This window comes from Telopea speciosissima, chromosome 10 (genome assembly GCF_018873765.1).
Source record: "Telopea speciosissima isolate NSW1024214 ecotype Mountain lineage chromosome 10, Tspe_v1, whole genome shotgun sequence".
In the NCBI taxonomy this organism is placed as follows: Eukaryota; Viridiplantae; Streptophyta; class Magnoliopsida; order Proteales; family Proteaceae; genus Telopea; species Telopea speciosissima.
The window spans coordinates 41552654-41610391 of record NC_057925.1 but is presented as its reverse complement, the minus strand read 5'-3'; the positions used below and the strand labels follow the sequence as shown (position 1 = coordinate 41610391).

Genomic DNA, 57738 nt, shown 5'->3' with positions numbered 1-57738 from the left:
ATCTCTTAAACACACCTATTAGGGCTGGTTGGTAGGCCCATATTGTTGCACCACCAACTTATGCTGTATCAATGGTTTGTATTAGCCAGATGTGTTCTAATTACTTGAGAAGGGGGGGGGGGTCAAAGTTTGAAATTGTAATTTTTATTGGCAGTAGGGTTTAGAACTGGCCTATTGCTCGCTACCCCCTTCCATCACTGTGATGGCAATCTAACCTAGATGATTGAATTAAGTAGAAATTTCATGTGTAAAATATTCTGATTAATGAATGATGTGAGCGGAGTTTGAATTCTAAGAAACTGTTAACAGGATCTATGGTGAGAATCAAATTCAGATCCAAATTATTGTTGATTTTTTAAGTAGTTTATCTATCTTATTTGAGAGTGGAAAGAGTAATGGTTGTGCTGTCCCTTGCGTACCATGTGCAATTTCTACAATGACTATGGCTAAGACACTTCAATGCTGCCTATGATTTGGAGGGGCGTGCGAAAGATGTTGTACAGTGTTCTGAAAGTATGGGCTTCCAATTAAAGAGGTGCACAGTCCAAAACCATAGGGTACCAGTATAAGGGACAGGTATGATTGGACTCATAGAGTTTGACTCTCTCTCTCTCTCTCTCTCTCTCTCACACACACCATTCATACCATTTAGAAGTATAGAAGATTCGGTTCCTAACTGGGCCAAACATTATTGGACTTATCGGGTTCAAATGTTGTGAAATTGGACATCATTAAAATATCTAGAAAGAATTGGAGAATTATATTGTTGTATTAGAACAATACATCTCCCAATCCAAAAATGGTTCAAAAAGGAAACAGTGAAGGTTCTATCAGGACCATCAAAGTACAATGCAATGTTCCTGTACTCGTGTCTTTTATAGATTCATTTGTCTCAAGTTCTCAACAGGTTAACAGAAAAATTATGTGCAATAAGGTTCACATAACTTCATTTGGAGAATTACATGGCTTAATTCACTGGCATCTTTATTTCCTTCTTTTATGAGAACAATTCTTTTTCAGGTCAAAGACATATTATACCACATGTACATGGCCACTTGAGGCAATCTATCAGATGCTCATTCCAAAACAGTTTAGTATACTATAGCATATTGTCATAAGGATCTTGAGGAACATTTATGTCTTAAAAGATGCATTAACACCTAGAAATGAACTTAAAGGAAATGTTTCAAAGTATAGTATGTCTAACGTTCCTTTGGTGATCTTAAGGCACTTATCTCTTAGATTGTGTTCACATCATTGATGAATATTGAATGTTTGCACATGCAGGGGACTTGAGGTTCATCTTTTTCTGTTTCAAAATAATGCAAGTCTACCATTTTAGTCGCTCTGTTAATCCCATATTTTGAATATGTAAAAATATTTGCCGCCGCCTTCTTTTAATTTGTAGAGAACTTTTATTCAAACATATAAAATAATCATAAAATTCATACTCAAAAAGTTATTTAGGTATATTTATAAAATGATCTGATAAATTAATCTTCGACAAGATAAATATACACAAAAACATGCTTAAGTGTTATTTACACTGAATCAGACTAATTCTCTCTCTCTCTCTCTCTCTCTCTCTCTCACATACACACAAACACACTCACACTGTTCACGTGCATGTTTACTAGTCAACTAAAAGAGCCCTTACAAACTTTCTAATGGGAAATTGAAACCATTTATACCAAAGTCCTCCACACGACACAATAGGGAAAGATGGAATTACAAAATGCAGTAATCACTCACGAGCAACCACAACAACCTGTTTTCCAACATTGCGGCCACTGAAGAGTCCAATAAGAGCTCCAGGTGCTTTATCAAGGCCTTCGGCAGTATCTTCTACATAAGCTATCTTCCCTTCTTTGATAGATGGTATAATGAATTCAAGAAACTCGGAGTATTTGTGATAGTAACTGAAAACCAAGAACCCTTCCATGCGAACCTGCTTAGGAATAAGGCACAACAAATTTTGCACACCCTCTGGCTTTTCGAAGTTGTACTGGGAAATCATCCCACACACAGCAATGCGGCCATTAACTTTCATGTTGAGAAGGACTGCATCAAGCATCTTCCCACCAACATTTTCAAAGTAAATGTCTATGCCTTCAGGAAAGTACCTGGGTAGAAGATAGAAAATTTTAATTACAAACTTTCAAACATGGTAGAGAAGAAGTTTTAAGAACATGGCCCAAATATAGACAAGCAAATAAAGTCAAAAGATTGATGCATGCCTGCAATCTCAAAGAGAAAACTAACATTCATATTATTCAGTTGACTACAGCTTTGATATGATATTGAGATTTCTTTTATAAAGTTAAACTAATACTGACCTTCTTAAAGCAGCATCCAAGTCATCCTCTTCTTTATAATTGAAAGCCTCATCAAATCCAAACTTGTTCTTCAACAGATCAACCTTAATTTTCAGCCCAAAAGAAATCATTAGCCAACAATAATCCTCACTTATTTTCATTTTTTTTCAAATAAAATAGTGATTGTACTCATCATATCTAGCTACCCAAATTCTTGGGTTTAACATGTTCACAGAAAGAAGTGATTGTGATGAAGACTCGCCTTTTCTTTGCTTCCTGCACTTCCAACCACGTAACAACCCATTAACTTAGCAAACTGTCCAACAAGTTGGCCAACTGCACCAGATGCGGCTGATATGAACACAGTTTCTCCTTTCTTAGGAGAGCACACCTCATGAAAACCAGCATAAGCAGTCATCCCAGGCATCCCTAGGAAGCAACAAATGTACCGTTAAGATGACTTGAGTTTAATAAGTGAAGCAAAAAGATAGGTGGATGTGCATGCCACCAGTGAAAATATAAAAACCCCAGATTCATAGTCCCGTCATCAAAGTACATAAGCACCTACAGGTACAAGTACTATGAAATCGCAATTGATAATGTAATAATGAATGGCTTCTCATATTGTTGGGAGGATAGGCTCCATGATAAGAAGACACTGCAGAAAACACACCAGAATCCATGGTCTGGAGACACAAGTTAAAGAAAAAACTAATAAACGAGGAAAAAGCAGCCTTAACTAGTGGAATTTACTCGTTCTATTCGCAGACTCAACTCAGACTACATCAAATCCGAAAAAAAGATTATCATATATTGGGTCAACTAGTTCAATTCATACCAAAATGTCATCACCTTTGTCCAATCTTGGGTCATGCATTTTAATATATCAAGCTCATCCAATACATAAATAATAACACCTTGCATAGGCTACATAATTAACCTACAAACCCAGAAAGCTGTCTGCTCATCACCAGGGGCCCAACAAGACAACACAAATAAAGCTTTCAAACTGAAGATTTAAATACAGGAAGAAAATATATTCATTTCCTCTGTCTCACAAAAGGCACAATAGCAATTGGTTTGAAAGAGTGGACAGAGGACCCTCATAAAGCACTTTCTAATTATTTTCTCACAGTCCAAAGAATCTATTGGATGGTTGGTACCAATGTCCCAAGCCCCAAGAGCCCAGCAAAATAGAGCTATAGAAATGCAAGGAGGAAGCCCTGCTCCAGGGCTCTCATAAAATTCTAAGCATGAAGAGTATTCTTATAGTTTCATAACATTATAAAGGGGAAAAACAAATCAACAATGATCCTAACAGGTCTATCTTAGTGAACACCCACAAGCATGTATGCTTCATGAATTGAAACAAAACGACTTACCAAGTATTCCAGTATAGTAGGAAAGCGGTACATCGGTATGTTCAATTTTAAACAGGGTGTCCGGCATTGTAATCAGGCTATACTCTTCCCATCCAGTCATCCCCCACACCAAGTCACCTTCCTTGAACTTTGGATTATTAGAATCCACCACTTTAGCCACACCATACCCAATTACTGCCTGCATATTTTCAACAAGAAATTCACAAACGCAAGCTCAAACATTGTTCCCAATAAACAAAAATGGTCTAGTTTCAACAACTAATCCTTAGATTTTACACTGTTATGAGCTTCAACAATAATCGATAATTGTCCAACCCTCTGAAACCTCAGATTTGTCATTTACAGTTTCTATAAAACCCCTTTTCCTCAGATCCTATAAAGAACAAGTTCACCATTTAATTTATTCCACATCTTGAATTCAACTGAGTTCACAATTTGAGGAATCAGAATCGGATCACCAATTCCAACCGAATCGTATCGGAATTGACTGATCTCAATTCCAACTCTGACTGTTTCCTATTCGAACTTTATTTTTAGGGTTCAGGTGAATTCCGGTCGATTCCGGCTGCATAGAAATCCAGATCCATGAAATCCGATTCCATTGATGATTCCATTTACTTGAATCATGGCTAAGTTGATTCCACTCAGTAAAGTGTTCTGTTAATTTTATATTAGCAGAAATCAAAACTAAAAAATTCCACAAACAGTATTCAAAGGCTCAATACATTAAAAAAACAGAAAATTCTGAATCTTACAGAGCCAGGCGTGAAAGGAGGAACATAGCTGGGCCTATCGGGCTTCGTCATACGCATTCTCATATATGGATCGCAAGATAAGTAGAGATTCTTCACTACAATCGCTTCCGATCCCTCGGGAGCCTTCAAGCTTATGGTTCCAGTGTTGAGAACCATATCCGTGTCTTTCGGAAACCCAACAACATAATCTTTCAGCAGAACCTGTTTGTTACTAACCTCTTCTCCCTTCGCCATTTCGGATTTCTCTCTATGCAAAATCAAAGAAGACGTTTCTCTCTGTCTCTCTCTGCCAAAAATTGATTAGAAACCCTAAATTTCATGCAACGTGTTGAGGGTGTGAGAGTATACTTGTAAGTTCAGAAGTAAGAGAGTTATGAACGAGATTACGCCATGTGTCAGACACTTAAGGCTATTGACTCTTTTTTTTTTTTTTTTTTTTGATGAAAGAAAAGAAACCAGCGTAAGTATTATGAGAAAATACAACCTGATAGGATGGGTTTAATGCTTTTTGCTTGATGGTGAGAGTGTTTTAACATCTGCAAGATTTGCTACTTCAATCAATGAAATGAAGGCTGAGCTATTTGGAATCTTGCAGGGGTGGAAACACGCTGAGATTGATAAAATCCAATTGAAAGAAATATGGATCAATAACCGGAATCTAAACAGCCTTTTGATAGCCAAACAGGATAAAAATTGTCACGCCCCTATCTCGAGCTTAGGCCACAAGCATAGTCAAGAGGGTGATTAGGATGACACACGTCACCCCAATTCCTACCAGGATCAACGACACAGTATCCCAAGCCATTGTCACCAACCAAGGGGCCCACCCAAATGATTACATTTGCTTAAAGAAAGGAATATTCCATTAAACATCAGAGATAATAAGAGCGGAAACAATATTTAAATATAGCAGTTACAATATGTTCAGCTGGCTATGTGCTACAATAATAGTTAAAGTGGACTACCAACTGACCATAACATAGCTACTCAAAATAATGGTAAGTTATTACAAAAGTGTTCATAACGGGCACAAAGCCCCAAAAGAATCAAAATGGGGACAATCCCCAAACAATATCAGTGCCCGTAAGCACAATCATCACAGGGGCAACCATCGTCGTGTTCATCAGACACTAACTCAGGCTCCTCTGCGCCAATACTATCGTACTCCGTCGGCTGAACCTCTAGGCTAGTCAAGTAACCATCATCTGCATCAAAATCTAAAAAATTGTGTACACAGGGGGTTAGCTTCACTAAGCCAGTGAGAGAAAATGGGAGTGCACAAACACATAATCACACATAGTCCATGATGCATGTAATGTTAAATATATTTTTCACCTAACAAACAGTTTAAGTCATGGTATATGCTACTGTGATAACTCGGGAGACACTGAGGGTCACTTAACTTATCGCCCCAGTGAAACCTCAATTATCACAAGAGAGCCTACGTCGACAGAAGCCATAGACCACCTAGTGGCAGACCCCGATAGCCCTCATTACCCCTGACCTGGCCTCTCCCACCTCCACAAGCAACAGGTGCTCAGACTATCCAACACATAAACCTCTGTTCGTAAGGGTTGTAGCATAAGGGAGCATAAATCCTAACCACAGATATACTACATGCAAGTCCTATCATCCCGAGAGGTATTCCGGACGCATCAACGTCCCATTCCATCTAGTACCCGGGTACCAGCACCGCATGGCGCATACAGACCAGGATGGCAAGTAATGATGTAAAAAAAATTCCTGGGGTTCCAAGACCGGCATACCCGGCACCGTAACCAAAATATACTGAAGTAAAATAAGCATATCCACATTCATCCATTCGTATCCAACAGGGTTTTATATGCAAAGATGCAACATGATAGGAATGAATGCAAGCATAAAACATCATGTGAACTATATAATTATATTATATATATCAAGCCCAACCATCACCCAAAGCCCACTCACCATTTTCTTGCTTGTCGTTCGGGGTGTTTAGCAAGGTTAATCTTGGTGCACGTACTCCTGTACAAATCCCGAGGTCTGAGGATGGGTGAGAACAGTGTTAGAAGTGTATAGATGGGTCCCACAAAGGGTCCCAACAATTTACTTAAAGTTTGGGTCAAGACAGTAGGGGCGTATGCAGGAACGGAAGCAGCCAGGTGAGTCCGGTCGTGGATCCGTCCAAGCCATACCCAGAAAATATATGGAACGGACTCATGGGCGGATGTGGAACATGGATCCGCTCGTACATCAGTCCAAGCCCTGAGATTTTTCCAAGAGCGACCTGAGCTACGGGCGGATTCACCAAGTGAGTCCGCTCGTGGCTCCACCCCAGGTTAAATGGCTAAGTTATACTGGACAGACTAACGGGTGGACACACGATAGTGGATTTGTCGTTGATCCGTCGCCAAACCTTTGAAATCTATGAAGATCCTCACCTTTAGCCCTTCATCCATGGAACCATAAGGGTCCTAGGGTTGGGGAGGTGAGTCCAAACCTTCGTTAGAGGTCCAATATACATATAGCCCCTTAAGGAATTTAGGGAACAAGAGATTGGATCCATCTCCAAGGTTCTTCCCAAACCTAAACTAGGTCTCAAATGCTTGAACAACATTTAGGTTATCAACTCCATGAAGGCATTAAGGGAAGGGGGTATAGGTCTCAAAGGGAGCATTCAATAGGGCTTATTGGGTTTCCATGAGAACCCCCAAGCTTGGAATCAATCCCAAGGGAATCTCCAAACCCGAAAATGGAAAAGAGAGAGGGGAAGATGAGGACATTTACCTCAAGGATGGATTAATGGATGTTTTCCACCTCCACAGCCCCTCAAAACTCTTCTTCTCCAAGCCTTCAATGCTCCACAGCTCCAACGTTTTGGGTAGGTGAAAGGAGTAAATGAGACTTGAAGGCCAAGTCTTGCATTTAAGACTAATCCCTACTTAGGGCCTGTTTGGTTTGGGGCCTTAAGAGCCAAAACTTATATAAAAGCCCACAAGGCCGATGGGTCCACCCATATGGCAAACCCACAAGCTAAGGAGATCAAGGGTGAGGCCAACCTTGTCTAGGGGCCTAGATAGGATGTATGGGGTACGAGGTGTGGGTCCCATGCGAGGAAAACACCCAAAAGCTTCAAACAGCACAGGCGCACTAACAAACTGTATCAGTCTTGGTGAGTCTGCTCGTGCATCCGTTACTGCTAAAAAGGGTAGAGCCCTATGGAAATTGGTCGGGCTTCAGCCCACACTACAAGGCCAATAAGGGAAAGGTATACTAACATTCATAAGGGCAGTATCTTACCCCCGACCGTCATGACGTGTCCTTCGTGATCCCGAAGAGTTTTCCAATTGCGATGCTAAGCTCATCGCCAAAAGAGACATCTAGGTGTGGGGACTCAGGGAACGCCTTTCGGTACTCTTCACTCTGAGGACTCGTGCTAAGAGGGTGGTCGACGAAGTCACCATCGACAAATCTTCCCCACTGTCGGTTAAGGAACCTCTCCTCCATAGGCAGGCCTGTGAATTGATCAACTATCTTGTGGCTAGGTTTGACCACAAGTGAAAACAGCTCACCAGCGTATACAACAACACAATCTACACGTCACAATAAAGAGAAAATATAATTAATAGTAAATCCGGGCGCGGATGTAACATCCTCCCCACCTTCCAAAAATTTTGTCCCTGAAATTTGGCTTACCTTGTAAGAATCCAAGGGAAGGGTACTTTGCTCGCATTTCCACCTCGGCTTCCCAGGAGGCTTCTTCTTCTGAGTGGTTGCACCACTTCACTTTAACATAGTGAATAGGTCTATTGCGGCGATTTACTACCTTGCTGTCCAGCTCTGGTGGTTCCTGGGATAGAACATGACTGGGGTCATGCACGTACTTCCACAACATAGACACATGGAAGACATCGTGCACGCCATCTAAAGATGGTGGAAGCGCTAACCGATAAGCCACCGGTCTAATCTTCGCAAGAATTCTATAAGGCCCAATATACCTCGGGGTTAGCTTGCCCTTCTTACTGAACCGCATCACGCCCTTGGTAGGCGACACTTTGAGGAATACTTTGTCACCAATAAGGAACTCTAGATCCTTCCGCCTTTGGTCTGCATAGCCCTTCTGCCTAGACTGGGCAGCCTTGATTCGCTCACGAATCAAGTCCACCTTCTCGCAGGTTGCTTGGATCAATTCCAGCCCAAGGATAAGCCTCTCACCTACCTCGTCCCAGTACAATGGAGTACGATGCTTCTTCCCATATTGAGCTTTAAAGGGAGCCATTCCAATAGAAGCTTGATAACTGTTGTTTTAGGCGAATTCGATAAGCGAGATATGCTCATCCCAATTGCCCTGCATATCAATGGCACAGGCTCGAAGCATGTCTTCCAATGTCTGTATTGTCCTCTTCGACTTCCCGTCGGTCTGTGGATGGAAGGCAGTGCTAAAACTCAATAGGGTACCCATAGCTCTTTGGAATCCGCCCCAAAACTTGGAGGTGAACCTGGGATCCTGATCCGAGATAATGCTAACTGGAACTCTATGCAGGCGAACCATGTTATCAATGTACAAGCAGGCCAGCTTATTCATAGAATAGGTGACCTTGATTGGGATAAAATGAGCTGTCTTCGTTAACCTATCCACAATAACCCATAGCATCAACACCTCTGGGGGTACGAGGCAGTCCAGTGACGAAGTCCATGATGACATGTTCCCACTCCCATTCTGGCATGGGCAATGGCTGTAGAAGACCATGGGGTCATTGTCTATCTGCCTTCACTTGTTGGCAGGTGAGACACCTGGTCATAAATTCAGCTACATCCCTCTTCATTCCACTCCACCAGTAGTGTCCTTTCAGGTCCTTATACATTTTTGTACTACCTGGGTGAGTTGAATAGGGAGAATCATGTGCTTTTGACAATACTTCCTTTCTCAGCTGATCGTCCTTAGGGACACATAGGTGACCTCTAAACATGAGGATGTCGCTATCAGTCAATGTGAAATCCAGATCTCACTGTGTGTCACCTTGGATAGCTTTAATGATCTCCTGAAAGCGCTCATCTGAAGCTTGAGCTGACTGAATCCTTTCAACCAGGGTTGATTGCACAGATAAGGCTACTAGAGACAAAGTAGTACTCTCTACCAACAATTCCAAATCCATCCTTCTAGCTTCTTCAACAAGTTCTTTACTGACAGCCAAGGATGTGATGGATAAGGTCTAGGACTTCCGACTAAGACCATCCGCCACCACATTTGCCTTGCCCAGGTGGTAATGGATGGTGCAATTATAGTCCTTCATGAGTTCCAACCAACGCCTCTATCTCATGTTGAGTTCCTTCTGAGTAAAGAAATATTTGAGGCTTTTATGGTCACTGTAGATCTCACTCTTCTCTCCATACAGATAGTGTCTCCAGATCTTCAGGGCAAAGACCACAACCACCAACTCTAAGTCATGAGTTGGGTAATTCCTTTCATAATCCTTCAACTGACGAGAAGCATAGGCTACCATTTTCATTTTGCATCAAAATACAGCCGAGGCCCATCTTGGAAGCATCATAATAAACTACCATCCCTCTAGTACCATTTGGAATGGTAAGTACTGGAGCCGAAATCAGTCTTTGCTTCAATTCTTGAAAGTTCTTTTCACAGTCATCTGACCACTCGAACATCACTCCCTTCCGAGTCAGTCGAGTCATGGGAGCAGAGATCTTTGAAAAAATCTCGATAATCTCCTACAATAGCTAGTTGAACTAAGGAAACTGTGAATATCTGTTATATTCTTAGGTGTCTCCCAGTCGACTACGGATTGTACCTTGCCAGGGTTAACTTCAATACCCTTCGCACAACCAGATGGCCTAAGAAAACCAATTACTATAACCAGAAACCGTACTTGCTGAACTTAGCATACAGTTGCTTTTCTCTCAAGCATTGTAGCACAAAGCGAAGGTGGTCAGCATGTTCTTCTTCGCATGTTCTTCTTCGCTCTTCGAGTAGACCAGGATGTTGTCAATAAATACAATAACGTACTTATCCAGCACGTCGTGAAACACCCTGTTCATTAATTCTATAAAAGCTACCCGGGCATTGGTCAGCTTGAAGGACATAACCAAAAACTTATAGCTTCCATATCGCGATCTGAATGCGGTCTTGCTGATGCCACTACCTCTGATCTTCAATTGATGATACCCCAAACGAAGATCAATCTTGGAGAATACCCTTGTGCCTTACAATTGGTCGAACAGATCATCGATCCTAGGCAGCGGGTATCAATTCTTGATCGTAAGCTTGTTGAGTTCATAGTAGTCAATGCACATATGCCTACTACCGTCCTTCTTCTTTACAAACAAAACAGGTGTGCCCCATGGGGAAACACTTGGCTTGATGAAACCCTTCTTCAACAGATCATTAAGCTACTCTTGAAGTTCTTTTAATTCTGATGGGGCCATCCTGTATGGGCCCTTAGATACTGGAGCAGCACCAGGCACCAAGTCAATCATAAATTCTGTCTTCCGATCTGGTGGTAACCGTGTGAGGTCCTCAGGAAAGACGTCAGGAAAATCTCTTACTACACTTATCTCTTCCATAAGTGTAACCTTGGCTTCAGTGTCCAACACAGAGGCTAAACAACATTGACAACCTTGTGCTAAGAGCTTCTAAACTTGGAGAGCTGAAATAATTGTCTTGCTAGGCTTTCTACTTTTGTTGTCCTTGAAAACAAATTCATTGTCTTCTCCTATCTTGAAGAGTATCTTCCTTTCAACACAGATTAGGCTAGCTCCGTGAGAGGACAACCAATCCATTCCCAGAATGAAATCAAAGTCTCTTATATCTAGGATTATCAAACTGGCTTCAAGTCCATGGTCGCTCACTCGAACAGGGCAAGAGTTGAAGGCTTGGTCAAGCTCAACTTTGCTTCCAGTTGGTGTACAAACTATTAGCCTCTGTTCCATACTGGCTAGTTCAATTGGTAATTTCTAGGCAAAGGAAGGTGTTATAAAGGAGTGCGACGCTCCTGAGTCAAATAATACATAGGCAGGTAAGGAGCACATAGAAATCATGCCTGACAAACACCGAATAGCCAAACATAATAAACTTAACATAAAGAATTTTACTAAGGTAGTTGAGTACAATACCTGTGATGACGCTAGGGTCAGACTGGGCTTCTTCATGAGTAACCGAATAAACTCGCCCCTGAGTCTTACTTGCTGGAGGAGAAATGAGTGGGTGAACAACAGTCTTGGCTTGGGGTGCCTTGGAAGTCACCACTGGCCATGAACCCGGTGGTCGAGGTTGTGGGCAATCCTTAGCCATATGGCCGAACTCTTTACAATTGTAACAAACAAGAGTCTGGGTCCCATAATAAGGAGCAGATGTAAATTTAGGCACCTGGGCCCCATCAGGTCTATGGGATTGAATTGTGGCTGCATTGGTGTAAGCCCCTCTCCTTTGGAACTTGTTAGGTCCCCTAAAGTCATGAGATGGCATTGGCCTCTTGCCCGCTTGTATGGCCCTGTAGTTCTCCCTCTGCTGGTCCTCTATCAACTTGGTGGCTTCAACCACTTCTGCATAGGTAAGGTACTTATGTAGTACCACAGAAGTACTCAAGTTGGCTCTAAGCCCCCTTTTAAACCTTCTAGCTTTCACATCCTCAGTCTTCAAGTGTGTCGGAGCAAAATAGAAATACTCCTCAAAGATCTGTTGGCATTCAAGGACCGACTTGAATCCTTGACTGAGGCTCATAAATTCAATCTCTTTCTTCTCTCGAAAATTCCTTGGGAAGTAATTCTCAAGAAAGATTTCTTTAAATTAAGCCCAAGTTGCATTTGGGTACTTGGCCCAGAAATGTTCCTTGGAGGAACGTCACCATGCATTGGCGTCACATCAAAGTTGGAAAGTGGCACATCGAATCTTCTCGAGATCACTACATGGTAGTACCTTAAAAATCCTTTCGAGATCCCGTATCCAAGTAGCCGGGAACATAGAGTCATGGATCAACTTATAAAAAGTAGGTGGACGGTGCTTTTGGAATTTCTCAGAAAGTTTGGAGGCATCGGCCCATTTCAGCACCACATTTCTGACTGGTAAGGCAGCCAGAGCAGGAGGAGGTGGATTTTGAAGCACTTACACTGCAGGGACTTCAACTGCAGTAGGCCCTGGAGGAGGAATGATAGGAGTAGTATTGGCTACAGGATTAGGGACTTCGTGCACTGGAGGTGGCACTCTTGGTCCTTCCCGACGAACATTCTGAAGCTAGGCAATCACATTCTACATAAAAGTGTGCTACACATTATGGGATTCCCGGTGTTCCCTTTACAAATCACGCAAAATGTTCCTTAAGAGTGCGGCAACATCCGCATTAGTGCTTACGGGAGGCGGTGTAGACAAATCTTCCTTGAAAACATCACCGGTGTCATCCCTGTGAGGGGAACAATTTTGGTTGCGAGTATTGACCATGATTTAGCACCTGATATAGATAAGATGCCTCACATGTTAACACAAGGACAAGGGAATTAAATTCAAGGTAAGGGACCTTAAGGGAAACAAGCATAAAATCTTATACATGGTAGGTGTACCAACGCACAAAAGAAACTAGGGGCCTTAAGAGTGAGGCTGAACCAAAATATAGGCCAATAGCCCTTTAGAACACGGGCGGACCCACGGGCGGATCTAATCCTCTGAGTTCGATCGTGACTCCGTTCATAAAATTCAGACTAGACGGACTAACGGACGGATATGGAACGTGGGTCCATTCGTTCGTCGGTTCTCAAGGTGTTCATTGGCCGAGAGGACTGAGCTGGACGGATCCTTAGATTGTGGTTCTGTTCGTTCGTCCGCTCAGTTCAACAAATGAAAGGTTAGGGTTTTTATACTTAGCGGATTCACAATAGTGAGTCCGGTCGTGCGTCCGCTCAAAAAATTTTCATAAGAATACCAACCGCGCATTTTAGTTTCACTTTGGCTTGTTAGGTGAAGGCAGAGGAATAGAGCAAGAGAAGCCCAAACTTTGTCCGCTCAAAATTTTCAGCCCCAAGATCATGGATTTGGACTCCTTCGACCCCAAATCACATCTCCTCACTTCAAGGTTGTGATTCCTTTCTATATTTGGTTTCTTAGGTTTCTTCTTAACCTTTCTCTAGGGTCTCTAGTTAGGTTTTTCTTTCCCTTTTTCCATAGTATTTTGTTTGATTACTTCAAGAATGTTTGTAGTCTTGTGTTTCTTCTTTTCCCTAAGTCCCAACCTAGTTGTGAACATGTCTATTCATGCATACATCCATCGATTGAGGCTAGGGTTAGTCAAACCCTTGCCAAAACCGAAATCTCCCACTGTTTTTGGTTATTTAATCTTATGACATGGAACACATTTCCTATTCTCCCCACCTTACATGAGTTTGTTGTAGATTTTGACGTACTATTACTTATTTAGCATCCTTGCCAATGCCCTAGAGGGAGGTTTGAAGAAATTCCCAAATTCTTGGTATTTTGAGGGGATTTATTCCATGCCTTGGTATATATACTTCTCTTCTTTTTAATTTCCCTTACAAGTATATTGTTTGCATTGTTTGTTGTTTGATTCCTTGATATCATCTCAAATTTTATAGGGGTCTTTTAGAAGTTCCTTCCTTAACCCGGGTTCAAGACGACCATTATCCTTGAAATTTTCTTTACTAACCTTGTGAATGTAAATCAATTACTTACTGTATTTTAGTCTTAAATTCCCATATTTTGTTGATATTGGAGTGATTAATCACTCACATCGTCTCCTCAGCAGCAGCACCGGCTCTAGCCCCAGTCCCCTTTGATGCTAATTTCTTTGTGCCAGCAGAGGCGGAGGGCCTATATACTAGAAAGCTTCGCCGCAGAAAGATTGAGGTGGGAAGAGATGTCATAGTGGAGGAGTTAGTGGCCTTCAAGGTGGGGCCAAGATTCGAGCACTTGGGGTGGTTCAAAATGTTGACCTTGCCCAGGTACTATTACACCAAATTGGTTCGGCATTTCTACTTCAACATGACAGTTATTCTAGAGGATGCAGGAAGGCTCTGAATAAATTCTTTTGTGAAGGGAGTTAGAATTTCATTTAATGAGATTGAGTTGGGAGTCATTCTAGGGATTAGTTCTGTGGGGAACCAGGTGTACCATCCACCTAGGAGGGATCCTTTAACTTGCATATCCAAGGCAGATTACAAGCAGCTGTACAAATACCATGACCAATGACAGGCATGAATACCGGGTTAATATGACTGCTTCTGGCAATTCTCAGCAGATTTTGACTATGATAGCCAAGTCCAATCTGGTGCCTGTCAAGGGGCACAACACTGAGCCTTCCCTCATGTCTACTACTCTGGGGTACTATTTGCATCAGAATGTCCAAGTGAATCTGCCCTTTGTCATAGTCAAGCATATGGAGCAAGTTCAGTTCAAGTCTAGAATAGAGAAGACCCTGCCCTATGGAAGGCTTCTCACCCATATCTTCCTGCATTTGTAGGTTAACCTGGAGGATGAGCCACCCTGTGAGAGCTATAAGGAACCATTTGGGAGAAATTCCCTAGCCCACATGTAGATCAGAGGCAACACATACAGTGATGGGGAGCCAATGATCCTAGAGGGTGATGGAGATGTGGGTGCAGAGGCGAGTGATGATGATGAAGAGGGAGGGATTCCAGTGCAATCTGCTACTGGGGCTTCCAGTTCTGGGACTTCGGATATGGGTGCTGTGTTAGATGCCCTAGGCCAAATGAACATCAACATGGCCAATCTCAATTCAGATATGCTTGAGGGTTTTGCAGGTATCCATGGACAGTTTGCCACCTACAACCATCGCTTCGAAAGGATGGAAAAGGACATTCCCGACATTAATGCATACTTGTATTACTAGGGTAATGATGATGAGGGCAAGGGCAGTGATGAGGAGATGGGGGACTAGACCCCAAGTCTGCTGGAGTTTTATTTGACTTTCTCTGGTTTCAGTTTCTTTTTGTGGTTTGGTTGGATGTGTTGGTGAACAGTACTTTTATTTAGACTCTTTTCTTTTCTCTCTTTTTTTTTTTTAAACATGTAATTATGGTGCTTCTGGCTGGAATTTTGGAGATTTTCTTGCTGGGTTTGTGTGGGGTTTGCTTACCTCCATAGGAGGTTAAGCAGTATAGCAACTGGTTGTCCGTGGAACGCATATTGATATATTTATATGCCTGTTAAAAGCTTTTAGTTTAGACCCTATTATGTAGAGTAAATCAAGAGCCCTTGGTGGACCATGTTTGGTGCAGAGCATCACGCTTTGATACCACACTGTCACGCCCCTATCCCAAGCTTAGGCCACAAGCATAATCAAGAGGGTGATTAAGATGACACACGTCACCTCAATTCCTACCAGGATCAACAACACAGTGTCCTAAGCCATAGTCACCAACTAAGGACCCACCCAAATGATTACATTTGCTTAAAAAAGGGAATATTCCATTAAACATCAGAGATAATAAGAGCGGAATCAATATTTAAATATAGCAGTTACAATATGTTCAGCTGGCTATGTGCTACAGTAATAGTTAAAGTGGACTATCAACTGACCATGATATAATTACTCAAAATAATGGTAAGTTATTACAAAAGTGTTATAAGGGGCATAAAGCCCCAAAAGAATCAAAATGGGGACAATTCCTAAACACCATCAGTGCCCTTAAGCACAATCATCACAGAGGCAACCGTCGCCATATTCATCAGACACTAACTCAGGCTCCTCTGCGCCAATACTATCGTACTCTGCCGGCTGAACCTCTAGGCCAGCCAAGTAACCATCATCTACATTAAAATCTAAAAAGTTGTGTACACAAGGGGTTAGCTCCACTGAGTCAGTGACGGAAAAGGGGAGTGCACAAACACATAATCACACATAGTCCATGATGCAAGTAATAGTAAATATATTTTTCACCTAACAAAGAGTTTAAGTCATGGTATATGCTTCTGTGATAACTCGGGAGACACTAAGGGTCACTTAACTTATTGCCCCAGTGAAACCTCAATTATCACAAGGGGGCTTATGCCGGTAGAAGCCATAGACCACCCAGTGGCAGACCCCAATAGCCCTATCTACCCCTGACCTGGCCTCTCCTAACTCCACAGGCAATAGGTGCTCAGACTATCCAACACATAAACCCCTGTTGGTAAGGGTCGTAGCATAAGGGAGCATAAATCCTAACCACAGATATACTACATGCAAGTCCTATCCTCTCGAAATGTATTCCGGATGTATCAACGTCTCATTCCATCTAGTACTTGGGTACCAGCACGGCACGACGCATACAGACCAGGATGGCAAGTAATGATGTAAAAAAAATTCTTGGGATTCTGGCACCGGCATACCCGGCACCGTAACCCAAATATAATGAAGTAAAGTAAGCATATCCACATTCATCCATTCGTATCCAACAGGGTTTTATATGCAAAGATGCAACATGATAGGAATGAATGCAAGCATAAAACATCATGTGAACTATATAATTATATTATATATATCAAGCCCAACCATCACCCAAAGCCCACTCACCGTTTACTTGCTTGTCTTCGGGGTGTTTGGCAAGGTTTATCTTGGTGCACATACTCCCGTACAAATCCCGAGGTCTGAGGATGCATGAGAACAGTGTTAGAAATGTATAGGTGGGTCCCACGAAGGGTCCCAACAATTTACTTGAAGTTTGGGTCAAGACAACAGGGGCGGATGCAGGAACAGAGGCAGCCAGGTGAATCCGGTTGTGGATCCGTCCAGGCCATACCTAGAAAATATATGGAACGGACTCACGGGCGGATGTGGAACATGGATCCGCTCGTGCATCCGTCCAAACCCTAAGATTTTCCCAAGAGCGACCTAAGCTACGGGTGGATTCACCAAGTGAGTCCGCTCGTGGCTCTGCCCCAGGTTAAATGGCTAAGTTATACTGGGCAGAGTAACGGGTGGACACACGACAGTGGATCCGCTCGTTGATCCGTCGCCAAACCTTTCAAATCTGTGAAGATCCTCACCTCCAGCCCTTCATCCATGGAACTATAAGGGTCCTAGGGTTGGGGAGGTGAGTCCAAACCTTCGTTGGAGGTCTAATATACATATAGTCCCTTAAGGAATTTAGGGAACAAGAGATTGGATCCATCTCCAAGGTTCTTCCCAAACCTAAACTAGGTCTCAAATGCTTGAACAACATTTAGGTTATCAACTCCATGAAGGCATTAAGGGAAGGGGGTATAGGTCTCAAAGGGAGCATTCAATAGGGCTTATTGGGTTTCCATGAGAACCCCCAAGCTTGGAATCGATCCCAAGGGAATCTCCAAACCCAGAAATGGAAAAGAGAGAGGGGAAGATTAGGACATTTACCTCAAGGATGGATTAATGGATGTTTTCCACCTCCACAGCCCCTCCAAACTCTTCTTCTCCAAGCCTTCAATGCTCCACAGCTCCAACGTTTTAGGTAGGTGAAAGGAGTAAATGAGACTTGAAGGCCAAATCTTGCATTGAAGACTAATCCCTACTTAGGGCTTATTTGGTTTGGTGCCTTAAGAGCCAAAACTCATTTAAAAGCCCACAAGGCCGATGGGTCCACCCATATGGCAAACCCACAAGCTAAGAAGATCAAGGGTGAGGCCGACCTTGTCTAGGGGCCTAGATAGGATGTCCGGGGCATGAGGTGTGGGTCCCACGCGAGGAAAACATCCAAAAGCTTCAAACAGCACGGGTAGTCTAACGGACGGTATCAGTCTTGGTGAGTCCACTCGTGCGTCTGTTGCTGCTGAAAAGGGCATAACCCTAAGGAAATTGGTCGGGCTTTGGCCCACACTACAAGGACAACAAGGGAAAGGTATACTAACATTCATAAGAGCAGTATCTTACCCCCGACCGTCATGACTTGTCCTTCGTGATCCCGAAGAGTTTCCCAATTGTGATGCTAAGCTCATCGCCATAAGAGGCATCTAGGTGTGGGGACTCAGGGAACGCCTTCCTGTACTCTTCACTCTGAGGACTCATGCTAGGAGGGTGGTCGACGAAGTCACCATCGACAAATCTTCCCCACTGCCGGTTAAGGAAGCTCTCCTCCACAGGCAGGCCCGTGAACTGGTCAACTATCTTGTGGCTAGGTTTGATCACAAGTGAAAACAACTCACCAGCGTACACGACAACACAATCTACATGTCACAAGAGAGAGAAAATATAAGTAATAGTAAATCTGGACGCAGATGTAACGAAAGTACTATTCCTTGGCATCATCCCTACTTTTTTTGAACTGGCTGAACTAAGTTCCAACTTCTCAACTATACAGTTTAAGTGCAAAAACAATATGTGGTCCCGTACTTTGCGCTCTCTAGCTACTTTCTCTATTATTAATAGAACTGTTATCCCCCCCCCTTTCTCTATGATGTAAACACGTTTTGCTCTCTTTAATGTTATAAATTACTTTTCTCATCAAAAATAAAATAAATACAACCTGATTATCGTGCGCATAGGTCGCAAGGTTGCGAGCCACTTCTAAGCATAAGTTATGTTTGAATATAGAAAAGGTCATGTCTAAAGATCTATTACTTATATACATAAGATCCTTAATATATAACCAAGGCCAAGGAGAGTTAGTAGGGCATGGAAGAGCATTGGCGATCAATTGGTTTGAGCACCAAACCTCCTTGATTGTCAGTCCTAAAAAAGTTGCATGGTCTAGACCAGCCCTAATGCTGTACAATTCTGGATCCCAATCCTTAGAAGACAGAATTTTTCCTGCAGCAAAAAACAAAAACCTTCCATCCATCAAAAAAATATACGCCCAGCCGGCCAGTCTTAGTCTTGGGGTCTGGATTCCTGCACACAATAAAATAGGATATTTAAATTTAGGAATAGGTGTCCAAGAAACCAAATTGTAATTAGTTGGGGATTCCTTAAGTACATTATTGGGCAGAGAGGGAGAGGATTGTAAATGTAAATCTGCTATCCAACGTGAAACCTGTTGTAAAACCCAGATTGCATTTGGTTTTTCAGAGCCAAGTAAAACTTCGTTTCGAGCCGACCAAATAAAATAGAAAGTAATAACAAATACCTCAAAGAACCAAGTAATTGAGACTTTATCTAGCTGTTTGGAATAAAAGAACTTAAAACATAAGTCACTCAGGGAATCATAAAGAAAAGATTCAGTACGTAAACCCAGAGGGCTAGCCACCCAGATGTGTTTGACCCAATCGCATGACAAGAAGAGATGCCAGTAAGATTCGATACAATTTCCACAGAATGCACAAGAGGGTTTGATCTGTATCCATTTGGAAACTAAAGCCTTGATCGGAAGTCTTGCATGTATCACACGGCAGAAGAAAATTTTAAATTTGGGATGAATCTTGAGTTTCCAAAAGAAATTCCACCATGAGGAAAAATATTTATTTGTGGCAGTAGGAGAATAGAGTAGGAAATTAGCAGCAAGCTTAATACTAAAGTTACCATTTTTGTTCAAAATGCACCACCATCTATCATCAGAATTATTTAAATTAAAATTAAAAATCAAAGGGTGCATGTTAGAAGGAAGCAAGGACCGGGGATGATTAGGGGAATCACCCTCCTCCACTTTGATCTGAGAGATGGTGGTCCTTTTATCATGGGTCGAAAGGCTAGATACAGAATAATTGGCTAAGCATGAAGGGAAGGACAGGTTCCACCTATCAGTCCAAAAGAAAGTGTTTCTACCATTCCCTAATTTCCTAATTACCGTATTTTCAAGATTAGGAATCAGATGAGCAATACTATTCCAGATTTGTGAACCTCTTTTGGATCTAGTAGCAGAATCGAAAAAAGAAGTCTTAGGAAAGTATTTGGCCTTGAGAATCCTTGCCCGAAGAGAGTTTGGTTGAGTGATCACCCTTGATCCACGCTTTAATAAAAGCGCCTTGTTGTGGATCTCAGCTTTACGAAACCCAAGACCACCATGGGATTTTGGACGACACATATTATCCAATGCAATAAGAGTTGAATTCTTGTTGTTATTCATGTTTCCCAGCTAGAACTTGAGGCAAATTGAATCAATGGTCCTACAAATTAAGGCTACTCACTTCTTTCATGCAAGAAAAAGTTTAAAAAGTTTTGGTGCTTCTCCAATTATTTCAAACAACAAGGGTCGTGCTTCACATTGGTTTTGGTCCTATAGTACAGCATGGGTCACGAGTCACGACAAGCAAGAAGCACTATCGATGGTTACGGTCTCCTCAGTCCTCATTGCTCACCCCGCCTCTTGATGGGCTGAAAGCTGACGATTTGGACCCTCTGAAGGATGAGTTCGCTACGGATCGAGTCAGATGGGATGGATGGATGGATGCATGCATTTGAGCGTGGTGCATAAGGTTGCAAGTTTGGCCCTGTCGGCATGAACCCATCCTAGCCCGTCCTGAGCCTGAACACGGTTTGGGTTGAGATATTTGGCCCTAAGGGTGGGTCAAGGCTGAAAATTTTTGGCCCTAAGTCTGGGTCGGGTTGGGCCAGGATTGATGTCTCAGGTTAAGCCTGGCCCAGCCCGACCCGACCCCGCTGTTTTAAGTTATACTATAAAATATATATTGATATAAATCCTGACCCAACTCGACCTGAGGGTGGGTCAGAGTTGAATTTTTCAAGCCTTGACTCAGGGTCGGATCGCGCTTGGGCCCAGCTAAGGGGACTTAGGGTTGGACTAGGATTTTATAAAGCCCAACCCAACTCGACCCTGTTGCAGCCCACTGGTGCACATGCATTTGACAGAAGTATTTCCAGTTTAGTGGTGCACATCCATCTCGCCATCTGACCTCGGCCACATGTCGAGTTCTGAGGTGCATCGAACATCTTCCAACGCACCCCATGTCATAGAGGTACAATGAGGCAATTTCCACAAGCCCCAGTTTCCAGCATACCAAATAACTATGAAATGTAAAGCAGATGCATAACATAGGACCAGTGGAGGACAATCATCCTTCCTCATTTCTAAAGTATCCTATATTTTAATTGGTCGTTCTTGGATTATTCCTTTACTTAGCTCCCTTTTTCTTTCAAGATATTGTTTCAACAATATTGGCTTTACCATTCGCTAGGACTAGCCATGAGGATTTTTTTATTGTCTTTTATCTTCAAAGGATTTTTATCCTCTCAAGTATGGTGCACTGCCCAATGCACCACACTTGAGAATCCAACTGTAAAAACATGGGCAATGGCATCTTTTTAACATGGGCAGTGTTCGATGGATGGTTGGATTCTCAAGTGAAGTGCACTGGCCACCACACTTAAGAGGATAAAAATCAGTCTTTAAAAGGTATCTTCTTACCTGGCTCGATTTCGATTGCATCATCTTAGAACGATAGATCCCTTACATCATCTGATTGGAGTCCTTTTAAGAAAGTTTGGCATGCTTTGTGGAAACGTGACGTTCATCCGCAATTTAAAGTTTTCCATTGGAGGGTTCTTCACCTTGGTGTGGCTACTAAAGACAGACTTCATTTTTTAGATCTTGAGGACTCTTGCCCTTTTTGTAAATCAGAAAGATAGATTAGCATCTTTTCCTCTCTTGTTCTTTTTCTAAGAGAATCTGGGTAGTTGGTTGGCTAGGGTTGTGAATTGAGCAACTTCAAGGTTCCTCAATTACACATTTACATCTCCAATTACTCCTGGAGGCTGATTTTATAAAGACTCATTCATCCTTGTTCATGCCTATCTTTGCTATTACTTATTACTTCTTATGATATGCCTGCAACCAATGTATTTATTCAGGAAAAACTTCGAATCTTATTGCTATTATAAGCAACATCACCAATTGGGTACATGATATGTATCTGATTCGGGGCTTTCTCCTATTTTATCTGAGAAACATGAGTTTGTGGGGCTAACCCTTCTTGAATACCAAAGTCTATTCCTGGCCTCTTCCTATGTTATAGTTTGTGATGGTAGTTTTGATTCAAACTCATGTGAAGTGGGTTGGGTCTCTATTATAGTAATTAATGTGAATTTTGTAAGTGCTACATTTAATTATTGTTATGTAGGGAGTGTGCATGAATCAGAGGCAAGAAGACTACTCGATGGAATCCAAAAAACCAAGCAATTGGGTGTCACAATTGTAACCATTTGGACTGATTGCAATGAGGTGGTGCAATTTTTTCAACCAGACATGGACCATTGGCCTTGGGAAATCTTTACTTTTTTGTTGGACATAAAAAATTATGTGTAGTTGTTTTGAATTTGCAAATATTCTTAAGAAGGATAGATGTTTTGTCTCGGCAACCAGAGAGAAGAACTATCAAAGCACATGGACAATGATGTATTATTTGTGCGTTCGCTTTAGTTTTTATTTCTTTCAGTTTGCAAAAAAAATGTTGATGCATTATCAAGCCTGTTTATCTGAGACTTTAAGGGAATGTATGGCAGTGTTTCTATTCCAAATTGGTATTTCTAAATTATAAATACTAATTTGGGTTTCGATTCATTTAGAATAATTTTGTATAAAATACTGCATGATAAAGCTAGAAAAAAAAATTTTATGTCACTAAAAAGCAGAAGCATGTATACAATGCATATTAATATAAATATATCTATAGGCGTGGATCCTACAAATGTATCATCTCCAAAACCTATTTTTATTGTAAGCATATGAATACGTCTGTCATGTTCCAAACCAGCTGTAGCTTGATGGAATCCCCATGGATATGAGTAAAATGATCTGGCCATTCATGATGTGACACTTGGACTCATTCTGCTAGGTCGTAGACTCCCTAAATAGAAACCAACTCCAATTCAAGCGCTTGCTAAAAGTATCCTACTCCAAATAGGAAACAAACTCTGCGATATCTCAACAGCCTAAGAATGCTCAATGCACTAGGGATTCAGTTCTCAATTACGCAAGGGAACCACCCCTATGACCACCAAATATGGAAGCTTAACACAAGAAGGATTCCCCATATCTACCCATCTCCCAAAATGACACTACTAATTTGGGTAAGACGAGGAACCAAAAAGGGACTCTCATGACCATCATACAACACAAGGTACTTCACTATATATCGAGACTCACTCGAGCAGGTATGGATCGAACTCTAAGCTGTGTGAATTCACTCTGAAATTCTTCATTGTTGCCAGAAAACTGACATAGGCACAGAGAGGCTCCGGGAATCCGCTCTGGCTATCTCTAGTGTCATCTCTGTGAATCTTGCAAGTCCGCCGACGTACACAGGTTGTATAATCGGTATTGCAGTTTTTCTGTCACAGCAGTTGACGTTGTCTGTGGAAACAACCGTATACTGATTTCGTAGCTTGTTGTAATCAACATTGTGCAAACTTGTTCAGCCACTGCACGACATCCTAAAGAGGAACAATCCGGTTGGGGGGCTGTGTAGGTATTGCAGCCTCCGGATGCAGATTTTTCCACCTTGCGGGTGGGATCCGTATGCTTCTGTGGCCCCTTGGTGATAGGGAAATGGATTCATCGGATTTTGATTTATTAAAAATAGGGGTTTGGAATCATGCTATACATACAAAATAATGGAGTCACCACCTAGGATTAGGGCCTAGGACCCAATGAGTGTAGACCCGTCCAGGGGTGAGTGGAAAGGGTTACGTGATTCCATATGGTTTGGTCAGAGAGTGGGTAAGTGGTCCGGTTACGAGAATGGGCAGGTATTAACACCTCATCTCGCTTGGTTGAACCGGTATTTCTACTAGATGCTAGATGTCGAATATTCTCCCTTGATGATGTATCTTATACCGACATGTAAGGCTAGAATGATATGCATCAAATATATGAAATAGGACTACCCATACAGCTTAAATATAACAAATATTTACATGCATCCTAAAATGTCTACTTTAATAAATCGAAACTATATTCAAATAAACTATTCTAATTAATATGTACACTAATGCCAAATACCTTAATGATCTATATTGTGTCGAAATAAGAGAAAATACAAAAATATACCTTCACACCAAAAATACGAAAATTTTGAAATATTGATTCTCCCGGCTCAGTTGGAGACAGATGATCAACTCACCTTCCTTTTACTCGTACAGAGTAACAACTGTGCATGGGACTTTTACTATTTGTATTTAGACAAAGTAAAGGTTGCATACGGGGCTTTTACTACTTGTACATGGACAGAGTAACAACTGTATATGGGTCTTTCGCTATTCGTACTAGGACAGAGTAATAGGTATGGGCTAAGTATGGATAAAAAAGTGTGGAAAATGGGACTTCGGTGACTCGGTTCTTGGAATGAGTAATGGAGTCTAATTCATGGATGGGGATGATCAAAGCTAGGAAAAGCAGGCTAAAGGGGGTGGATAAAGGCTCAAAAGAAGCAAAATGGGAGGAGAGGGCGCATAGAGGCTGTGACTGGAAGCCCCGAATGGTAGGGGGTCACCCCTATTTATAGGGGGACCCTAGTCATATGTTGAAGCCTACGGTGTGGTTCCCATTTTCCGCGACACCGTGGCGCCACAATTGGGATGCTGCGGCACCGTGGACAACCCTCCAGTTTGGCCTAGATTTTGACCTTTTGTGGTTCTGGGTTGGTCTGGTTCTTGAATGTGATGTTGATGATCGTCTGTATCCTGTTGTCGTCAATGCCGGGAGGGGTGGTAATTTCCAGCATCTTCAGGATGATAATATATCCCGCCATTATCAGGGATTCAGCCTACAAACCTCGAGGGAAACGAGGAATGCAGCTATATGTCTGGGGGGACGGCTAACCCCAGGAATCATGATCCTCCAAACTCCAGCCATCCTGATCCTCAAATTGTAGCAACTAATGCTCACTTAGACGCAATGCAATTCCAGATTTTGAACATGGAGAACCTCCTTTGTAATGTTGTCAGGTAGATTACTCAAGGACAAGATCTGCCACCAACCCCAGTGTCATCTGTTATTTAAGGCGTATTGTTTGTAACATTGGGGGAAACCACAGTAGGACAAGTTCAACTTGTTCTAGAGGACCCTCTCCTAATCGCGTTAAAGAGCCTACTAGAGACCTCCAGCTAGCCGACCACCCAAGAGATCGAAGACAACATGCTAGATCTCCTTCCAACAGATCCAGGTGGAGCAACTGCAAAAAAACACCTGACTAGCTCCATGGCCGAAGTCCACGACAAACTGAAGCCGCTAAAAAACCTAAGGAAGTATGACCTTGAGAGATAGACAATGGGCTGAGCAAGCAACTCAAGGAACTCAATGAACAGATGCAGAAGGTCTTGAAGAGGTAAATGGGTACTGAGGACCTCAAGTTCTCCAAGGACAATTCCTTATCAGATGATAGCATGAAAGCCCCGCTTCTAGTAGAATTTAAGCTCCCGATGTTCGAGCTATATGATGAGAAGACAGATCCAATTGACCATTTAAACTACTTCAAGTCAAGCATGATCTTGAATAGAGCACCAAACATTATCATCTGCAGGGCATTCCCGACTACTTTGAAAGGACCTGCCAGGAAGTGGTTCTCACAACTCCCGCCAAAGTCCATTAAGAATTTCGCCGAGCTTAGCAGCTAGTTCATGATCAACTTTCAGAACAGTCGTAAAAGCAAGAAGAATTTTGCCACGCTTATGACCCTGAAGCAACAACTTGGCAAATCCTTGCAGGATTATGTAAGTTGGTTCACCTGTGAATCCTTGGAAATTGACGATCTGGACACTGCAGAATGGCATCACTGATCACGACATGCTCAAGTCAATAGCAAAAAAGCCTCTAGAAAACATGGCAAAGTTCTTATAAAGGTATGATAAGTATGGGAACATGGATGAAGTCCCAAAGGCTTGAAAAGACCATGACAGAAGAAGGAATGACAAAAGGAGGGAAGATCGAGACACCAATGGAATTTGTGCTGACCGAAGTAAGAGACAGCGATACAAACAACGTTTAGACCATCCAAGAAGCCCAGGCAATTCTGGTCCATCACTCACCAACTGAAGGACAGAAATCCTATATCAGATCAAGGATAGAGAAATCTTGAGGTGGCATGACAAGATAAGTCTAATCCAAACAATCGGAACCCAAGTAAGTACTATAGGTTTCATTCTAAACATGGCCATGATAATGACGAGTGTAAGCACCTCAAGAGAGAGATAGTAAGGTTGATCCAGCAAGGACACCTCAAACAGTATGTGCAAAGAGAAGACCAGGCCCCTACAGAGCCTAGGAGACAAGAACGAGTTGAAAACAGAGCCCAAGAAGACCGTCGAGATGATAGGAGGCGGTATGATCGGAGAGATAATCGCAGAGGAGAAGGACGAAGGAGAGAAAGGGATCTGGAACCAGCTAACCAAGACTTAAGGCAAGCGCAACCCCCTAAGGATACCCTAGTCAGAGTTATTGCCACCATCAGTGGACCTGTTACGTTGGAGATATCTTCCAACAGAAAGGCCAAAGCCCATGCCAAGAGTGTCAATGTTAGAGACTGGTCGAGCAAAAAGCCAAAGCTAGGGCAGGTCATCTGCTTCTCTGATGAAGACCTAGAAGGAATACATAGTACAGACTCCCCATGGCGATCCAATGGTAATAAAGATGATTATCGCCAATTTTGAAGTCCAAATAATTCTATTAGATAACAGGAGCTCAACAGACCTCTTATTCTACCATGCCTTTGAAAAGATGAACATAGGACTAGAAAGGCTCAAGCAAGTCATTTCACCTCTATACGTTTTTTTTGGAAACTCAATACACATTGAAGGGTCGATAGATGTACTGATCACTGTGGGAGCGAAGCCTAACTACTCAACATTGATGACCACATTCATGGATGTAAAAGTTGCCAACACATACAGTGCTATACTTGGCAGGACATGATTAAATGCGATGAAAGCTATCAATGCCACATTTGATGATGAAGTTCCCAACAACTACTGGGTAAGAGAATATTGAGTTAATTAGAAGGCAGCTTGGGAATGTTATACTTCCTCAGCTCGTGCTACTAAGAGTTCAGAAAAGACTCTTCCCATTCACATAGCTACGCGACGAATTTGATCCTCAGAGAGGAGAACCAGCAGAAGACTTCACTACTATCGAATTGTGTGGAGATTGACATCAAGGTTAAAAAGACCTATTTTGAGTGGTTTTGAGTTGGAACATATTCAAATCATATGGAAAGATGAGTTTGTCAAAATCAAATTTAAAGGGCATCTTATCGCTGCACTGGTTCGTCGATTGTTACCAGATCCCAATATACCCGAGGCTCTAAGGAGCATCCGATCGCTTCACAACCTAACTGGTAGCAACAGACTGCAACCCTCCCGAGAGCAATTCCTCGCTATGGGAGAAGTGTGCCGCCTGAGGGGTTGTGGTATGAGCAGGAGCAAAGGTAATTTAAGGATTTAAAATTAGCAGCTTTTAGGGGGAATACATGTTGGACAAGTGTGTGTCCATCAAACCCGATTCGGTCCGGTTCAACCCGGTTCACCTTTGTATTGAACATTTATACATTTTAGTTTAATATTGTCACATACGATATAAACTTTTTGAGCATTATGTGTCCGTAAGTTATACTTAAAATGGTAGTCACGACTAGGGCTTGGGTTGGGCACCCTTATCATATGGTTGTCGCATTGGGTATGCCTAGACATGTGATGTCAGGGTACGAATGCGAGTGCTCACATGTTTGATGTGTGCCTTGGCGAAGAATCTACTTTGTCGATTCCCTCATGTATTACTGCCAGATGTAGGAAGGGATAGACATGTGTCACCGACACCCTGTACCTGAGGGAACCCTGTCACTACAAAGTGTGATCGCATTCTTTGGTTCATCAATGACTGAGACTCAAGCGAGTCAAAGCCAGTGTTCTGGGAATGCATGAACACTTTGTGAGTGAAGGAGTTATCCAACACGGTCACCACTGCCCGATTGGGGAACACCAAGATAGACACTGTCTGTGCATGGTCGGATCAGAATCTAGATCCAGTACCGTTTTGGAAATGGTTTTGCAAAATTTATTTTACATAAAATGATACATTATTTATAGTTATTTCAAATAAAGTGTTTTATCGAGTTTTGCGGGACCCGATCGGATGCACAGACGCTCTTATATGTACATGCCCTAGATTCCATAATGATGGTGTTGATTAGTGGGGGGGTTGTATATGATAAATTGTTATCATATAGGGAGTTATTTGGAATTTGCTAATTTAATTGGCTCTTTATTTAATTAATGGTTTTGGTGCTAATTGTAATTATTCATTAATAATTAAATAAAGAATCTAATTAATACTTTCCCTATTAGATTCTGCTTCTTCACCTATGTAGCACTTTGAGTTTAAACAGAACTGCCAGACTGAGAGAGAGAGAGTCAGACTCTGACTAGGGCTCTATTAAATCTATCTAGGATTTAATTAAACCCTATTATTATAAATAAGAGACCATAAAACGCAGAAGAGGAAGCTCTCCACATTTTTGGAGCAAACACTCTCTCTCTCCTGCATTTTTGGTTTCTCTCTCTCCCTCTTGTGATCTCTCTTCTTCTTCTTGCTTCTCTCACCTGTGTTTGAGAGTTGGGGTTTATGAAACCCTAGATATGTGCTGAGGAGTTTGAGGGCATCTGGGATTGGCGTGTAGAACCTTGGTAGCACCATTGGAGGTTCAGATCTGTTTGCTTGGAGCGCTCACTAAAGGAAGAATCACTGTATATTGGAGGAACAACACTTGAGGCTCACCAGGTTAGCAGTTCTTTATTAATTCCTTCTGTTCATTGATTATTAATATTTATGGGATGCGAAAGAAACTCGAATCGATTAATTTCCGCTGCGCATTCGAGTATGGGATGGATCCCTCTTACCATGTGATGGACTAGAGACGAATTTCTTCGTCCCTATTGTGATAATTAATTTTATGGGACGCAATAGGGAAGGAGAAACCCTAATAGGGATGCACCAGGGTTCCCATGGGAATGGGACACCCTAAAATTAAAATGGGGCACCCATGGGACACCATGGGATAACCCAGGGTGTGCAATACCCTAATTGGTTTATAATTGGTTTCCCTACGGAACCATGGTTTGATCCCTGGACCGTTGTTTGACCAACAGTGTGGTATCAGAGCCACCTTTCTCACCCATGAATATTAGATAATTAATGGTTAATATGATTATCATGAGTGGGATGCAAGTTGGCACATGGGTGGTTAGGATATGGTTGTTGTAACAACCTTCCCATGTGCACATGGGTAGTTACAAGGTTGTTAGTGTAACAACCTACCCATGTGATGATGGATTTGGTTTGTTTTGTTTATTCCAATTATTGAAGCATGTATCCAATTAGGTTGTGATTACTAATTTTTATTTTAAAATTTTTTAATCATGTTCTATATGTGGGGGGGGGGGGGGAGCGCATGCTGCCAAGCCTCTGTGCACGCCCTTCCCCATGAACCTACCCTTGTGCGCATCCCCTTATGGGCTGCTGCCTGCGGGCAGCAAGCTTACGGGCTGCGGGCCTGCAGCCCAAGGCTGCTGTCTGTGGGCCCTGTACCTATGGGCTGCACAGGGAGTGCCTGCAGCCTGCTCAAGTGGGCTGCATGCACCCCCCTTGTTTTCCCTCCAGTTTAACAAAAAAAAAGATTTTTCAAAACAGAATTTTATTATTTTGTTTTGTTTTTGGAGGATGATGATGGGTGAAGAGATTCCCTCTTTACCCACTTGCAATTAAAATGCGATTTTAATTTTATGGGCTTGGATACATGATATCACATGCGATGTGGTGGTTCAATAATTGAAGGAATCCATGTTTTAATTTTTGGTTCACTTGCTTTAATGCCCATGCATGAAATTATATTATGATGTGATTATGGGAATGGCATTCTAATAAATGGATGGATTGTTTATGTATGTGATACATGGGGTTATGGGTGGATGTGATGCTTCTCTCTCTTTCTCTCTCTCCCCCTTTCTTTTTTATAAACAAATGTACTCCACCCCATGGGCAACCCAAATGGTGGGTTGGTTTCTCCATGCGGGGTTTCTTTATTATTATGGAAAAGAAAGTGTATAGAATTTTTTTAGGTTTCCATTGTAATTTTAAAGGAGTTAGGACTCCCAGGGCATGTAGATGGTGATCCACATGTGGCGCTCAAAGCTTAAGGAGATGCAAGTCACCTACTTTGAAAACGTGATCGGGCGGAGGAGATGATCGAAGCGTGGCATCCATGGCATGAAAAATGCACCCAAAGTTATTAGTTTTATTTTTATTGGGAGGGTTCTTTAATTGCTTCTGATACAAATGCCGCCATCCCATAATCACTTTTAATTAATGTTGATTAATTATGTTGTTTAAATCTATCCATGTATGTGAGAGTTAATTAATCCCTCTTTATTCACAATACAAGTATGATATGGACTAGTCTTAATCGGTAGACATGTCCATGGCCTCCTATTGAAGATAAATGTAGAAAATGTGTGACATGACCCCGCATAAGCCGACAGGACATTGCCAGGACCTTTGTCACGTATTTATCTATATTTACCTCCATGTAGATACGTTAGGGTATGGATAGTAAGAGGGCACTGCGACAGTGGGCCATCTTTCATGATTCCATGATTTTAACTAATGCAATAGGTAAGTACATGACTTGGGTGTATGTCAGCCGACAGGATCTGGACATGACACCCAGGTGGCCGAAAATATTGGAAGCCCATGAGGTGGACAGCTTAGTTCACACTACCATGGTGTGTATAATGACTCCCGACGGGGTAAGTTATGCATGCAAGGGTTGTAGGTATCCAATTCATCTTTTGGGTTATGAGGGAAACCCAAATCATGAAAGACCATTGATGTGTGTGTGCTCAATTTATTATTTTCAATGGTCATTAATTAGCATGTGGTTATTTACTTATGCATGTGTAGATTAATATACGATGGCTGTCATTAATTCCAACCTGTTAACACTCATTAGCGAATACAAACTTAATGGTACAAACTATGTCGATTGTTACCGGAGCATTAAGTTGCTCCTGACTGCTGAAGGACTATACACAGTTCTAGATGAACAAGTTCCTCCTCAACCCGACCCGAACGATTTTGAGGCAAATGAAGAGATGCAAGGGTTCCTCATGAGGGATTCCAAGGCATCACTCTATATCCTAGGATTGTTGGAAAAATCAGTTGTAGACTCAGTCAAGGATATACGCACTGCTGGGGTAAAATGGATAAGCTTGCTGAATTGTTCAACAGACTGACACACGCACATTCGATGCGTGAGTCAAATCCATAACTCCAAGATGTCTCAGGGGACTCCAGTGATGGATCATGTAATGAAAATGATCAATCTGTTTGAAAAACTAGAATCCATGGGGACTGATTTCCGCCTGCGATACAAGACTGATGTGATCTTAGCGTCACTCACTTTTGCCTACTCACCTTTTAGGATGTCCTACAAGATGTCCGAGAAAGAGATGGAGCTCACCGAGCTTGCTAATGCACTGGTAGAGGCTAAAGCATCCTTGAAAAAGGACAAGGCTGAGGTCAATGCAACTGAGGCAAAGCCTTCTTCAAATGGGAAGAAAAAGAAAAAGGGAAGTAAGGGCAAGACCCTGAAAGCCAAGGGTGGGAAGTCTGACAATAAAGGCAAAGGCAAGTGCTTCTATTGCAAGAAGGAGGGTCACTGGAAAAGAAACTGTCGTGCTTACCTGGCAACTTTGAAAGACAAGAAGCCGGATGAAACAGAGGCTGCTAAAAAAGGTACATGTGATGTTCACGTTCATTATGAGTCTAATTTGTCTTTTGAACCGATCAATTCTTGGTTGGTGGATAGTGGATCCACTGTTCACATTTGCAATGATTTGCAGGGGTTCAAGGAGACAAGGAACCTGGAAAGAAATGAAGTGCGTCTTCGGATGGGTACTGGAGCTGAGACCATGGCGTTGGCTGTGGGAACTTTTATTTTAAATTTTTGTTCTACTAGTTTAGTTTTAAAGGATTGCTATTATGTACCCTCTTTCAAGAGGAAGATAATTTCAGTTTCAAAACTTATTTTGGACGGATATAGTTTTTCCTTTAATTCTAAATTGATTATTCGTTTTAATAATTCCTTTGTGGCATCCGGATATATGCAAAGTGATTTGTATTTTCTAGATTGCCCTATTAGAATGAATGTTGTTTCAAATGTTGATTTGAAACGGAAAGCAGCTCCAGTGAACTCAACATATCTGTTGCATCTAAGATTGGGTCACATTAATGTGGACCGAATTAGTAGATTGGTGAGGGATGGGCCCTTAGAGAGTCTGAGGGTGGAACCATTCCCCACCTGTGAGTCATGCCTTCAGGGCAAAATGATCAAGAAATCCTTTAGCAATAAAGGTGCTAGAGCCATAGATCTGTTGGAGTTGATACACACTGACGTGTGTGGACCCATAAACATACAAGCAAGATATGGGTATGAGTACTTTATCACGTTCACCGATGATTACTCTAGATATGGTTACATATACTTGATGCGTAGGAAATCGAAAGCCTTTGATAAATTCAAAGAATTCCAAGCCGAGGTTGAAAGACAGCTCGATAAACGCGTCAAGTCCTTACGATCAGATCGTGGAGGGGAGTATCTATCAGATGAGTTTAAAGAACATCTTATATCCCAAGGGATAGTTAGTCAGCTAACTAATCCATGCACACCACAACAAAATGGTGTATCCGAACGACGCAATCGGACCCTATTGGATATGGTCAGGACGATGCTCACTTATAGTGAGCTGCCTCTTTCTTTCTGGGGGTACGCTTTAGAGACGGCGATATATATCTTGAATAGGGTTCCATCTAAGTCTGTAGCCAAGACACGCTTTGAGTTGTGGAAAGGGCGAAAGCCCAGTATTCAACACCTTAGGGTATGGGGTTGCATAGCACATGTGCGAAAGCAATGCATGACAAGTTAGAATCCAGGACTTCGAGATGCTATTTCTTAGGCTACCCCAAAGGCACGATAGGCTATTATTTCTATGACCCAGTTGACCAAAAGGTCATTGTAAGTAAACATGTCACATTTTTGGAGGAAGAAATGATGACCCAAAGGTCCGAACCAGTAGTCATAAAAGAGCTATCAGATGGCTTAGAAACTTCACTTCCAGAAGTGAGACCAACTGACATACCCGCTGAAATACCAACACCTGAGGAACCTCGACGTAGTGGGAGGACTATTAGACCACCCACCAGGCTAACTCTTCTAACCGAAGAGGAAACAGTGGAAGAGTTCCACATGGTATCGGTTGAATCGGATGATAATCCGATGACATACTCTGAGGCTCTAAAGGATGTTGATGCCACTAGGTGGTTGGAAGCAATGCGCTCTGAAATCGATTCGATGCATTCCAACAAGGTCTGGACTCTAGTCGATCCACCACTTGGCGTCAAGCCGATTGGATGTAAATGGATCTTCAAGAGGAAGAAGGGCGCAGATGGAAAGGTCGAGAGATTCAAAGCGAGACTGGTGGCAAAGGGTTATACCCGAAAGAGGGTATAGACTATGAGGAAACCTTTTCACCAAGAGCGATGATGAAATCCATCAGATTTTATTGGCTATCGCAAGACACTTTGATTATGAGTTCGGCGATGGATGTCGATCGCATTTCTAAATGGGTTCCTTCAAGAGGAAATCTACATGGAACAGCCAGAGGGGTTCTCTTCCTTGGAGGAAGAAAGAAAGGTGTGCAAATTGCAGAGGTCCATTTATGGGCTGAAGCAGGCTTCTAGGAGCTGGAACATCAGGTTTGATCAATCAATCAAATCATTTGGTTTTGATCAAAACATGGATGAACCATGCGTTTACAAGAAGATCAGTGGGAGGGCAGTATGTTTTCTTGTTTTATACGTAGATGACATATTGCTGATTGGTAACGATGTAGGATTCCTTTCATCAATAAAACAGTGGTTATCCACAACGTTTTCGATGAAAGACCTTGGTGAAGCTAGCTATATCCTTGGGATCAAACTCGTAAGAGATCGCCAGAAAAGGATGCTAGGCTTGTCACAGGCTACCTATATAGATAAAGTCCTGGCTAGATTTAGTATGGAGAACTCCAAGAGGGGAAGTGTTCCCTTCGGACATGGAGTCGGTCTTTTCCGATCTCAATGTCCTCCTCTGCATGACATTGAAGAGATGAAGAGGATTCCCTATGCCTCAGCAGTAGGGAGTCTTATGTACGCCATGTTGTGTACGAGGCCTAATATTTGCTATGCAGTAGGCATGGTAAGTCGTTATCAATCTAACCCTGGACGCGAGCATTGGAGTGCTGTCAAGAATATCCTCAAGTACCTAAGAAGGACTAAGGAATATTTCTTGGTTTTTGGATCTGATCAGTTGTTAGTATTGGGATACACAGATTCAGATTTCCAAACTGACAAGGATGACAGAAAATCCACGTCCGAGATGGTATATCTAATGGGTGGAGGTGCCATTGTGTGGCGGAGTGCGAAACAAAAGTCTACAGCCGATTCTACTACCGAAGCAGAATACCTTACAGCTTGTGATGCAGCAAAAGAAGGTGTTTGGCTAAGAAAATTCCTATCAGATTTGGAGGTAGTCCCTAAGCTTGTCAATGGCTCTATTCCCCTGTTATGTGACAACAGAGGGGCCATTGCACAAGCTAAGGAGCCTAGGGCTCATCAGAGGAACAAGCACGTGCAGCGGAAGTATCACCTCATCAGAGAGATTATCCAGCAGGGTGACGTGAGTATCTCCAAAGTAGACACAACTAAAAATGTGTCTGATGCCATGACAAAGGGTTTGTCACCAGGAGTGTTTGAGAAACACATGGAGGGCATGGGTTTAAAATGTATGGGGAATTGGCTTTGATGTACAAGTGGGAGATTGTTGGACAAGTGTGTGTCCATCAAACCCGGTTCAGTCCGGTTCAACCCGGTTCACCTTTGTATTGAACATTTATACATTTTAGTTTAATGTTGTCACATGCGATATAAAATTTTTGAGCATTATGTGTCTGTAAGTTATACTTAAAATGGTAGTCACGACTAGGGTTTGGATTGGGCACCCTTATCATATGGTTGTCGCATTAGGTATGCCTAGACATGTGATGTCAGGGTACGAATGCGAGTGCTCACATGTTTGATGTGTGCATTGGCGAAGAATCTACTTTGTCGATTCCCTCATGTATTACTGCCAGATGTAGGAAGGGATAGACATGTGTCACCGACACCCTGTACCTGAGGGAACCCTGTCACTGCAAAGTGTAATCGCATTCTTTGGTTCATCAATGACTGAGACTCAAGCGAGTCAAAGCCGGTGTTCTGGGAATGCGTGAACACTTTGTGAGTGAAGGAGTTATCCAACACGGTCACCACTGCCCGATTGGGGAACACCAAGATAGAGACTGTCTATGCATGGTCGGATCAGAATCTGGATCCAGTACCGTTTTGGAAATGATTTTGCAAATTTTATTTTACATAAAATGATACATTATTTATAGTTATTTCAAATAAAGTGTTTTATCAAGTTTTGTGGGACCCGATCGGATGCACAGACGCTCTTATATGTACATGCCCTAGATTCCATAATGATGGTGTTGATTAGTGGGGGGGTTGTATATGATAAATTGTTATCATATAGGGAGTTATTTGGAATTTGCTAATTTAATTGGCTCTTTATTTAATTAATGGTTTTGGTGCTAATTGTAATTATCCATTAATAATTAAATAAAGAATCTAATTAATACTTTCCCTATTAGATTCTGCTTCTTCACCTGTGTAGCACTTTGAGTTTAAACAGAACTGCCAGAGTGAGAGAGAGAGAGTCAGACTCTGACTAGGGCTCTATTAAATCTATCTAGAATTTAATTAAACCCTATTATTATAAATAGGGGACCATAAAACGCAGAAGAGGAAACTCTCCACGTTTTTTGAGCAAACACTCTCTCTCCTGCATTTTTGGTTTCTCTCTCTCCCTCTTGTGATCTCTCTTCTTCTTCTTGCTTCTATCACCTGTGTTTAAGAGTTGGGGTTTATGAAACCCTAGATATGTGCTGAAGAGTTTGAGGGCATCTGAGATTGGCGTGTAGAACCTTGGTAGCACCATTGGAGGTTCAGATCTGTTTGCTTGGAGCGCTCACTGGAGGAAGAACCACTGTCTATTGGAGGAACAACACTTGAGACTCACCAGGTTAGCAGTTCTTTATTAATTCCTTTTGTTCATTGATTATTAATATTTATGAGATGCGAAAGAAACTCGAATCGATTAATTTCCGCTGCGCATTCGAATATGGGATGGATCCCTCTTGCCATGTGATGTACTAGAGACGAATTTCTCCGTCCCTATTGTGATAATTAATTTTATGGGACGCAATAGGGAAGGAGAAACCCTAATAGGGATGCACCAGGGTTTCCATGGGAAACCATGGGACACCCTAAAATTAAAATGGGGCACCCATGGGACACCATGGGATAACCCAGGGCGTACAATACCCTAATTGGTTTATAATTGGTTTTCCTACGGAACCATGGTTTGATCCCTGGACCGTTGTTTGACCAACAATACAAAAAAGAAACTTTGAGCAAAATACAAGATACGTACAAAGGATATAAAATTTTCCTTTGAGGGGCGGGTTACTTAAAAAGGATCCATCACAAGATCACCAATTCCAACATCGGATGAAAAATAGTAGAGTAATGTGGCGATGAATGGACATCATAATCAATTAAAAGACCCCTTAAAAATTTTCTAATGGGAAACTGAAACCATGTATACCTAAGTCGTCCACACTACACTATAGGGACTGATGGAATTACAAAATGCAGTAATCATTCACGAGCAACCACAACAACCTGTTTTCCAACATTGCGGCCACTGTAGAGTCCAATCAGAGCTCCAAGTGCTTTATCAAGGCCTTCGGCAATATCTTCTACATAAACTATCTTCCCTTCTTTGATTGAGGGTATAATGAACTCAAGAAACTTAGGGTATTGGTGATAGTAGCTTGAAACCACGAACCCTTCCATGCGAATCTGCTTAGTAATAAGGCACAACAAATTTTGCACACCCTCTGGCTTTTTGAGGTTGTACTGGGAGATCAGCCCACACACAGCAATGTGGCCATTAATTTTCATGTTGAGAAGGACTGCATCAAGCATCTTCCCACCAACATTTTCAAAGTAAATGTCTATGCCTTCAGGAAAGTACCTGGGTAGAACATAGAAAATTTTAATTACAAACAAATTTTCAAACCAAGGTAGAGAAGAAGTTTCAAAAACATGGCCCAAATACAGACAAGTAAATAAAGTAAAAAAGACTTCAGCTTTGATATGATATTAAGATTTCTCTTAGAAAGATACTAATACAGACCTTCTTAAAGCAGCATCCAAGTCATCCTCTTCTTTATAATTGAAAGCCTCATCAAATCCGAACTTGTTCTTCAACAGATCAATCTTAATTTTCAGCCCAAAAGAACTCATTAGCCACTGATAATCCTCTCATCTTTTCATATCTTTCCTTTTTTGTCAAATAAATTAGTGATTGTCCTCATCATATCTATCTACCAAAATTCCTGGATTAACATGTTCACAGAAAGAAGTGACATTGATGACTCACCTTTTCTTTGCTTCCAGCACTTCCAACCACGTAACAACCCATTAACTTAGCAAACTGCCCGACAAATTGGCCAACTGCACCAGATGCAGCTGATATGAACACAGTTTCTCCTTCCTTAGGAGAGCACACCTCGTGAAAACCAGCATAAGCAGTCATCCCAGGCGTCCCTAGGAAACAATAAATGTACGGTTAAGATGAATCGAGTTTAATACGTGAAGCATATAGATAGGTGTATGTGCATGCCACCAGTGAAAAGATAAAATCCCAGATTCATAGTGTCCCATCATCAAAGTACATAAGCTCCTACAGGTACAAGCACTATGAAACTGCAATAATTGATACACTAATAATTTACGGCTTCCCATATCATTGGGAGGATAGGCTCCATGATAAGGAGACACTGCAGAAAACACACCAGAATCAATGGTCTAGAGACACAAGTTAAAGAAAAAACTAATAAACGGGATAAAAAGGCCTTCCTTTTCACCAAAAATTATAACTAGTGGAATTTACTCGTTCTATTCGTAGACTCAATCCAAAACTGCATCAAATTCGGAAAGAAAAAAAATTTATCATATATTGGGTCAACTAGTTCAATTTTCATACCAAAATGTCATCTCCTGTGTCTTGGGTCATGCATTATCTCAAGGTCATCCAATACATTAATATAACACCTTGTATGAGATACATAATTAATCTACAAACCCAGAAAGCTGTCTACCCATCACCAGGGGTCCAACAAGACAACCCAAACAAAGCTTTCAAACTGAAGATTTCAATACAGGAAGAAAATATATTCATTGCCTGTGTCTCACAAATGGCACAATAGCAATTGTTTTGAAAGATTAAACCTAGATAAACAGGTTATCTTAGCATTCTGTTTCATAGAACTCTCATAAAGCATTTTCTAATTATTTTCTCACAGTCCAAAGAAACTATTGGATAGTAGGTACCAATGTCCCAAGCCCCAAGAGCCCAGCAAAATAGAGATATAAAAATGCAAGGAGGAAGCCCTGCTCCAGGGCTCTCATAAAATTCTAAGCATAAGGAGGAATATTCTTATAGTTTCAAAAATTATAAAGGGGAAAAACAAATCAACAATGATCCTAACAGGTCTGTCTTAGTTAACACCCACAAGCATGTGTGCTTCATGAATTGAAACAATACGACTTACCAAGTATTCCTGTATAGTAGGAAAGCGGTACATCAGTGTGTTCAATTTTAAACAGGGTCTCCGGCATTGTAATCAGGCTATACTCCTCCCATCCAGTCATCCCCCACACCAAGTCACCTTCCTTGAACTTTGGATTATTAGAATCCACCACTTTAGCCACACCAAGCCCAGTTATGGCCTACATGTTTTCAGCAAGAAATTCACAAATGCAAGCTCAAACATATAGGTAGTGTTTGGTATGCATTCCAGGTTGATCTCGCATTCTCCAATGACAAAAGTAGTTGTTTTTAATGCCCGAGAATGCAAAATCGACCTAGAATGCATACCAAACACAGCCATAGTTTTCAATAAACAAAAATGGCCTAGTTTCAACAACTAGTCCTTTGATTTTACACTGTTATGAGTTTTAACAATAATCTTAAATTTCTCCAACTCTGAGAAACTTCAGCTACAACATTTAAAGTTTCTAAAAAAACAATGTTTCCTCAGATCCTATAAAGGACAAGTTCACCATGTAAATCATTCCACGTCTTGAATTCAGCTGAGTTCACAGTTCGAAGAATCAGAATTGGATCGAATCGAATCGGAATTGACCAATTTTAATTTCGATTCCGGCTGAATGGAAATCCAGATCCATAAAACCCAATTCCATTGCCGATTCCATTTACTTGAATCATGGCTGAGTTGACTCCACTCAGTAATTACCAGGTAGAGAAGTTTTACCCAAATTCAGAGGAGCTGCTTATACCAAAGAACAAGGTTTAATTTTCTTTGGTTTTTATCCCTGACGGATTGGATCAGGAACACGACACCCTCGTCCCCCCCACCCCCACCCCCACCCCTACCCCTCGCCCCAATACATTAATAAACAAATAACAGAGTCAATTATTTAATTTTGTATTAGCAGAACTCAAAACTTAAAAATTCCACAAACAATATTCAAAGGCTCAATACATTAATTAACAAAAAAAAAAAAAAAAAAGACAATTCTAAGTCTTACAGAGCCAGGCGTGAAAGAAGGAAAATAGCTGTGCCTATCGGGCTTCGTCATACGGGATCTCAGGTACGGAACGCAAGATAAGTAGAGATTCTTCACTACAATCGCTTCCGAACCCTCAGGAGCCTTCAAGCTTATGGTTCCAGTGTTGAGAACCATATCCGTTTCTTTCGGAAACCCAACAACATAATCTTTCAGCAGAACCTGTTTGTTACTAACCTCTCCTCCTCCTTTCGCCATTTCTGATTTCTCCTTCTCTATTCAAAATCAAAGAAGACGTTTCTCTCTCTCTCTCTGTCTGCGAAAATTTGATTAGAAACCCTAATGTCATGAAATGTGTAAAGGGCGTGAGACGGTGAGAGTATAATTGCAGGTTCAGAAAGTAAGAGAGTTATGAACGACGTTACGCCATGTGTCACAGACTTAAGGCTACTGACTTTAGCAGAGTTCCGACTTCTTTCTTTCATGCAGGAAAAAATTTGAAAAGTTTTGGTGCTTCTCCAGCAAACTACAAGCTAATCGTGCTTCACACTGGTTTCGGTCCTTTCGTACAGTGTAACGGTACAGTTTAACGATTAGCGTTACAGAAAGGAGGAATTACAGGTTGGAGAGGAGAAGATAGGGAGAACGGCTGCTTCGAGGCGCAGTAACCTCCAGGATAGATGAAAGAAAATATTGGATTAATTCTTTGAAGTCTTCCACAACTGAACCCTTTTTATTTTTTTTGGTAGAAAAGAAGGTCATTCATTCATACTCAAACAAAGAAAAACAAAATAACAAAATACATAATACAAATAGAGAGCATGATAAGCACAAGGTATGGATATTCGGTATCCAAAACTAAGGAGTGGAAGCTGATCAGTCTCACATGCCATTAACTAGGTCATACAGAGTAAGGGATGGATTACAACCATATCCCTAGAGAAAAAGCTGTAGACACAGCTAAAGATAAGCGCATGCACATACGTGCCAATAGAGGGGAGTCCATATGCGTCGAACAGGCCAATGTTAAACTTCCCACGAGAGCCGACACACTACCACAGTCTACTTTCAAACAGACTTGCTAGATCAACAAAGGTCTGATGGATCGACGAGTGGAGCTTCAATAGACGGCAAAAGAAACATCTGAAACGTTGTCACCGCCTACTTTCGAACAAATCTACAAGGATCTGCTGGATCGGCGAGTGGAGATTCATCCGACGACAGGAGAGGTATGGTGAAGATTGAACGGCGATTGGAGCTTTTGAGTCGATGATAATCTCAATGCCACCAACACTTGGGTCAGCAGCACCTGCAAACAGGCAAACAAAGAAAACGGAAAAGGCAGGGCGATGATGAACCGTGAAAAGAGGGGTGGGTTCGTCGTCATCGTCGTTGGCATCGTCACGGACGGTTCCAAGGATCATGGTGGACAGAGCAAAGAATGAGAAGAGAAGTATTATATGCACAAACGGCGGAGAAAAGACATGCCCAAACGGCAGAGAAATGTCTGGCACAAACGGCGGAGAAGGGTTTCTATCAAGAAACCGGATGATGCAAACTATGTAAACCTGAGAAGTGGTTTCGTATGAGAAACCAGGAATTCGGCCAATGACAGCGATCCAAAGAGGTTTCGTTCAAGAAACCAGGAGACGTGCGACTTTAGGGTTTTCTAAAAAACCATCCGTTACTTGGAGAAACGACAGTGAAGACTGGGAATTACCTGGTTCAAGCTGACACAACAAAAGAACCCTAAAATCCTTCCAACGACTATTGAGATGGTAAGCACATGATTGAATCAACCACTCAGTGGTAGAACAACAGAGTTGATCGAATGTAGAGGGATCGAGAGAGAGAGAGAGAGACAGGGGTTATGGATTCTTTGTCGTTGGGCAGCCTTTTTGCTCTCTTAAGAGTCTTCCTAACTCAATATCTAATAGAGTTGTAGACATGTTAGTTACAATATTTAGAAACTCCAAACCTTTGAACTTTACAACCGATCCCTTTACACTAGATAAAGTCATATGTAACAACTAATTATCAATCTACCCGTAACAACTAACAAAATACCCCTAAAGCCTATGATTGTATGGGCCGGTCCTAACAAACTAACTAATGGAATGCCACATCAGCCGATCTTATGATCGGCACTATACTGATCATAAAATTGCCAACCCCTTCAGAGAACCTTGTCCTCAAGGTTCATGCTAAAATAGAGTTATTTCAAACCATCTCACCCACAACGGAAGCCATTATTTTTTAATCGAACCAAGCTAGACCGGAACTGTACCATTTGGATTTGGGAAGGGCCGCTCAAGTACAACCCAAAAGATGACCGAAAGAGTACCCAAGCCATCGCGCAATAACGGACACGTGGCAAGGGCAATATGGCCACTCGTACTCCACCTGCATTCCTTCTCTTTCTTTTTTTTGGGACTTTTCTCTCTCTTCCTTTTCTGGATCTTCTTCTTTTGCTAACTTACACTGTTGATGTGCTATGTTGGCTATGTTGAATGAAGCAATTCCAAGGTTCGCCGACCCAAGTTACAACGGCTTGGTTTCGCTGATCTAAGTTGCAGTGGATTTGTTGGGCTCGGATCACCGTGAGTTGGTATACGAAGCAATTAGTCTAGGTGAGGAGCAAAACAATCATGATGGATCCTCGCTGATGGATTTGTGGCAGAGCTTCTGTTGTTCTAACTTGACGGTCATTCAAACGCAGTCCATGGCTAAAATAACCCCTCCCAGATGTAATTGAAAGCCCGTTATTCTAGATCGAGATAGTAGAGGGACGAATCAGTGGAAGGGGAGAAGGTGAAGCAATTGCCGACAACGGAGGAGCAAACAAGGAACAGATGTTGAAGCCCCCCCCCCTTTTTGTTGTATCACCGGTGAGTTTGTATTCATTTTCTTCTTCCTATCTGTCGACTCCAACACGGAGAAAAGAAGGAGAAGGATTCTTAGTCTTGGTAGTAGTAGCAGCAAAATAATAGAAGGAGATTTACTAGTCTGAGGTGGTGATGGTGGCTCCGATGGCGGCTGAGGATTCCAGTCCCCAGCTCTCCCTATGGCCCTCATTTGGTGGAGGACTCCCAGAATGGTTAGAGGTGAACCGGTACCTCTCCAGATGCAGAAGCTTCGAACGGCAAGGAAGCAGGAGTCGATGAAGAACCCAAAAATGGGTGAAACGGTTCGCTTGTCCTTGAACATGGCAGAGCACCACTTGCTTCCGCGCTGTCGCTTGGAATTTCATTCCAACGATTTAGAGGTAGTGGCCATGGTGGAAGGAGCAAAAATCCCAAGAAACTTGCAACATCACCCGTTGAAATCAAGAAGCCTTTGAGCTTGATGCGATCAGATTTTGCAACAATACCCATTGGAAACAAGTAGCCTGCAACCTCATCCGTATCTCCAACGAAGCTTGGAATGGTTGAATGTTGCTGCGTGAAATCCTGTAACAAAACTTCCAACGATCCTTTTATTATGTGTTAGGGAAACATGCATTCTATTCCATATACAAAGAGGTTTAGGGATTACCTGAACTGAATGGAATCATAACGGAAGAGATGATCGAACATGGCTTGCAGTTACAAGCACTTCACGATCACAACAGGCTTCTCTCCACGAGAGAACTCCACACCACAAAACCCTAGGCAACTGAATGGAAACCCTAGGAAAAACGCAGAACTTGAAAGAGAGGGAAAGAGATTCTATTTCTGATCTAATCTCTCCAGGGTTTTAGGCTGTCTATTTATAAAGCCATAAACCCTGGGCCAGCCACACGTTTGAATCCCACTGGGATTCTCCAAGTTAGATAGAGGCAAGAGGAGTCGGTCACTTAAAGTGACCGCCTCTCTCTTCCTTTTGTGCAGGTCTGGCCGATGCCCCTTGTGGGCAGTCTAGACCGGGCCCGTGGTCCAATCGTTCAACATCTCCCACTCGCCCACATAGGGCGCATAATTTTAATTATGCATTCAAGTTTCTCTCATTCCGTGTTTATCCTTCATACAGGAAATGGGGCGTGTGACCTGACGAGATGATACAAGGGAGGAGTACTATATCAAACTTCCATCTAGTCAACATAGTACATCACTCTCAAAAAAGGTCTCGAAATACCCCATGATCTACTTACACCTGATCTAACACTCTCGACCCCTCATGATGAACAATGTTAATCCTTGATATGTAATGTACTCATGACTGCGTCGATCACAAATACGACATGTCGTCCGGGCAATGAGTCACATAACAAAGGTGTAACGTCCAATGGTTTTCCCTAAGCCCCTCATGTCAATCAAAATATCCCCAACAGCTTTCCCAATCGCTTCCCGCCAAACCGCATCATCCATGGTCCTAAGGAGAACGTCAAAGTAACATCACTGGGTGTCTTTTTCATGACATTGTCTCAGGTAATAAGGGTACTATGGGATTAATATAATCCACGTGGCTCACACAGTGACGAAGCAGGGATCCATTCGGTCACTCTCACTATTGGTCGTCATGAGCACATGTAGTATGATGTGCATGCTATGGTGTAACTCCCACTAGGGTGGGCATGTCACTCGCAATGAATAAACGCCATACATATCTTAGTCTAGTCGCTAGTCTGAGTGCCTAACCTGAGTCTCTAGCGCAGTCACCTCATGGTTTCTACCTAGAACCTCACATCTGGCTTCTAACAGGCTACTTAGAAGTGTGGTATCTTCCAAGTTGGACCAGGTAAATGTATCATCTAAGCTCTAACTAAGATGTCATAGAGCACACATGCTCATGGGCTCATCTCGCTTGCTACACCCCAACGCCGAGGCGAATCACCCGTGTGAGTGGGTCGATTCTATGCCTGGTGACATCTTTACAAACAATGAATGTATACACACAAGATTACTTAAACAAATATATGCTCATCAATAAATGTAAGAGAAATACAGATAAATGTCCACCACAAACAAAGTGTTCCCAAAGCAAATACATATCAGATCTGCCTGAGTCCCAAGTTCCTAACGTGAACTAGGAAAACATCTCTGGCAATGAGGTTAGTCAGCGGATTAGCCAACATATTGCTAGTGGAGATATGTTGCAAAACAACTTCACCTCGCGCTACCATGTCTCGAATGTAGTGATACCGTATGTCAATGTGTTTGGCTCTACCATGGAACTTGGGGTCATTTGCAAATGCAAGCGCTATCGTGCTGTCACAGTGTATAAGCACAGCGTCGTCTGAGTGAGCAGAAACACAAAGTCTCTGTAAGAACCTCCTGAGCCAAACGGCCTCCTGTATAGCTGCCGAACATGCAATGTACTCCGACTCAATTGTGGACAGGGCGATGCAGGTCTGTTTCTTGTTCTTGCTACTCCAAGTGATAGCCCCGCCTCCCAGCCCATTACCACTCGCATGTCAATCCTACTCCCCCTCCTTACATGGCTTCACCCTACTCTAAGAGAGGGGGGTTTAGTTGGCCATGGCAAGAGATAAAGAAGAAGGGTGAGATAGTGGATCCATTAAAGTGAAATAAAATAAATTAAAGAGAAGAAGACATTCACCTTGGGGGAGAGGTTGCACTCCCCACACAAATTCGAAATTTGGAGAAGCTTGAATGGAGAAGATGCTAATTGAATTGCTTACATTACCGTATAAACTATCCTAATTAATTACATCACCATAAAAGAAAACTAATCTAAGAAGAACATAAGAATTCTAATCTAAGAAGACAAGTAGAGAAGATGAAATAAAAGCTTGCATTAATATTGAAAGACTATTACAATGAAGGAAAATAAAAGAGGAGCTCAACACATGAGCAAGGGGATAGGGAGTGAAAAATAGAGAGTGCCTATCGATTTCTCTTCTCCCTCTTATATAGAGATGCAAAACAATCCACCTCACAACCCCTCCACCGAACCTTCTTGGTTGAAATAAAATAATAAAAAAAACTAAGAAACTGTGGAGGGGTGTGTAGAGAGAAAGTAGGAGCCAAGAAAGGATAGATGTGGAGAGATGAAAGGATAGGAGAGAGAAAGAGAATAGAAAAAAAAACATGGGGGATTGAGAGGGGAATATTTGGTGGAAGGAAGTAGAATAAAGAAAGAGAGAGATTTTAGGAGAGAGGGAAGAAAAAGAGAAGGAGATAAAATAGGGAAACAAATGAAATAAAATAAGATACAATAAAGATATGGGAGAGAGAGATAATAGGAGACCAAATGAAAGAGAAAAGAGAATAGAGATGTAAAAGGGGGGAAGTGAGGTGGCATAGAGAAAAAAATATTAGAGAGAGAAAAATAGTGGATAGAGAGAAAAATAGTGGAGAGAGAGATAATAGGAGAGACGGATGAGAGAGAGAGAGAGAGAGACAGAGAGAGGGTGGGAGGGAAAAACGTGTGGGAGAGATAGGATTTTTTTCTTTTTTTTTATTTATTTCTTCTCCGTTCCTATCTCTCCTACTATTTCACCTCTCAAACTTGCGCAAGCCTTCCCTTGGCCGATTCTCTGCTTGCTGCCCAATTTAGGGTCAAACTTCTAATTTAGAGTGAAATTCCTCCTTTGTCCTTGGTTGTTTTAATGAAATTTCTTCCCATCCTGCCCTTGAATTTTGCGGATCACTGGAGGCTTGGTCTTCAAGGCCCATTAGTCCAGCCCATGTAAGTGATTGCATTGAATAAAATCGCGGTTTGGGTTTCCTTTAGCTTCTCTTTGGCCCATTATTCTTTTACGGTCCGAAAATGATAATCGCTTGCATGATGGCCTAAATGAATGCGTACTTGAATTCCGTCATGTCCATCTAGCCTAAATTTTAGCTCTGAACGCAATCATGCAAAAACATTGGGTAACTTTACATGTAAATTTGGAGATTCAGCTCTCGATAGCATAAAATAACCAAAAAGGACCTAAAACCTGAAACACATAGAAAAATACCCGAGTAGCTCCATAAAATGTGAGTAAAATGCATGCTTATGACCCTAAGATTTCACACATTAATGTGCTCATCAGATTCCCCCACACTTAGACTTTGCTCGTCCTCGAGTAAAGCAAAAAGACAAACTAACCTAGAATGCAAAAAAAAAAAAAAAAAAAAAATCCTAACTCACTTTCGTAGGAATCACGGTTGCACTTAGCATGTGCAACAAGCCCTTTAAACCCCTAGGTTACCCCTAGTGTACGAGTGAGGTCTCGTGGGTGTTTGCAGAAAATATATACCCAAAATTCATAAACATGACTCCAAATAAAAAAAAAATTGCAAACTTTAATCTTGGTGAAAGGTAAAATGCACACATCCCCTCCACAGCTAAGGTATTCTATTCAAAGTCAAAATTCCTAAGGATTCCCCCATACTTGAACTTTATTATCCTATTTGGATTCCAGCAACAAATATGCATTTTAATCAGGGAATATCGTCATATTTTTGGAACACCACCCTAGCCTAAGGTGAGACCACACATAGCGTCTAGGGTACTCACAACTCGGGATCAGAGCATTTTTTACCATCCATTCTTTTCAGGGCAATTATGGCATTTCAGGATTTATCATGTTTTCACTTATTAATTTTTATCGCCGATTTTTTTTTTTTTTTCAAGTAAAGAACTCCAATTCTACTCCACTACAGTTCCCTGAATGACATGGTGGGGCAAACACCAGACACCCAAGTACATGGTAGCTTCACTTTTTGCATATATCACAAGGACATTGATACTACAGTTCTCATACTTATTTCCTTTTTCTCTAATCTATGCAATGTCCTGACCTATTAAGCTTTCTCAATGGCCCTTGTAACGAGCTTTGGGCCAATGGCTCCCAAGCCAGATGGCTTTAGGGTATTAGGTGTAAAACACCCCTCGGGCTTAATCACTCGAGCCAAAGAGCTACAGGTTACAACTAGATTGAGAATATACTTTAAAAACTCATTCCATTCATTCATGCCATATATGCCATAAAATTAAATTTGGTCTCAGCTCCTCACCAAAGGCACAAGAAACCAATAGATACCTAGATGGTCCTTCCATTCAGCTAAGATAATGCTCCTATTTTCTAATTTAGCTCCCTTCTCAAGCTACACACGTGGTACCGTCATCTCAATAGAATTTTTATTGCTTCTTATACGTGGTATCTCCCTAGGTTTCTATCTTTCTTGTTTCGTACCAAAACAAAGGACAGTGCATATGTACAAACTACCAACGCCAAGACTAAACTCTACCAATGAAGCTCAAACCCCTCCCCCCACAGTTAAACCATGCAATGTCCTCAATGCATGCAGAAAATAGAGGTAAGGACAAGGTAGGGGGAATACCTTGGAGGGCTCTCAATCAGCGGGGCAAAGAGGCTCATGGAGCTCTATGACCTCTTCACTATCTTCACTCGGCATCTTATGGTAATGCTTCACCCGTTGACCATTAACTTTAAAGATCTCACCTGTACTGGGACTCAAGAGTTTAACAGCACCGTGAGGAAAGACAAAGTGCACAATATAAGGTCCGTTCCATCGGGACCTCAGTTTTCTTGTAAAAATATGCAAACAGAAATTGTACAATAAGACTTTTTGACCCACCTCAAAAGATTTTCTCAAAATTTGCTTATCGTGGAATGTCTTGGTTTTCGCCTTGTAAATCCGGGCATTCTCATATGCATCATTTCTCAGCTCTTCCAACTCAAATAGTTGAAATTTTCTATGCCCACTGGCCTCAGATAGATCTAGATTCAATTTTTTTATGGCCCACCAAGCCTTGTGCTCAAGTTACACTGGTAGGTGACACGCTTTCCCATACACAAGTCAGTAGGGGGATTGACCAAGATCGGTCCTGTAAGCGGTCCTAAATGCCCAAAGGGCATCTACTAGACGGATCGACCAATCCTTGCGGTTGGGGCTCGCCGTTTTCTCTAGAATTTGTTTGATCTGTCTATTTGAGACCTCCACCTGGCCACTCGTTTGTGGATGGTAAGGAATCGCAAGCTTATGGGTGATCCCATATTTCCGCATCAAGGCCTCGAAAGGCTTATTGCAGAAGTGCTTACCCCTATCACTTATGATTGCTCGAGGAGTGCCAAATCGGAATAAGATATTTTCCTTCAAAAACTGGACCACCACTTTGTGGTCGTTGGATTTATAGGCAATGGCCTCTATCCATTTTGACACGTAGTCCACAGCCAATAGAATATACAAATTCCTAAAAGAATTGGGAAACAATCCCATGAAATCGATGCCCCATACATCAAAGGTTTCGACAATTAGAATGGGGGAAAGGGGCATCATATTTCACTTGGTGACCTGCCCTAGGGTCTGGCAAGCTCCACAAGCCTTGCAATAATCAAAACTATCCCAAAACAATGTGGGCCAATAGAAACCGCACTGAAGTACTTTGACGGATGTTTCTTTGCCCCGAAATGACCTCCACATGCCTAATCATGGAAAAATGATAGAATGGAATGCTGCTCATGATCAGGGATATATCAACGAACAATCTGGTATGGACAAGTCTTAAAAAGGTAAGGATCATCCCAGAAGAAATACTTCACTTGAGAGTGAAACCGGTATTTGTCTTGGGTGGACCATTGAGATGGGGTCTCACCCGTGACCAAGTAGGTCACAATGTCTGCATACCACGGTTCACTGGTCAAACCCATTAATTCTGGGAAATTCTCATTTATCTGACACTCATCTTTCTTCATATTGGGGAGATGAGACAAGTGGTCGGTGACTAAATCTCAGTGCCTCTCTTATCTCGAATCTCTAGTTCAAACTCTTGAAGGAGCAAAACCCACCTAATGAGGTAAGCTTTAGCATCCTTCTTACCTACTAGATACTTGATGGTCGAATGATCATTGTAAACAATAATGTGAGAGCCAACCAAGTACGGTCTGAACTTCTCAAGTGCAAAGACGACAGCTAAAAATTCCTTCTCTGTGGTAGTTCAGTTGTGCTTCATTGAGCGTCTGACTCGTATAGTATATCATTGTAGGGAGTTTATTGATCCTTTGACCTAGGACTGCTTTTATGGCAAAGTTAAATGCATCACACATTAATTCAAAAGGTTCTGACCACACTGGTGCACGAATGATAGGAGCTGAAGTCAACTCCTTTTTCAGATGCTCAAAGGACTGCAAACACTCAGTAGTGAAGTCAAAAACCTGATCCTTAGCTAACAAATTCGTCAGGGGTCTAGCCATCCTGCTGAAATCTTTTATGAACCTCCGATAAAAGCCTACATGTCCCATAAAGGATCTAATGTCTTTGACGCTCCTAGGGGGTGGTAGATTGACAATCAAGTCTACCTTGGTTTTATCAACCTTTATCCCTTCTTTCGAAACAACATGCCCCAAGACAATACCTTCCTTTATCATGAAGTGGCATTTCTCCCAGTTAAGAACCAGGTTCTTTTCCTTGCTTCTCTTCAAAACCAACTTCAAGTGGTGAAGACACTCAGAATAAGAAGAGCCATGTATGGAGAAATCATCCATGAATACTTCAAGGAATTGCTCAACCATGTCTGAGAATATGCTCATCATGCACCGTTGGAACGTTGCAGGGGCATTACACAACCCAAAGGGCATGTGTCGGTAAGTAAAAGTTCCAAACAGGCATGTGAAGGTAGTTTTATCTTGGTCCTTGGGGGCGATAGGGATTTGGTTATAGCTGGAATATCCGTCTAAGAAACAATAATAGTCATGGCCGGCTAATCTTTCTAACATTTGATCAATGAATGGGAGAGGAAAATGGTCTTTCTAAGTGGCTACATTCAATTTCTGGTAGTCGATACACACACACCACCCGGTTTGAATACGAGTCAGGATAAGCTCATTGGTGGCGGATTGTATCATTGTTACTCCGGATTTCTTTGGCACAACCTATACCGGACCCACTGACTATCAAAGATGGGATATATGATCCCATTGTCCAGACATTTCAGAATTTCTCTATGGATGGCTTCATTCATTACTGGATTAACCCTTCTTTGTGGGTCTCTTGATGGTTTGGCACCATCGACGAGATTTTTATGATGTTGTACGATTGAAGGGCTAATTCCTTTAATGTCTTCCATCATCCATCCAAGTGCTTCCTTATTTTCTCTCAACAACTGGATCAACTCTTCCTCTTGGCCGGGAGTCAGATTAGAGGCAATTATCACTGGAAGAGTTTGATTTGATCCAAGGAAAGCATACGTGTGATTTGATCCAAGGAAAGCATACTTGAGATTCGAAGGCAGGGGCTTCAAATCAAGAAGGGGAGGTTCTTTTATGGACAATTTGGGGAGAGTTTTAGCCAACTCACCAATAGGCCCAGATGCTTGAAGATGCATCATATCAGAGAAAAAATCTGAGCCCTCTATGTCGCCTAGTTCATTCATACAATCCATAAAGTCCGAATAAAAGTCGATAGGCTCAGATGCTTGAGGATGCATCATATCAAAGAAAAAATCTGAGCCCTCTATGTCCCCTAATTCATGCATACAATCCATAAAGTCCGAATCAAAATCAATGTCATGATGTGTGTCTATGGACTCAGGAAAGTACTCCAACATGTTGGCATGCTCTGCTAGGTTTGGCTACTTACCCAGCCTAAAGACATTAAAATCGACAGATGTGTTGCCAAATGATAACTTCATCAGATCGTTCCTGCAATTAATCAGGGCATTGCTTGTAGCAAGGAATGGTCTTCCCAAGATCACCGAAATTTGATCCATGGGATTCGCCACAAGTTGGGTGTCCAAGATTATGAAGTCGACGGGGAATATAAATTGTCCCACTTTGATAAGGACATCATCAACCTTGCCTTTGGGGGTCTTCACTGACCTATCTGCCAACTAGAGTGTGACGGTAGTAGGTTTGAGATCTCCCAGACCCAGTTGCTTATAAACTGAATAAGGTAGAAGGTTAACACTAGCTCCAAGATCTAGGAGTGCATGCTTAATCCTAGTGTTACCTATTACAATTGTAATGGTGGGGCAGCCTGGGTCTTTGTACTTGGTGACTTACTCAGAAAGGATAGAACTAACATTGGCCATTAAGAAGGCTTTCTTCTGCACGTTCGTAGTTCTCTTATGTGTGCATAAGTCTTTTAGTACCTTGGTATAGGCGGGTCTTGGGCTATAGCATCAAGCAAGGGGATATATACTTGGGTTTGCTTGAACACATCTAAGATTTTGTCTACATATGCCGCCTTCTTATTATTATTGACAAGCCTCTTAGGGAAACGGGCTTTGGGGACATATCTTTCTTTTTCAACCTTTTCTTCTTGAGATTCCTCATCTCTTACAGGAATAGGCTCATCAGATGAGCCTTGAGGGGAGGTAGAAGAAGGAGTGATCTCAACGGGATTGTTCTTGAGATTTGAAGATGGTGGTAGGGAGGGACTACAATATTGGTATTCCCTTCCACTTCTCATAGCATAGACGGCATTGATGTGATTTGCTGATTGCCCTTGATGCTCTGGATGGGTTCTGATGAACCAAGTTCAGTTATGTAGGTAATGGCATTATGGTGTGCGGACTCGTATGCACATTCCTAGGATTAGTTTCGGCCTGGCTTGGCATTTTGTCCTTTTCCCTTTCATGAAGAGCCGTGGCCAGTTGGGATACTTGTTTGGCCAGATCATGTTGGCTAGTCAAGAAAGTACTCATCATTAATTCCATTCCAAGGAACTAATCCTAGTTGCCTCATTACCACCTTTATTGAAACCTGGAGGTGGTGGATGAAACTGTTGGGGAACCACAAGCTATTGTGGTAGGGGTGGTCTAGCTTGACTGGATTGGACTGAGGGTTGATACCTCGGATTGCGTTGTTGAGGTACGAAAATGGTTCTAACTCATAGGAACAAAATTTGATGGACCCACTGGTGCATTACCTTGATAGGAGAAATTGGGATGATTTCTCCATCCAGGATTGTAGGTCTGGCTATAAGGATTGTTGGAATACATTGCATTCGCCATCTCATTTCCACCTTGCAAACCATTCATATTAGACAAGTCGGGGCATTCCTCCACCACATGGTTAGAAGAATTGCACCAACTACACATGGGTACAGAATAGTTTATTTGATTGATTAGTGGCAAAGTTTTGGAAATCAAGGCCTCAAACCTTTTGATAAGACTATCAAGGTGGGCTTCTTTGGCCACGGTTTCCCCTACAAAGTATCCCTTGGAAGTCCTCTCATTCTCTTGAGTGGACTCCCATTCCCTAGTACACTCGGCTAAGTCTTGCAAGAATTGCCATGCTTCATCCTCATCGGTTTGGTTCATGAATCCCGTAGGGCACATGGACTCCAATAGTTGCTTGGTAGAGTAATCTATGTCCACATAAATAGTTTGGCATAAATGCCAAGTATCTAAGCCGTGGTGAGGGCATTCTTGCTGAAGGTCCTTAAAACGTTCCATACACTTGGAGAAAGGTTCATTTGGTTTTTGTTTAAACTGAAGAATTTCCATCCTTATCTTATTGGTCTTGTGGAACGGGAAAACGACTGTAAATTGACTCCAAGTAGTAATTAAGTCCCTTGGAAGACTATACAACCATCTTTTGGCTTGGTCCTTTAAAGCAAAGGTGATGAACCTAAGCTTTACTACATCTTCAGTAAGTTGTTGGATCTTAAAAAGCACGCACACCTGTTCAAATTCCCTAAGGAACATGTAGGCGTCCTCATTAGACATGCCATGGAAGTGTGGTAGCATGCTAATGTAATTCGGCTTAAGCTCAAAATTGTTACCCGTGGCAGTCGGAAATGTGATACATGATGGTTGGGTAAACCGTGAGGGATAGAACCTCTCACGTAGAGTTTTTGTTTGTGCTTCCTCAGCCACCATGGCTACTAAAGAAACTCTCATGAGTCGGTTTGTAGAGTCACGGGTCCACACTCTAGCCACCTAATGCAAATTGAGGTCCCCCACAAGAATTTTTTTTTTTTTAGATGCCAAAAAGAAAAAGAAAAGAAACTACAAAGGAGGAATCAAATATACACAAACGTAACGGATCCCTCAAGGATTGAAACAATGACTCCAAAGCTGTAAGGTTGCCATATAGGTTGACAGCAAAGGAGTCCGTATAGTCTTCACAGCCACCTACATGCGAATCCTGGGGATTGTGATGTAGAGTGGGGGACTACTATACGTTTCTGCTTCAAACTCTTAGTAAAGAGTGTAGATCCTAGGAATTTAAATTTTTTTTTTTTTTAGAAATTTTTAAAAGACAAAAGCAAAAAGCTCTCAAAATGTTCACTTCCTGTTATGAAAGTTGAAAGTCTCCAAAGATAAATCACATGCCAATCCAAACCACCCTAACTAAATAAGGCAGCGTCTCAGATGCTGCAATCCTGCAAGGTACCCGCAAGACTGGCTGGGTTTGGGCATATAAAGAACTTTAGATTGGGTTTTCAATCTCTAGAACAAAAATAGAACAAGATGATTTTTTATTTTTTTTTTGGAAAGAAAGAAAGCAAAAAAAAAGAAAAATCACTCCGAATACTCAAGAATGGAAAAATCGAATGGATATACCATCTCCCCGGCAACAGTGCCAAAAACTTGTTTAAGATTTAAAAATTAACAGCAAGCGTACGGGTCAAACACAGAGAGATGTAGCCACTCTATTTTACTTTTCTCAAGTAAGGCGAAAGTGTAACAAGTGATGGAGTAAGCTAAACTACGGTCCTAACACATGCATCTACCGAATTGGCGTCCTAACCAGTCATCTAAACAAGGAAAGCATCGAATTATCAAAAAGAAAAACCTAAAGACTAAGGACCTAATTTTTCCTAGGATAAAACCACATGATTAAATTTTTGAAAAACAATTTTGACAAATAAAGGAAAGCACTAAAATAATCAAGTTTAATGGAAATTAAATTCTAGGTATATGAAGGTCTCTTAGAGAAAGGGATCCACCATGCAAATTAGGGGAGGTCAACTAACATGTCAAAACAAGGATAGCTAGGTCACCAAGCCTTTGGCCAATGGACTATATTCCATGCAAAGAAGTTACATAATCCATGGGTAGTTCTAGGCAACCTGACAATTAACAACCAAAAATCATAGAGTATGTAGTATATCACTACGGGTACGGCTAACAAATAGGTATATAGCCCTCCATGGGTGACATACCTCGTGTTGACGGCAACCCATAGTAAACTACCTTATACCCTACGTCCATTACCACTCGCATGTCAATCCCACTCCCCCTCCTTACATGGCTTCGCCCTACTCTAAGAGAGAGGGGTTTAGTTGGCCATGGCAAGAGATAAAGAAGAAGGGTGAGATAGTGGATCCATTAAAGTGAAATAAAATAAATTAAAGAGAAGAAGACACTCACCTTGGGGGAGAGGTTGCACTCCCCACACAAATTCAAAATTTGGAGAAGCTTGAATGGAGAAGATGCTAATTGAATTGCTTACATTATCGTATAAACTATCCTAATTAATTACATCACCATAAAGAAAACTAATCTAAGAAGAACATAAGAATTCTAATCTAAGAAGACAAGTAGAGAAGATAAAATAAAAGCTTGCATTAATATTGAAAAACTATTACGATGAAGGAAAATAAAAGAGGAGCTCAACACATGAGCAAGGGGATAGGTAGTAAAAAATAGAGAGTGTCAATCGATTTCTCTTCTCCCCTCTTATGTAGAGAAGCAAAACTATCCACCTCACAACCCCTCCACCGAATCTTCTTGGTTGAAATAAAATACTGAAAAAAAAACTAGGAAATCATGGACCGGTGTGTAGAGAGAAAGTAGGAGCCAAGAAAAGAGAGATGTGGAGAGATGTAAGGATAGGGGAGAGAAAGAGAATAGAAAAAAAAACGTGGGAGATTGAGAGGGGGATATTTGGTGGAAGGAAGTAGAATAAACAAAGAGAGACTTTAGGAGAGAGGGAAGAAAAAGAGAAAGAGATAAAATAGGAAAAAAAATGAAATAAAATGAAATAAAATAAGATAGAATAAAGATATGGGAGAGAGATAATAGGAGACCACGTGAAAGAGAAAAGAGAATAGAGATGTAAAAGGGCGTAAGGGAGGTGGCATAGAGAAAAAAATATTAGAGAGAGAAAGATCGTGGATAGGGAGAGAGAAAATAAGAAAAAGGAATGAGAGAGAGAGAGTTGGAGGGAAAAACGTGTGGGAGAGATAGGATTTTTTTCTTTTTTGTAATTTATTTCTTCTCCTTTCCCATCGCTCCTACTATTTCTCCTCTCAAACTTGTGCAAGCCTTCCTTTGGCCGATTCTTTGCTTGCTGCCCAATTTAGGGTCAAACTTCTAATTTAGAGTGAAATTCCTCCTTTGTCCTTGGTTGTTTTAATAAAACTTTTTCCCATTCTGCCCTTGAATTTCGTGGATCACTGGAGGCTTGGTCTTCAAGGCCCATTAGTCCAGCCCATGTAAGTGATTGCATTGAATAAAATCGTGGCTTAGGCTTCCTTTAGCTTTTTTTTGGCCCATTATTCTTTTATAGTTCGAAACGATAATCGCTTGCATGATGGCCTAAACGAATGCGTACTTGAATTCCGTCACGTCCATCTAGCCTAAATTTTAGCTCTGAACACAGCCATGCAAAAACATTGGGCAACTTTACGTGTAAGTTTGGAGATTCAGCTCTCGATAGCATAAAATAACCCAAAATGACCTAAAACCTGAAAAACATTAAAAAATACTCGAGTAGCTCCGTAAAATGTGAGTAAAATGCATGCTTATGACCCTAAGATTTCACACATTAATGTGCTCATCAATCAACTTAAGGCTGGTCGACACTTTCTTGACGTCAACCAAACCACATTGAACGTTGAACTGAAAGCACTCAACGTTGAAAGTGGCTACACATGGTTATTTCTCTCGAGTCATTATGTGTTATATATAAGGTTATGTTGCATACAAAAAAAAAGAAGAGAGAAATCCTATTCAAGAGAAAGGAGAAGAAGAGAGTCTCCAAGAAGACCCTATAAGACATCTTTAAAGCTACTCATTGATCATCTATCTGTGAGAGGGATTCTTTATTTTTAGCAGAAAAATCATCAAGGGTTGAAAAAAAGAGAAGAGAAAAGGTGGAAAACAAAGCAAGAGTTTTGTGGGTAATCGCAAGAACTTTCAAGCCTTCATAGCTTGATTGATTGAAGCCCAAGAAGTGATGAGCAGAAGAGATTGACTGGGAGAAAAGGACAAAACAACATGTTTGTTGGTAACCTATCTATTGTAATTTCTTTCATATCATTGTAAGCCTAACTGTAGGTAAGGTGTTTGGCAAAATAGGTCAACCGGTGTTGTGCTTTAATTGGGGACATCTTATCTGTCACACAAATTACATCTTTTAAGCTATCAAGTGGGTGCTTGATAGAGGAGTTATTGTTCCTTTATAGTGGGTGCTTCATAAACCTGGGGGTTGTTACTCATAGTGGGTGCTTCTAAAGTGGGGTTTGGTGCTCCTAGTTGTGGGTGTTGCTGAAGTGTACTGTGTATTATACCTAAGCTAGATTTGGATTGTAGTCCAAGTAGTTATTTTCACCGTAGACGTAGTCACACTGACGGAGATAAAAACTGAAGAGGGTCTATTAGGAGCTATCATTCCTCCGACGTCTTCAGCTGAAGACTGCCTTGCTATCAGCCCTCCCCTATCTGTTTTCTCTTTGTTTCGCTGGTAATGGATCCTGATTATCCTGAATTTATGAATGGGGTCGACCAAAT

The 57738-nt window shown here is 41.7% G+C and overlaps 2 protein-coding genes across 4 annotated transcripts; both read right to left on the bottom strand.

Moving 5' to 3' along the window:
* Positions 1 to 1672: 1672 nt before the first annotated feature.
* LOC122644222 (2-alkenal reductase (NADP(+)-dependent)-like) lies at positions 1673 to 4732 on the bottom strand. Of its 2 annotated transcripts, none has more exons than XM_043837839.1 (5): positions 4449 to 4732; positions 3698 to 3871; positions 2578 to 2744; positions 2337 to 2419; positions 1673 to 2123 (listed from the first exon to the last, which is right to left on the bottom strand). In XM_043837839.1, the coding sequence occupies exons 1-5, from the start codon at positions 4684 to 4686 to the stop codon at positions 1745 to 1747; spliced, it is 1041 nt and encodes a 346-aa protein (XP_043693774.1). In that variant the 5' UTR covers positions 4687 to 4732; the 3' UTR covers positions 1673 to 1744. The 2 variants fall into 2 exon arrangements, with proteins under 2 accessions (XP_043693774.1, XP_043693773.1); XM_043837838.1 differs by having other exon boundaries at positions 3698 to 3875; positions 4453 to 4732.
* A 24407-nt stretch (positions 4733 to 29139) lies between these two features.
* Positions 29140 to 40359, bottom strand: LOC122644221 (2-alkenal reductase (NADP(+)-dependent)-like). Of its 2 annotated transcripts, XM_043837837.1 has the most exons (7): positions 40123 to 40359; positions 39123 to 39300; positions 37949 to 38115; positions 37703 to 37785; positions 37150 to 37540; positions 29847 to 29849; positions 29140 to 29150 (listed from the first exon to the last, which is right to left on the bottom strand). In XM_043837837.1, exons 1-5 carry the CDS (start codon positions 40357 to 40359, stop codon positions 37162 to 37164), a joined length of 1044 nt encoding a protein of 347 aa, XP_043693772.1. In that variant the 3' UTR covers positions 29140 to 29150; positions 29847 to 29849; positions 37150 to 37161. The 2 variants fall into 2 exon arrangements, with proteins under 2 accessions (XP_043693772.1, XP_043693771.1); XM_043837836.1 differs by lacking the exons at positions 29140 to 29150; positions 29847 to 29849 and having other exon boundaries at positions 37076 to 37540.
* Between the last annotated feature and the right edge of the window lie 17379 nt (positions 40360 to 57738).

Excerpts from the sequence above, each read along its gene's own strand:
- LOC122644222 (XM_043837839.1), bottom strand. The coding sequence starts at position 4,686 with ATGGCGAAGGGAGAAGAGGTTAGTAACAAACAGGTTCTGCTGAAAGAT. Across the intron at positions 3,872-4,448 it reads TTTCACGCCTGGCTCTGTAA|TAATTGGGTATGGTGTGGCT; the intron begins GATTCAGAATTT and ends ATATGCAGGCAG. Across the intron at positions 2,745-3,697 it reads CTACTATACTGGAATACTTG|GGATGCCTGGGATGACTGCT; the intron begins GTAAGTCGTTTT and ends GTTGCTTCCTAG.
- LOC122644221 (XM_043837837.1), bottom strand. The coding sequence starts at position 40,359 with ATGGCGAAAGGAGGAGGAGAGGTTAGTAACAAACAGGTTCTGCTGAAA. Across the intron at positions 38,116-39,122 it reads CTACTATACAGGAATACTTG|GGACGCCTGGGATGACTGCT; the intron begins GTAAGTCGTATT and ends ATTGTTTCCTAG. Across the intron at positions 37,541-37,702 it reads TTGGATGCTGCTTTAAGAAG|GTACTTTCCTGAAGGCATAG; the intron begins GTCTGTATTAGT and ends TGTTCTACCCAG.